The sequence below is a fragment of the Henckelia pumila genome, chromosome 4 (assembly GCF_033568475.1).
Source record: "Henckelia pumila isolate YLH828 chromosome 4, ASM3356847v2, whole genome shotgun sequence".
NCBI lineage: Eukaryota > Viridiplantae > Streptophyta > Magnoliopsida > Lamiales > Gesneriaceae > Henckelia > Henckelia pumila.
This window is the reverse complement of record NC_133123.1, coordinates 197,475,298-197,547,386: the sequence shown is the minus strand read 5'-3', so window position 1 is coordinate 197,547,386 and position 72,089 is coordinate 197,475,298. Positions and strand designations below refer to the sequence as shown.

The 72,089-nt window shown below is 35.7% G+C and overlaps 3 protein-coding genes and 1 pseudogene across 5 annotated transcripts; 3 read left to right on the top strand and 1 right to left on the bottom strand.

Moving 5' to 3' along the window:
* The first annotated feature begins 30,691 nt into the window (after positions 1–30,691).
* LOC140862564 (mogroside I-E synthase-like) lies at positions 30,692–32,971 on the top strand (annotated as a pseudogene).
* Positions 32,972–44,070: 11,099 nt separating this feature from the next.
* Positions 44,071–44,568, top strand: LOC140862562 (mogroside I-E synthase-like). Its single transcript, XM_073265589.1, has one exon. The coding sequence runs from the start codon at positions 44,071–44,073 to the stop codon at positions 44,566–44,568; it is 498 nt and encodes a 165-aa protein (XP_073121690.1).
* A 13,254-nt stretch (positions 44,569–57,822) lies between these two features.
* On the top strand, positions 57,823–59,741 carry LOC140864298 (UDP glycosyltransferase 9-like). Its single transcript, XM_073268393.1, has 2 exons — positions 57,823–58,579; positions 59,028–59,741. The coding sequence occupies exons 1-2, from the start codon at positions 57,920–57,922 to the stop codon at positions 59,733–59,735; spliced, it is 1,368 nt and encodes a 455-aa protein (XP_073124494.1). The 5' UTR covers positions 57,823–57,919; the 3' UTR covers positions 59,736–59,741.
* LOC140864299 (LYR motif-containing protein At3g19508-like) lies at positions 58,353–60,794 on the bottom strand. 3 transcript variants are annotated; one of them, XM_073268396.1, is made up of 3 exons: positions 60,493–60,794; positions 60,344–60,402; positions 58,353–58,490 (listed from the first exon to the last, which is right to left on the bottom strand). In XM_073268396.1, exons 1-2 carry the CDS (start codon positions 60,700–60,702, stop codon positions 60,349–60,351), a joined length of 264 nt encoding a protein of 87 aa, XP_073124497.1. In that variant the 5' UTR covers positions 60,703–60,794; the 3' UTR covers positions 58,353–58,490; positions 60,344–60,348. The 3 variants fall into 3 exon arrangements, with proteins under 3 accessions (XP_073124497.1, XP_073124496.1, XP_073124495.1); XM_073268395.1 differs by having other exon boundaries at positions 58,433–58,567; XM_073268394.1 differs by lacking the exon at positions 58,353–58,490 and having other exon boundaries at positions 60,265–60,402; positions 60,493–60,776.
* Between the last annotated feature and the right edge of the window lie 11,295 nt (positions 60,795–72,089).

The following is a 72,089-nucleotide window of genomic DNA, read 5'->3' as shown; positions in this document are numbered from 1 at the left end:
AAAATTGATTTTGGATAAATTTGAATTTTTGGAAAATTTTAATATTTTATCCGTAAATTGAATTTTGAAATCAATTATTTTGGTACAATTGATGATAAGATATGATCTTATGATATATTAGATAAAATATGATTTTATTTGTAAAATTGGATTTTATAGATAAAATATGATTTTATTTGATATGGAGATAAAATATGATTTTATATGTGAAATGTGATTTTATATATAAAATATGATTTTATCTTGTTTAAATTTGAATTGCCACAGCATGTTATCCAATAAATTAATTTTGAATTAAATGTTATTGGATAAGGATGATCGATTGCCATGACCAATTTTGTAGGTGTATGTTAGGAATTTACATTTTGTCTTTATTGTTGTTGGTTTTATTAATGGGCCTGGTTTATGGCCCGATATGAATGTCATATGTAATAAAAGTGGGCTTGGTTTATAGCCCGTTCCCACCCCCTAAAAATGTATCCCCTACTTGTCATTGTTATTTAATTGTAAATACATTAGATTTAGTGGGAGATCAAGATTTGAAGATGGTGGGCCCAGCAGACAATGAAGACTGAAGAAATGTAAATTGGAAGCATATGTAATAGGATTGCATTTGCATACTGCATATTACCTAGGATTGGACTAAGACCCGTGATTGGCAACCACGGGTCAATTAGAAATGGAATCGATCATCCTATATAATATGTGATATTATGATTGTATGCATGTTTAGACATAAATTGCGTGAATCCGGCAATGCATGCAATAAATTAAATATGATGAGACAAATATTTTTATAAATAAAAATCCCTCATTTTAAATATGATTTAAAATTTATATCAAGATAAATAAAGGAAATTTAAATATTGTTTAAATGTTCCTACCTTCCATCAACGGTCAATGTATGTGATGCTACCCGCGGATACGGTCCGGCTCATATTATTGGGGGGGCCCGTCCGTCGGAAAGCTGTACATTGGATCGACAAATGTTGTAAGTTGGGTGGAACTCCCATGGGATCGGCTCATATTATTGGGGGATCCACATGGCGACCGTCCATCACAACTTAATATTGATGGGTCATCTTGACATGTCACTTTAAACGGCGTCATATTATTGGGCCCTTATTGGACATGAGGTAAATACATGGGGGTTGCTTTGGAAGCAATTGGGCTCTACCTTTTGAGAATTATGGTTGGCTGATATTATTCGGGACCATAAGTTTGTCAATTGGACTCCATGTTCTCACTAAGGAAAAAGTTTCCCGTTTTCACTAGAGGGTGGTGAAATCGTTAAAATAGTGGGAGTGAGATTCATAAAATAAAATTCGCCAATTTTATGTCTTAGTAAATTGCTTAAACAATCATCGATAATTGTCTGTTTTATCTCAGTAATCCACATGTTTCTGTTCTCCAACAAAACAAACTTATTGACGCAAACAATACAGAATGATTCCATAAGTTAAGATTGTCCTAAGTTCGGAAAAAGATTTTCTAAGTGTTAGAAAAGGCTTCTCCGAAAACAGCCCCGACTGATGTAACTAGAGAAATGGTTGGACCATGATCTCAAGGCAAAATGTTACATACAAAATTGGACAAGTCTAAACAAGTTTGCCATCACTGCAAGAAACCCGGTTATTGGAAACGTAACTGCAAGGAATACCTCGAGCAGTTGCGAACTGCAAAGGGTATGTTATACATTGAAATAAATATTTTTAATACTACTTCTTGGGTATTGGATACCAGATGTAGATCACATATTTGCAATGAGTTGCAAATGATGATAAGAAGTAATAGGCTAAGGATGGGTGAGACCCAGTCAAGGCTCGGGAATGGTTCCAGAGTTAAATCCATAGCTATGGGAAATATTTATTTTTGCAGAACGGTTTTAAGTTACTTTTGATAGATGTTTTATTTGTTCCAGATTTAATTAAAACATTATTTCTGTTTCTATGCTAGATAGAGATGGTTATTCTTGCAATTTTGTGAATGAGATTTGCAATATTTACAAGAATGAATGTTTAATTGGAAATGGACAACTTGAAAACGATCTATACAATTTAAAACTAAAAGACGTTCCAGTGAATTGTATTGACAAACCGGCAACAACAAACAAAAGGAAAATCGATAGTCAAAACCCGGCAAACCTTTGGCACGCTAGACTAGGTCATATTTCCTCAAGGAGGATGAACAAGCTAGTGGGAGAGGGCATGTTTGATATGTCTGATATTAACTCTCTACCTACTTGTGAATCCTGCCTAAAAGGGAAAATGACTAAATCTCCTTTTAAGGGGAAACCTGAGCGTAGTCAAAATCTGTTGGATTTGATCCATACAGATGTTTGTGGTCCATTTAGAGTAGGGACTCAACATGGCCACACCTACTTCATTACCTTTACTGATGATTATTCTAGGTATGGGTATTTATATTTAATGAAATATAAGTCTGAAGCATTTGAAAAGTTCAAAGAATTCAAGGCTGAAGTAGAAAACAAGCTAGGTAAAAGTATTAAAACACTTCGATCGGATCGAGGTGGAGAATACTTGAGTACCGAGTTTTTGGACTATCTAAAAGAGAATGAGATTCTCTCTCAGTGGACTCCTCCTATGACACCACAGCTTAATGGTGTATCGGAGCGTCGTAATCGAACTTTGTTGGACATGGTTCGATCCATGATGAGCTTCACTGAGCTTCCACCTTCGTTTTGGGGCTATGCGCTTGAAACGGCGGTATTGTTGTTGAATAACGTCCACACTAAAGCAGTGGACAAAACACCATACGAGTTATGGAATGGCAAAGCTCCTAAGTATTCGTACTTGAGGATTTGGGGATGTCCTGCTTACGTGAAGCGGACAGTGGGAGATAAGTTGGATAGTCGATCCAGCTTGTGTTATTTTGTGGGGTATCCGAAGAATTCAATCGGATATTATTTCTATTATCCTGCTGAAACAAAGGTGTTTGTTTCACGGAATGCCACCTTCTTGGAGAAGGAGTTCTTATTGGATAAGAAAGGCGAGATGATGGAACTCGAAGAAGTTCGAGAAGAACCCGAAATACAAAATAACGATCCCACACCTCAGGAACCATTGCTGAACACGCCTGCACCTAGAAGATCCGAGAGGACTTCTAGACCTCCAGTTCGATATGGTCTTCTTCTTGAAGAGGGTCAAGATGAACCCGACATTGGATGTGATCCAAGAAGCTTCAAGGAAGCAATTTCTGATGCGGATTCGAATTTATGGCTTGAAGCTATGCAGTCTGAATTGGATTCGATGCATACTAACCAAGTCTGGTCTTTAGTGGATCCTCCCGATGGAATTGTTCCAATAGGGTGTAAATGGATCTACAAAAGAAAGCTTGGGCCTGATGGTAAGGTATTGACCTACAAGGCGCGATTGGTGGCTAAAGGTTATACTCAAAGGCAAGGAGTTGACTATGATGAAACCTTTTCACCAGTCGCAATGTTCAAGTCCATAAGAATCCTAATTTCCATAGCTGCATGGTATGACTATGAGATATGGCAGATGGATGTGAAGACTGCTTTTCTTAATGGAGACATTAAGGAAGAAATCTATATGAAGCAGCCTGAGGGGTTCACATCCATGGGAAGCGAGCATAAGGTATGCAAGCTTCAGAGATCAATTTATGGTCTAAAACAAGCATCAAGAAGTTGGAACCAGAAATTTGATGAAACAATAAAAGATTTTGGTTTCATCAAGAACCCGGAGGAACCTTGCGTGTACAAGAAAGTAGTTAAGGATGCGGTAACATTCTTAGTACTTTATGTTGATGACATCCTACTCATTGGGAATGATGTAGGGATGTTGCAGTCAACAAAGATATGGTTATCAGGTAGATTTTCGATGAAGGATTTGGGTGAGGCATCCTACATTCTTGGGATACAGATCTATAGGGATAGATCTAAGAGAATGATAGGACTCACTCAATCAACCTACATCGATACCATATTGAAACGGTTTTCAATGGATGGGTCCAAGAGAGGACATCTACCCATGTGTCATGGAGTTTCTCTATCCAAGTCTATGTGTCCCAAGACTGATGCAGAGATAGAGAATATGACACATGTACCATATGCGTCAGCTATAGGTAGTATCATGTATGGGATGATATCTACCAGACCGGATGTAGCATTTGCTCTGAGTGTCACGAGCAGATATCAGTCTAATCCTGGTCAGATGCATTGGAAAGCCGTGAAGGACATTCTTAAGTACTTGCGAAGGACTAAGAATATGTTCATGGTTTATGGAGGACGAGAACTCAAACTGGAAGGCTATACCGACTCTAGCTTCCAAAGTGATGTGGATGACTCGAAGTCAACCTCTGGATTTGTGTTCATGCTCAATGGCGGTGCTGTCTCTTGGAAGAGTTCCAAGCAGGACACCACAGCGGATTCCACCACTGAGGCTGAATACATTGCAGCATCAGCTGCTGCTAAAGAGGCCGTTTGGATGAGGAATTTCGTCCAAGAGTTGGGCGTCATTCCTGAATTTGTTGGTCCAGTCCCGGTGTACTGCGACAACACGGGTGCCGTTGCTCAAGCAAAGGAACCAAGGTCTCATCAAAGATCCAAACACGTACTGAGGAAATACCACATAATCCGGGAGATTGTGGAAAGAGGAGACATCAGTGTCGAACGAGTGGCCTCTGCAGACAATATCGCTGATCCACTTACTAAGCCTTTGCCAGGACCATTGTTTGACAAACATCGCGAAGCAATGGGTCTACGTAGTATGACTAGTTGGCTATAGGGCAAGTGGGAGATTGTAAGAGTGGGTGCCCAGTGAGCCAACTGTGTGGCTATGGGCTTTGTTGACTCTTTGTATAAACAATCTTTTGTTTAATATTATTTACACTTTTATGGCAATGACTTTATATTACTTCATATTGTTATATTGTGATATACTATTGTTGTTTTGATAAAGACCTTGAATATACTATAGTGTATGTAAGATGTGGTAGAACATGGAGATGTCTATCATGAAATACATCTTATAGTCACTGTATATTCTAAAACCGTTCCTAGTCGATTGAGCCGTCCGATAATAAGGATAAGGATCGCTCGAGTTTGAGACTAGCATTTGCGATGCGGAGTACCACGTTTCATTGGTAGGGAACATGGAGATGTTCGAAGCATGCAAATGGATATTCATAGGATGAATAGTCGAACTACCCTATCCGGACTTTCCAAGTGGTTATCACTTATCGAGTGGATAAAGTCCGCGGTTTTGGTTGTACACCATTAGTCCTTACGACTTGAAACATCATGGAGACTCTATATGCTAGTGCTGTGCTTTGACTCGTTTACCGACTCTATGGGGGTCATCAGGTGTCGAGATTGGGTATAGTTACGACACATATAGGAGTCAATGCATTGTTGTCAAGGATTCACCACATACTTGCGAGTGTGGATATCCTATGCGATCTGAGGAGATATTAGTGTGACAAATCTCTGGCCAGAGTACTTGATGTGATTTAAGAAATGGTTTCTTAGTAGCACATGCGATGTCACTAATTTGATCTTCAAGATGCATTGCATAGTTATCGAATCTTGAGCGACTCTCGATATACCAATGGTTGTTGATTCGATCGGGATATATGGATGAAGGGACCGTACTGTACGCTAACCAAAATCTACTGGTTCTTGTAGGCACTATCAGTGATACCTAGGGAATCATGGGGCGATGTTGCTAGGCGCTTTACCATGATTCGTTGGGCAAGTCGGAAAGTGTTGTTCCGAGTCACAAGGAGTTGTGAGCCCACGGCTAGCTGTATCCCTGAACCATTGAGGGTCACACAGTGTAATGGAGTTTTAATCCCCGTTGAGATAGTTAAATTTAAAGAGTTAAATTTAATGAACTAAGGAGTTGGACTTCTTAAATAAGAGTAAGGGAGTAGGATTTAGGATTTCCTAAAATGACATAGGGATGGACATTTTTGGAAACCACTGAATTCGGATTCAGGAAAATTTATTTTGACTTTAAAATGTGCAGAAATGGTTTCTGTGCACATTGGTGAAATCGTTTCATCAATCGGAGTCACGATGAATTTTATATTAATTTCTGAACGAGCGGGCTTTGCTTGTCGGGCCCCAGCTTATGACTAATGGGCCCTAAGGTGTTAGTGGCCTGCATTATAAATAAGTTATTTCAGTACAGAAATTACACACAACAGGTCATTATTTTTGAGAGCAATTTTCGAAAACCCTACCCTCTCTCTCAAACATATTTCGGCCGCCCCCCTTCACTCTGCCCGAGAAATTCCGGTCTGTGATTTTGAATTGCAGTCAGGAATAACGAATCAGATTCGTGTAATCTCTTCGCAGAAAACTTCTGATAGATTTTCTAGTGCAATCTATCAGAGGGATTAAACCTCTGTTCGTGGACCTGATTGAAGGCGTTCATCGGTTCCAGGGAGAGACAACAAGAGCAGAATTGTTCTGTTGGTGTCCATTAATCTCGTTGCGAGATTTGAGGTAAAATTTATTTAATTGTTATTTAAATTTTACACACACGTAATTCAATCGATGAACGGTTGATACCCATACCATGGAAACGTTCCATGAAAATTTTTAAACTTCCGCTGCACCGGGTATCAATCGTAATTGGTCTGGGAACTCGCCAGTTTTCCAACAATTTGAACGCTATCGTCTGACTTTATCATAGATACAAATTTTAGTTTCCGTTGACAAAGTAGTCTTGGAAAGGATTCTTTGACAAGTGCACATTCTGTATAGATAGTTTTCGCATGTGGTACTGGGGGAGAACCAAGAGATTCGATCATTATTGTCTGGCATTATCAGAGTTACAGAGAGTGATCGAGGACATGATCAACATGATGATTTGGGTTTCTTATTAAGTGATTGTAAAACTTATTTGGGTGGTTTCCCTATGAGATTAGAAATATGATTTTGAGTTGTCAAGTAATGACAATTTTCATCAGGACACAGTGATGATTGATAATGAGAGACGTGGTCTATAATCAGTATTGGAAGTGGTGGTGTGTGTTTCCATTATTGCTCTGGAAGTCTTTTGTACTTAAAATAGGTTATTGGAAAGTTATCCCAGTCTGGAGACCATGATGTTACTAGTAATTATTTGGATTCAATGAGGTCTTGTAAAATGATATGAGAGAATAAAGAACTTGTTGTTCTTATTCAGGTCCATATCGGTACTTAAGATGTATTTTGAGTACGAAATTATCTTAAGTGGGGGAGAATGTAGTAGCCCGATTCCATTTTACAATATTAAGTGATTTTAAACATGTTAGAAACTGACATATAATTTTAAAAGTGTCAAAAAATATTTAAGTATTCATTATTTGGTAAAAATAAGTAGAAAATCAGATCCGGAATGTTCGAAAATGGTAGGAAAGATCCCGGGGGTCTCAGAAAGTCCAAAATCAACCAAACGAGAACGTTGCGTCCGATGCAGAACGGACGCAACGAACTACCAATGAACGCAACGTTCCAGGTAAGGGACAGATGTGCGATTTGCATGTTTTTGAATCGACGTGTGGCAGGACAGGTGGAGAACGGATGCAACGTTCCGAGAACGGAGGCAATGTTCTTCGCCTATAAATAGGGGTTCCGAAGGACACATATTTCACACCAATTTTCAACTTCTCTCTTGGTCCTTAGTGTATTCTAGGGGTTTTGGGGTGTTTCCAGCCTTACTAGGCTTGGTCCGGAGGTTGGCGAGGTGCTCCAGGGTTGCTGCGGAGCGGTGCCCAAGTTTTGGGGCAATCGTCATCAGTGGGCTGACGACGGACGCAATGTGGACTGTAGGCTTGGACATAGAGTTGGTCTAGCTTACCTATTGTTTGAGGTACGGAAGTATTATTCGAGATATCCAGATTGAACATGCATGTATTATGTGTTTGCATGGATTATGTGATTCAATGTTTTATATGCATTTATATACAGCATGTCATGACTGTATATTGCATACATGAGCATATTGAGTTTTTATCCTAATTGAGATATCTGGTATTATGATATCCTGTCAGTAGATGGTTGGAAACAGAGACACGTGTTAGGTCGCCAAAATCAGTTGGACACAGATCTCGTGTTAGGTCACTGATATTTTGTTGGACACATGTACTTGTGTTAGGTCACCATCAGGGTTTCTGAGTATGTTAGTCACCTCCTGTAGTGACGGCTCAGCGTGGAACATACCAGGACCCAAGTTTGTTCTTGATCAGATATTCTTGACCTCGTGTCTTGGTACTTAGTTCACTTGCATATATGCACATATAATACCGTAAACTCATACTCTCGTACTGAGCTTTTCATGCTCACATTTCGTACTTTGTTGTATCTGGATACCCTATTCCATGGGGCAGGTCTGCGGCTGGATGAGGCAGGTGGTTCCAGGAGAGCTTAGGCGATTGATGACCAACAGGGTTTTGTCTAGGCTTTTGTTTCTGTTGTAGGGTTAATATACTGGATTTATTCGATATGGTTGTAAATAATATTTTATTGTTGTTTAAGTTTTCCGCTGTGATTTCTCTGATTATGTTTAATTAAGTTAAATGCATGCTTAAGCTTCTGATTAGTAGGTGATCACGGTGTCGGTCACTACATTTATGGTATCAAAGCATGCATAGAATTCTTGGGATATAGATTTGTACGTCTTGGGATTAACCTTTGTGTCACCTGTAGATGGCAAATCAGGATGAATAGAATAATCGTGATATCAAGAATAGCTCTGTTGGTGACGGAGGATCACAACAAGATCAAGTAATAGTCAAGCTAGATTAGCATGCATGTTATGTTTTTTCTTGTACTCAAGCTAGAGTAGTTTCTTGAGTAGTCCAAGACCACATATTACTTTCTTATGTGCTTATGAGTTTGTTAAATATTGAGCTAGATGTGTCTGTTGATTACTTGCTAGATTAGCATGTATGTTATGTTGGCTACGGTTTAATGCTACTAGATGTTGTTGCATTCATATTGAGCCAATAATCTTTTGATATTTTGAATGGCAGATCCGCCTAAATAATACGGACGTTTGGACGTATATATAGGAACATCTAAGATAGATCGACTCCTATTGCCAGAATCTTGATATAGCGGGCCAAAGTCCGGAAAAAATAACTCAATGCCACCTCGAATGGGAGATTAGGTGGGAGAATTGTTGTGTTCTTCTTCCCCGAGATCCCAAGAAACGATATAGAGTTTATTAACCGATTTTTAAAATCATGCATTTCAATAGCTTTTGTTGTAGAAGAAGTTCTATTGCTTTTACTTGCTTTTGATTATATGAATGTATATGTTGTTTATACTGAGAATTATATTCTCACCGGAGTTATCCGGCTATTGTTATGTTGTATGTGTGCATGGCAATAGGTGAGACAGGAACGAGTCAGAGACGACCGTGAAAGAACAAGATGGAGATAGATGTGATGACTTTGGATTTGAGATGTAGAGACTGCTATCAAGAACTTGTATTACTCGTTTAGTTGTAAGTGTAAATTGAGGTTTGATATAAACTTTGGTAGTTGTCAATGAAACTTGAGATGTATGAATTTGAGAATCATGTTTTATTCATATGTTTTTATTTGAGTTTCATGTCAACAAGCATGTTAGATCCTTATAAGTTATCCTAGCATTGATTTGAGTTGTTAGGATGTTCTATACAGGTTTATATCAAGAACAATCAATTTGACAGGAAAAGAGTACAATTTCAGAAGTTCGGGCAGAGTCAGACTCGCTCGAGCGCATCTTTGCGCGCTCGAGCGAGCTTGGGTATGGCTGAACCCAAGGAGGGCACGCTCGGGTCCAACATTAATTTTTTTTATTGATTGCTTACCCTTTTGTCTGAACATCATTAAGATTAATTTCCCAATAAGAATCAAAATTAGCCCCCGAGGTCCCCACAACAGGTGGTATTAAAGCGATAAGTTCCTTAGATTGAAATAGAAGTGAGTGAGCAGGGTAGATCGAGTCCTCTTACTTGTGTTATACTAGCATGAGATTGATTTGAATGTTGAATTACATGACTTAAATGCTGGTATGATACATTCTCTACTTGTTTCAGATTATTTGATCACATGATTTTGTGGTTTAAATTATTAAGCATGCTTTACTGCTTTAAGAATTACATGATTACCTGAATACCTGAGTTGATTGGAAGCATGTATTACCTGAAAATGAATCTGAACCGGTTCTTGATCAGAACTCGTCGTACCGATTGTGCGTGAATTCTACGCAAACACAGCGGAGAGGGCGGATAGTAAAGCCTTTGTTAGAGGAAAATTGATTTCATTTGAGTCCAATGATTTGAATTTGTTGCTTGAGACACCGGATGTCAATGATTCACTGTATCAGAGCCTCAAACTCGACCCGGATTTGGATGAGGTAATTGGCCAACTAGCTTACCCTGGAGCTTCGTGGCTTGATCCTGTTTCTTCATTGAATTTTAAGGAACGCTATTTGCACTTGGTTCCGGCCACCTGGTATATCTTCCTGACTCGGCATCTGATGCCGATATTGCACACAAGTGAAGTTAATCTTGAGCGGGCCTTACTTCTTTACGCTCTTGATATGGGTTGGCCGATAAATGTGGGACGCGTGATTCACAGCGAGACTCGACAGTCGATTACTTCCACCGCCTTGGGTCTCTACTTCCCGATGATTATCACAGCTTTGTGTATCCGTGCCGGTGTTCCCACTTGTTCCGATGAAGAATGGTTGCATCCCAAGCGGTCCGTGGATGCCGCTGCAATTGAGGCCAAGAGAGTCTACCGATTCAAGAATTTTGTGCAGGACGACCTATTTGCTCTTCCTCTGGATCCCACAAGACCACCTCCGCCCAATCGTTTCTCTCGGGCCGATTCCATCCGCGAGCTTACCGCCTTTTCCCATCACCAAAACGAGTTCAATATTGTGACGGATCATAAATCTCAAGCTGTGGATGCTCTCCTTCGGAATATCTCCTTGCATCTCAGCCTTGATTCAGCCGCTGTCCCTGCTGCTCTACCATACCCACCGCCTTTTTTCCATTTCAGTACGCCAGTCCTGTTCCCCCTCCTGAGGCTGAAGAGGAGGATGAATCCAACCAATGAACAAGAGGAGTTTCGTTTTGCATTTTGCATTGCATTGTAATTTTGTTGTTTGTTGTGTTTTGTGTTTTGACGCATTGGGGGCAATGCTTCATTTAAGTGTGGGGGGTGCATTCATAACATTGCATTTGTTTTTGTTACGTAGTTGCATTTAGTTTGTGAATTGTTGTGTCGTTGTTCATGTTTGTTCGAATGCATGAGTTGAGGATGAATTTGTTAGCCTATGACGATGAAGTGGAAAAATTGGATTTTTGGTGAACATTTTTACTCTTGATTGGATATGAGAAATCGTAGGTTGATTGTGAATATTTCAAGCACGCATGTTTAACCAGTGAAGTGTAGTGATGTATTAGATTTTTTGGATGTATGTTGGACCATTGCACGGCAATAGATGTTTGCGGAACTTGATAGTTTCTTGAATCTCGATGTTCTCTTTGATATGACATATACACTCTTGGGCACATCTTTTTGATTTTTTTATAAAGAATTGGTGAAATATTAGCTCCATCCGGGTTGCGAACAAGATGATTGAAATCCTATTCGTCTTGTTTGTGGCTAAGTATGCGAATAACATGGGGTTAAGATTTGAAAATTTTTAAATTAACAATTTCATCCGGGCTTGGAATGTGAATGAAATTTTATTCACTATTTCATATCTATGTTTGCGGATTCCATGGGATTTTAGTTCCATCTGGGCTATAGACGAGGGGATTGAAATTCAAATCCTATCTAGTTATAGCTAAGTATGCGGGTAATTATTGGGACTTTTAAAAATGTCGGATGCAAAATCCGACGGTGCGTATTTTTATCTCAAGAGAGTTGTGTTGTGTTGATGGATTGTTGGGATGAGGGTTCTTGATTGTGAAGCATTACACTGAATTGTCCTAGGTCGGCGAACAGTCTTGAAACTTGTCTTTTGAATTTTCATGTAACTGGGGTAACATGACACACACACACACACACATTTGAATTCGACTGAAGGTGTATCATTGATAATCAAGAGTAGTAGTGAGTTTGTTTTTGTGGAAAAACTTCTCTGAGACTATGTTATACATGATTCGTCCTTGCTTATGTGTTTGTTCTGTTTCATTTTGTTTTTTCATGACTTTCTCGAGGGTGAGAATAGATTAAGTGTGGGGGAATTTGATAGTTGTGTTTGTGTTGCATATTTTAACATCATTCTGTTATTGTTTTGCATGCATTTGTGTGTTTTATTTTAGTATTTTGTTCGTATTTCATATTTTGTGTCTACATTATTTGTTTCCCGGTTTGTTTTGTAGGGTGTGTATTTTGGAGGACTTATGGACAGAACCTTGGAGCGAGGGAAATGATGCAAGGCATTTTGAAGAACAGTACTTTGACAGCTCGATCCGCCAAAGTCTACCGATCGAGCGGTCATACGAAGAAAAAAAAGATTCGGGACAAAACTTTTCCCGCTCGATCCGCAAAGTTCTACCGATCGAGCGGCCGCATGAAGAATAAAAATATTAGGGGTCAAAAAATTGTCTCGCTCGATCTGCAATGTTCTACCGATCGAGCGAGCGGGTCTATTCGGGAAGAATTTTTATTTTTGGGAACTCTTTTATTTTGGACTCTAGCCTTTTATTAGGTCTTTTATTCCGTTTTTCTGAGATTGTTATCAAACTTTTGAAGCTTAGAGACCAAGTTTTCCTTGGTGGATAGGTTTTGTTCTATCTTTTCTTAAGATTTCTTCTCTTATTTTGATTTTTCTTTCGTTTTTCATGAATCATTGTGGCTAGACTTTAGAACTTGGTTGAGGAAGACAAGCCCTTGATTTTGTTTATTCATGATATTTTAATTTTCAATATTTAATTCTTATTTAGTATCAAAAGTTGTTCTGATTTATTTCATGTTTGTATGTGAGATTTTTGGATTGATCACCCTAGGATTTTGCTATACAATCTACTGCTAAATTAAAATTCAAATTCGTAATTATTTGAATAAACTAATTTGCGAAGCAATTACAATTGATAATCGTCCGCTTGTGAGTTTATTAAATTTTAGGAACAACAATTGACTAGGCTAAATACATCCGCTTGTGTATGTGTTGTCTAGATTCTTCAGTTTCACTAGTTTGCATGCTATCGTGGATTTAAATCTAATCACTTGTATTGGGTTAATTCATTGGTATGGGTTAACTTAGAAAGCTTGTGTCTAGTTAACTAAGATTAAGGTGAAGCAGGAATTTAATTTTCAATGATGAATATTTGATAGAATTAATTATTTCTAGGTAATCGATGATCGAATGAATAATTTCAAGGGTGTAGTCGACCGATACCAAGGCTTGTTTTTCATTGATTTCTTCGCTATAAGTTTTAAACTTGCATGATAGTGATAATATTTATTTTTAATTGCTGTTACTTTTTAGTAGTTAATTCCAACCTCAAAACCCCCTATATTTTATTTTAGAACACACTAAATTTTTCTTTCCTCGTGGGAACGATCCCTACTCACACTACTACATATTTTGTTTATGTGATTGAGTTGGGTAATTTGGGCGTGACACGACTTAGCGCTACCAGGAACTGAATTTTTCAATCAAAAATTGTCTTTATTATTAGATCACCATGTAATCAGACAAGTTCTCAGTAGCTAGAACACCACAACAAAATGGTGTTGCAGAAAGGAGAAACCAAATTCTTAAGGAAGCTGCTAGAACGATGTTGGCTGATTCTATGGTGTCTTAGAGGTTTTGGGTAGAGGCGGTGAATATGGCTTGCTATAATACTCAGAACAGATCAATGATATGTAAGAAACACATGAAAACTCAATATGAGATCTGGAATGGCAAGCAACGTGTAATTTCTTATTTTAAGGTGTTCGAATGCAAGTGTTATATCCACAATAATGGTAAAAATCATCTTACCGCATTTGATGCAAAGTCAGATGAGGGTATATTTCTTGATTATTCTTCAATTAGCAAATATTATAGAGTTTTCAATAAAAGAACGCTAAATATTGAAGAAAACATGCATGTTGTTTTTATGTAACTGTTTCCTCTGAGAAGCCAACTGATGTCACTCAACTGAACAATCTCTTTCAAGAGATAAGTCTGGAGGATGATAGTGAAGATGACACTCCATTGATCAAGCGAACACTCTAATCTCTAGAACCAGATTTGGTAGATCTACCATTTAAGGATGATGATTCAGTTGACCATGCAGTCGAGGTCCCTCCAGTTGACCAAGAAGTGAGGAAAATAGAACTGACGCTACCCCAACTGATACCCATCCAGTTGAGCCCATTCAAATTAATTTTACTTTACCTGATTTAGTTCTACAAGAAAATATTTATGCTCAATAATATAGATGGAACATAAATCATCCACAACACCTGGTGATAAGTAGCACCTCTGATCCAGTTTGGTCTAGAGGACAAATGTTTAATTTATTTTTTAATGTAGCCTTTGTTTCTAATATCGAACCTAAGAAAATTGATGAAGCACTAACCTATAGTAGATGGGTTGAAGCTATGCAAGATAAGCTTAACCAGTTTACTAGAAATTCAGTCTAGAACCTAGTTTCAAGACCATCTCATCAATCAGTTATAGGTAGTCGATGGGTGTACAAAAATAAACTCAATGAAGATGGAACTGTTGTGCGAAACAAAGAGAGATTGGTCGCTCAAGGATATAGGCAATAGTAAAGTATTTATTACGACAAGACTTTTGCTTCAGTAGCCAGACTGACAGAAAGCATAATGTTTCTCGCCTATGCATCCTTCAAGGAATTTAAAGTATATCAAATGGATGTCAAGAGTGTCTTTCTCAACGGTAATCTTCAAGAAGTAATCTATGTAGAGCAAAGTCCTGGATGTGTAAATCATCATTTTCTTGACCTTGTTTTTCATTTTAAAAAAGCTCTTTACGGACTGAAATAGGCTCCGAGATCTTGGTGTGACACTCTAACAGATAGTCGTGTTTTGTTTGCATATTTTAGTGTCATTTTGTTAGTATCTTTCATGCATTCATGTGTCTTTGTTCATGTTTTATCTTAGTTTTGTTTTATGTCATGCATTTAGCTACATAACATACTCCCGGATTTAATGTGTAGGAAATACAATGTTTAAATGAAGAAATCGGAATCTGTACCAGACGCGCTCGATCGGACAAACTCATAGGATCGAGTGCGTCCAAAGAAGAAGCAAGGCAGAAGGCCCGCCAATTTCCATGCGCTCGATCCGTCCAATTCACCTGATCGGGCGGGACACTTGAGAAAAGCGGGACAGTAAGTTGGCAGAATTTGCGCGCTCGATCCGTCCAATTCACCCGATCGAGCGCGCGAGTCGTGCAGAGGAAAAAAATTAGACTTTTGAGATTTTAAAACTATTATTTTGCGGGCTTTATTTCGTGGGCATTCAAAGCCATATAAAAAGATGTCTTTGGACGAGAAAGAGGGATGGGAACGCAGAGATTGGAGACGACTACAGACAGAGAGAAGAAACATCTGGTGGCTAGGTTTTATCTTTCTTGTTCTTATTTTTAATTCATTTAGTTTTTGTACTTGATTAAGGAAGATGAAACCCTTGATTTTATTTACTTTGTTAGTGTTTAATTCAATTTGAGTATCAATATTTGTTCTGATTTATTTCATGCTTGTGTGTTTGATTATTAGATTGATCACCTGATAATTCTTTCGTACAATCTATCGCCAAATTAGAATTCAAATTCGTAATTGTTTGATTCATCTAATTTGTTAAGCAACTACGTTTAATATTTTCTGCTATTGAATTTGTTAAACCATAAGAAACAACAATTGACTAGGCTAAATACATCTGCTGTTGCATGTGTTGTCTAGATTCATCAGTTTCACTCATATGAATGCTACCTTAGATATAAATCTAGATCGCTGGTATTTGGATTGATTTATTGGTAAGGGTTAATCTAGAACGCTGGTGTCTAATTAACAAAGATTAAGGTGGAATAGGAATTATATTTTCAATGGTGAATATTCAATGAGAAGTAATTATTTTTAGAGAATCGATGATCGAGTAAATGATTTCAAGGGTGTAGTCGACCGATACCAAGGCTTGTTTTTAATTGATTGCTCTAGTTTAATTTAATCTTGCATGTTAATTGATTTAAATTCCAAATCCCCTTTTATTTATCTCCAATATTTTTAAGAACGCAAATAAATTTCACTTTCCTCGTGGGAACGATCCCTACTCTCTCTAATACATGTTTATTTAGTTAATCTGATTTGGGTAAATTTAGGCGCGACACGACTAAATGCTACCAAATTTTGGCGCCGTTGACGGAAAAGGCGTTTAATTTATTTGTGTTTTTGTTTTTATTTATTTTTTTCACCGTTTTTTTTCTGTTTTTGCAAGATTTGCTGTGGTGTAATACTTCGAGATGTCAAATCAACAAGTATTCACAAGTTTTATCCAGCAACATGGAGAGCCTTTCTACGTAGCAAGGGATAGATTCAAGGATTTAGCAACAATCTTCCGGTTTCATGATTTTTCTAACTTTTCTGCCCTTACATTTTTTCTTGATGGTTTGGATGCAGTGACAAGAAGATGGGTAATTGAAGGAGCTTTCACAGCCGGTAGTTCATTATTTTGCCGAGATGATGATAGTCTGATGCATCTGTTGGATGATATGGCAGAATTTGACTATTATCGGTATTGGGATATTACACACCCGAATTTTACAGATCAACCATTAGGGCATCAAAAGGAGGAGGAAATTTGTTCTATATTGGTCTTACATCCGCTAGAGGATATTAAGAGCAAACTTGTGGCATCGACTGAGCCAGCTATAGAAGATCTAAAAAATTCTAGATGTCACCTTGTGAATCGCATGGAGAATATCAAGACATCAATCGTCCATGAACACCGAGAACAGGAAGTGGATCAAGATATTGAGGCAGTGACCAACCCGATTTGGTTCAATGATGATGACTCAGAGAACACGGATTGGGAGTGCAAATCAAATCATGCTGAAGATTTAGGGGCGTTTGAGTCTTCTTTACTTATTGAACCGCAATCGAAAGATGTTATGGAAGAAATAGGGTATGATGGAAATATGTTACCACTCATGTTTGTGGATGACGGAGTTCAAGAGTCTATCGATATGAGCTCATCGATAGTATTATCATACACACATCCCCAAGATCTTTTCCTTCCATCAGTACCAGTTTCAAAAGATGTTGGCGTCCAAGAGCCCACAAAGATGTTCTCTTCCCATTTTTATCGGCTACTTTGGAGTGTTGTTGAGGTGACGAGCTTTAACTGTTTACATCTAACCAAGCTTGAGGGCACATGGAACAAAGACCCATTTGTGGTGTCATATGACACTTACTTTAGGCGTCAGCCACTCTTTGAGGAGTGCTTCTGAGGGTCAAGCTGAAGACTGAAAATCAAGCGCTGACTGGGAGGCAACCTAGTGTTCTTTTCTTTTAGTTAGTTTTTATCTTTCATTTTGTTTTTGCGTTTTATTTTTGTTGTTTTCAGAAACCAAATGCCGCCACCTCCGCAGTCAAAGTTTCAATGTGATTCTTCCGTGATGCTGTCAGACGTTGAAGAGGACAGTGCCAACACTTAAACCAGGGGATTTTCATTTTACATTTTTGCATTGCATTGTGTTTAGTTGTTTGTTTGTGTTTTGTGTTTTGATGCATTTAGGGCAATTCTTCATTTATGTGTGAGGGGGTGCATTCATTACATTCATTGCATTCATTTTGTTTTTGTTTGTTTCGTATGCATAAATAGGATGATGATTGTTAGCCTATGATGATGGAAGTGGAAAAAATGAAATTTTTGAAAATTTTATTCTTGATTGGATATGAGAAACCGTAGGTTGATTGTTGAATATTTTTAAGCACGCATGTTTAACCGGTGAATTGTAGCGATGTATTAGATACTGTGGATGTCTGTTGGACCATTGCACGACAATAGGTGTCTGTGGAACTTGATAGTACTTGAATTTAGATGATCTCTTTGATATGATATATACTAGCTTGGGCGCTCCTTAAAATTTTTTGTTTTATGAAAAAGAAAAACAATTTTTTGGAAACCAATTAACTTCATCCGGATTGTAAGCAAGGAATTGAAATCCTAATGCCCTTGCTTATGGTTAAGTTTGCGGGTAAAATGAGATTAAATAATTTTTGAAAACATTTTGAAGTAGCAATTCCATCCGGGCTTGGAATGTGAATGAAATTCTATTCATTATTTCATAGCTAAGTTTGCGGACCTAATGAGGTTGTAGTTCCATCCGGGCTATAGACAAGGGGATTGAAATTCAAATCCTATCTAGTTATAGCTAAGTCTTCGGGTAATTATTGGGACTTTAAAATATCGGATGCAAAATCCGACGGTTTGTAATTATATATCAAGAGAGTTGTGTTGTGTTGATAGATTGTTGAGAGGAGAGTTCTTGATTTTGAGACTTGCACTGAATTGTCTTAGGTCGGCGAACAGTCTTGAAGCTTTGTCTTTTGAAGTTTCATGTAGCTGGGGTAACATGTCACACACGCACGTTCGCATTCGACTGAAGGTGTATCATTGATAATCGAGAGTAGTTGTGAGTTTGTTTTTTGTGGGAAAACTTCTCTGAGGCTATGTTGTGTATGATTAATCCTTGCTTATGTTTTTGTTGTGTTTTCATTTTGCTTTTGCATATTGTTCGAGGGCGAGCAAGGTTCAAGTGTGGGGGAATTTGATAGTCGTGTTTTGTTTGCATATTTTAGTGCCATTTTGTTAGTATCTTTCATGCATTCATGTGTCTTTGTTCATGTTTTATCTTAGTTTTGTTTTATGTCATGCATTTAGCTACATAACATACTTCTGGGTTTAATGTGTAGGAAATACAATGTTTAAATGAATAAATCGGAATCTGTTCCAGACACGCTCGATCGGACAAACTCATAGGATTGAGCGCGTCCATAGAAGAAGCAAGGCAGAAGGCCTGCCAATTTCCATGCGCTCGATCCGTCCAATTCACCCGATCGAGCGGGACACTTGAGAAAAGTGGGACAGTAAGTTGGAAGAATTTGCACGCTCAATCCGTCCAATTCACCAGATCGAGCGTGCAAGTCGTGCAGAAAAAAAAATAGAATTTTGAGATTTTAAAACTATTATTTTGCGGGTTTTATTTCGTGGGCTTTCAAAGCCATATAAAAAGATGTCTTTGGGCGAGAAAGAGGGATGGGAACGCAGAGATTGGAGACGGCTACAGACAGAGAGAAAAAACATTTGGCGGCTAGGTTTTATCTTTCTTGTTATTAGTTTTAATTTATTTAGTTTTTGTACTTGGTTAAGGAAGACGAAACCCTTGATTTTATTTACTTTGTGAGATTTTGATTTTTAGTGTTTAATTCAATTTGAGTATCAAGAGTTGTTCTGATTTATTTCATGCTTGTGTGTTTGATTATTAGATTGATCACCTGATAATTATTTCGTACAATCTATCGCTAAATTATAATTCAAATCCGTAATTGTTTGATTCATCTAATTTGTGAAGCAACTGCGTTTAATATTTTCTGCTGTTGAATTTGTTAAATCGTAGGAACAACAATTGACTAGGCTAAATACATCCGCTGGTGCATGTGTTGTCTAGATTCATCAGTTTCACTCATATGAATGCTACCTTAGATTTAATTCTAGATCGCTGGTATTTGGGTTGATTTATTGGTAAGGGTTAATCTATAACGCTGGTGTCTAATTAACTAAAATTAAGGTGGAATATGAATTAGATTTTCAATGGTGAATATTCAATGAGAATTAATTATTTTTAGAGAATCGATAATCAAGTGAATGATTTCAAGGATGTAATCGACCGATACCAAGACTTTTTTTTAATTGATTTCTCTAGTTTAATTTAATCTTGCATGTTAATTGATTTAAATTCCAAATCCCCTTTTATTTATCTCCAGTAATTTTAAGAACACAAATAAATTTCACTTTTCTCGTGGGAACGATCCCTACTCTCGCTACTACATGTTTATTTAGTTAATCTGAGTTGGGTTAATTTGGGCGCGACACGACTAAGTGCTACCAAAGTTTGGTGCCGTTGCCGTGGAAGGCGTTTAATTTATTTGTGTTTTTGTTTTTTTTTTGTTTTTTTCACCATTTTTTTTTTGTTTTTGCAAGAATTTTTGTGGTGTAATACTTTGAGATGTCAAATCGAAAAGTATTCACAAGTTTTATCCAGCAACACGGAGAGCCTTTCTACGCAACATGGGAAAGATTCAAGGATTTAGCGACCGATTTCATGATTTTTCTAACTGTTCTCCCCTTACATTTTTTCTTGATGGTTTGGATGCAGTGACAAGAAGATGAGTAATTGAAGGAGCTTTCGCAGCCGGTAGTTCATTATTTTCCCGAGATGATGATAGTTTGATGCATCTGATGGATGATATGGCAGAATTTGACTATTACCAGTATTGGGATCTTACACACCCAGATTTTACAGACCAACCATTCGAGCTTCAAAAGGAGGAGGGAAGTTGTTTGCAGTTGATCTTACATTTGCTAGAGGATATCATGAGAAAGCTTGTGGCATCGACTGTGGAAACTATAGAAGATCTAAAAAATTCTAGATGTCACCTTGTGGAGAAAATGGAGAATATCAAGAGATCAATCTGTCATGAACACAAAGAACAGAAAGTGAAGCAAGATACTCAAGCAGTGACCAACCCAATTTGGGTTAATGATGATGACTCAGAGAACCAGGATTGGGAGTGCGAATCAAATCATGCTGAAGATTTAGAGGCGTTTGAGTCTTCTCTTCTTATTGAACCTCATTCGGAAGATGTTCTGGAAGAAATAGCGTATGATGAAAATATGTTACCACTCAAGTTTGAGGATGACGGAGTTCAAGAGTCTATCGATATGAGCTCATCGATAGTATTATCATACACACATCCCCAAGATCCTTCCTTTTCATTAGTACTAGTTTCAAAAGATGTTAGCTTCCGAGAGCCCGCAGAGATGTTCTCTTCCCATGTTTATCAGCTACTTTGGAGTGTTGTTGAGGTGACGAGCTTTAACTGTTTACATCTAGCCAAACTTGAGGGTACATGGAACAAAGACCCATTTGTGGTGTCATATGACACTTACTTTGGGCGTCAGCCGCTCTTTGAGGAGTGCTTCTGAGGGTCAAGCTGAAGACTAAAAATCAAGCGCTGAATGGGAGGCAACCCAGTGTTCTTTTCTTTTAGTTAGTTTTTATCTTTCATTTTGTTTTTGCGTTTTCTTTTTGTTGTTTTTAGAAACCGAATGCCGCCACCTCCGCTGTCAAAGTTTCAATATAATTATTCCGTGATGCTGTCAGACGTTGAAGAGGATAGTGCCAACACTTAAACCAGGGGATTTTCATTTTACATTTTTGCATTGCTTTATGTTTAGTTGTTTTTTGTGTTTTGTGTTTTGATGCATTGATGGCAATGCTTCATTTAAGTGTGGGGGGTACATTCATTACATTCATTGCATTCATTTTGTTTTTGTTTGTTTCGTATGCATAAGTAGGATGATGATTGTTAGCCTATGATGATGGAAGTGAAAAAATGAAATTTTTGAAAATTTTACTCTTGATTGGATATGAGAAACCGTAGGTTGATTGTTGAATATTTTTAAGCACGCATGTTTAACCGGTTAATTGTATCGATGTATTAGATACTGTGGATTTCTGTTGGACCATTGCACGTCAATAAGTGTTTGGGGAACTTGATAGTGCTTTAATCTTGATGATCTATTTGATATGGCATATACACTCTTGGGTGCACCTTTTAAAAAATTTTATTCTATTTTTATAAAAATGCAATTGACTCGATCTGGGTTGCGATCGAGATGTTTGAAATCCGAATCGTCTTGTTTGTGGCTAAGTATGCGGATAAAATGGGGTTAAACTTTTGAAAAAATTTAATTAACAATTCCATCCGGGCAAGGAATGTGAATGAAATTTTATTCACTATTTCCTAGATAAGTTTGTGGATTCCATGGGATTTTAGTTACATCCGGGCTATAGACGAGGGGATTGAAATTCGAATCCTATCTAGTTATAGCTAAGTCTGCGGGTAATTAATGGGACTTTTAAAATGTCGGGTGCAAAATTCGATGGTGCGTAATTATTTCTCAAGGGAGTTGTGTTGTGTTGAAGGATTGTTGAGGGGAGGGTTCTTGATTGTGAGACTTGCACTGAATTGTCTTAGGTCGGCGAACAGTCTTGAAGCTTTGTCTTTTGAAGTTGCATGTAGCTGGGGTAACATGTCACACACGCACGTGCGCATTCGACTGAAGGTGTATCATTGATAATCGAGAGTAGTTGTGAGTTTGTTTTTTGTGGGAAAATTTCTCTGAGTCTATGTTGTGTATGATTAATCCTTGCTTATATTTTTGTTGTGTTTTCATTTTTCTTTTGCATACTTGCTCGAGGGCGAGCAAGGTTCAAGTGTGGGAAAATTTGAAAGTCGTGTTTTGTTTGCATATTTTAGTGTCATTTTGTTAGTATCTTTCATGCATTCATGTGTCTTTGTTCATGTTTTATCTTAATTTTGTTTTATGTCATGCATTTAGCTACATAACATACTCCCGGGTTTAATGTGTAGGAAATATAATGTTTAAATGAAGAAATCGGAATCTGTTCCAGACGCGCTCGATCGGACAAACTCATAGGATCGAGCGCGTCCATAGAAGAAGCAAGGCAGAAGGCCCGCCAATTTCCATGTGCTCGATCCGTCCAATTCACCCGATCGAGCGCGCGAGTCATGCAGAGAAAAAAATAGAATTTTGAGATTTTAAAACTATTATTTTGCGGGTTTTATTTCGTGGGATTTCAAATCCATATAAAAAGAGGTCTTTGGATGAGAAAGAGGATTGGAACGGAGAGATTGGAGACGGCTACAGACAGAGAGAAGAAACATCTTGCAGCTAGGTTTTATCTTTCTTGTTCTTAGTTTTAATTCATTTAGTTTTTGTATTTGGTTAAGGAAGACGAAACCCTTGATTTTATTTACTTTGTGAGATTTTGATTTTTAGTGTTTAATTCAATTTGAGTATCAAGAGTTGTTTTGATTTATTTCATGCTTGTGTGTTTGATTATTAGATTGATCACTTGATAATTATTTCGTACAATCTATCGCTAAATTAGAATTCAAATCCGTAATTGTTTGATTCATCTAATTTGTGAAGCAACTGCGTTTAATATTTTCTGCTGTTGAATTTGTTAAATCGTAGGAACAACAATTGACTAGGCTAAATACATCCGCTGGTGCATGTGTTGTCTAGATTCATCAGTTTCACTCATATAAATGCTACCTTAGATTTAAATCTAAATCGCTGGTATTTGGGTTGATTTATTGGTAAGGGTTAATCTATAATGTTGGTGTCTAATTAACTAAGATTAAGGTGGAATATGAATTAGATTTTCAATGGTGAATATTCAATGAGAATTAATTATTTTTAGAGAATCGATGATCAAGTGAATGATTTTAAGGGTGTAGTCAACCGATACCAAGGCTTATTTTAATTGATTTCTCTAGTTTAATTTAATCTTGCATGTTAATTGATTTAAATTTCAAATCCCATTTTATTTATCTCCGGTATTTTTAAGAACACAAATAAAAAGTTGCTCAAATTCACTAAGAATGATCATACTCTTCTTGTCCAAATTTATGTTGATGATATTATATTTGAGTCAACTAACCCAAAATTGTACAAAAATTTCTCTAAGTTAATGCTGGACAAATTTGAGATGAGCATAATGGGTGAATTGATGTTATTTCTCGAATTTCAAGTTAAGCAGTTGGAGAATGGGATATTTATTAGTCAAACCAAATATACCAAAGAACTTCTCAAGAAGTTTGGCATGAAAATCTGCTCAGCTGTTACTGCCACTATGAGCTCATCAATTAATCTTGACAAAGATAAAAGGGAAATTCCAGTTGAGGTAACCATGTATTGAGGTCTAATAGGATCATTGCTTTATTTAACTGCTAGCAGACACGACATATATTGTATTTTCGGTTTGCCTTTGGGCTAGATTTCAGTCTGACCCTAAATAGTCGCATTACTTAGCAGCGAAGTGATTATTAAAATATCCCAAAGGAATCCAAAATGTTGGTTTATGGTATGCTAAGGATAAATATTTCAATTTAGTTGGTTATTCAGATGTAGATTATGCAGGGTGAAAATTAAAAAAAAAAGTACAAGTGGATCATGTCAGTTTCTTGAAGACAAACTGATCTCATGGTTTAGCAAGAAACAAACGTCCATTGACACTTCCACAACTGAAGCAGAGTATTTAGCTGCAGGAATTTTTTGTGCCCAACTGCTCTGGATACAACAACAATTGAGAGATTATGGAATAGAGGCTAAGGAGTCACCGATCTTCTGCGACAACACTAGAACAATTGCAATCACATATAATCTTATTCTTCACTCTATAACAAAGCTTATTGATTTCAAACATCATTTCATTTGTGATCATGCATTAAAGAAGGACATTAGACTAGAATATGTCTCTACTGAACAACAAGCAGCTGATATCTTCACCAAGAGGCTCCCGGAGACTAAGTTTTCTTACTTTAGAAATGTTTTAAAACTTATTAATTTATATTAAAGAATTCATTTAGGGGGAATTTTTAGTCTTCAAGAGATCAACTGATAAGACAGTAGTCAGTTGCCTTCAAGATAAGGTGACTCGGTTTGGTTTCGAAATTGGACTAGTCAACTGACTCAGTCTGGGTGGAAAATTGAATGTAGTCAACTGAGCTTTTGGACCAACTGATCTTATCATTTACATTGGTTATTACATGACTCAGTATTTGATTCCATATCAAATAAGATGAACCAATCAAAATATTTCCTTTTCAAAATATTTTTAAATGTTAAATTTCACATCAGAATAATTATGTTTTATTAAAATATTTTCTTTTCTATGACAGACCGCCACGTGTCATGTTAGGGAATTTCAAAAGTTTCATCGTACATATCTACCATTGGTTATGTTATTTTAGTTTGACCGCCTCAATTTGAAATTCTCTACTCATTCTTTCTTTCTAAGAAAATCGCAAAAACCTTGATCTTTTCTTCTTCACAAAATCAATTCTTTCAAATGGCCAGCTCACCTCCGACGTACATTTTGAATGCTATGACAGTTGATTTTGAATCATTAATTGTATGATTTGAATGATGAAGGAATCACCTCATTTTTTCAGAAGATAGAAACATTAGGACTTCAATTCTTTCTTGCTGCTAAATCTCTTGATATCTATGAGAAGGATCTTATTTCTCTGTATCGCAAGTGCAGAAATAATGAAGATGGAGCAGTAAGATTATATATTGTTGGACATCAAATGATTGTCGATGAAGCTTACTTCGCTAAATTTTTCAAGATCCCGACTGAGGATATCTTTGATTTCAACACCATTTCAGTCCACGATCTCACTGAGATATAGACATTATTTTCTAACTCAAGCCAATCAGTTAGCATGTCTGATTTCAAAAGGGAGGTCAAAATGGAAATTCAATTATTAGCAGATGTGGTGGCCCAAAGCCTTCTTTCCAATGCAGGTTCTTTTGCAAAACTGACAATTGAAAAATTCCGAGTGATGACGGCTATTATGAAGGAAATCAAAATCAATTGGAAAGCTGTTATTTTCAAGATTTTCCACAATATGGTGCTTGAGACCAAGCAATCTTATGGATATGCTATTCAAATTAGTCATTTGTTGGATCAGTTCGGCATCAGTCTACAGCAGACCACCACACTTCATAAGTACAAAATCTGCAATATATGAATGATCTTCGGTCAAAGAATATTTCTGAGAAGCAGTCTGCAGCTGAGATTTTCAAACCCACAGCAGAGGTCACTGCCACTTTGAAGCAGTCCAGACTGACCAAAAACGATGTCAAAAGAATTTCTAAATCCAAGAGAAAGTTGATAGTTCATAATAATGATGATGATGACAGTGAACAAGAAGATGTGATGGTAAAGCCGTTGCTCAAGAAAGTCAGGACATATAGGTCCAAACCCATATCTTCACCATCAAAACTGATCATTCATCCAGTCTCAAAAGCTACAATCACCATGACTCAAGTCCTAGCTCATCTGATGAAGCTTTTCATGAAAGACGTGTCAAACTCAATTCTGATCCAAGAGGCAAAGCGATAACAGCTGCAGTTCCAATTCAGGAGATTGCAGATGTTCATGAGGAGGCTCCTGTAGAAGTTGAAAATTTTGTCAAAAGCTCTACAACTCCATTACAAAATGTTTTTACCTCCCACCGTTCTGTCACCAGCAAGACCCATTGGAGTTTTTTATTCTCGTCAAATAGTTGAAACCACTCACACTGGTTTGGATTTAAAAGATGGAGAAGATAGATCAACTATGGCTTCATCTTCAGACGTTGACAGGCCGACCAATGCCATTCAGACACAAATTGATTTAACAATGGATGAAGTTTTGGAGTTTGCCGAGAACTCTACAAATGAAGTGTTTGATGAATGGTACAAGCACAGGACAACCACTTTTTCTAGAAACTTGAAATAGAATGGTGAATTGTGAACTTACATTATTTTGGAGGAGACTGTTCTTAAAACAGTCAAAACTGTTGTTAATCGGCCAACAAATATATTTGCGGAAGGAGGCCAAATAATAGATAGAACAATAATAAATATTGCTTGACATAAAAGTAAATAACAAGAGATGTTTATGGATGTTTAGAAACAAAACTCCTACGTCACCCCTTCTTCCACAAGGGAAGGATCCACTAGAAGATTTTGGCTTATACAACGTCTTTTATGCAACCCACTCCAACCGTAGAAAATATCTTTTGTCTAGATCGAAACTCCTAGAACACAACCAAGTTAAGACTCCTTGTCCTTACACAAAAATACAGTTATGAGTGAATCCATAGACTCAAACGATAGATCAACTCCTTATAAATAACAGGCAGTTGAGAGTTGATTCTTGGTCCTTGATGATCCTTGGAGATCAAATGTATGGCTTGTATATGTGGGCATGTTGAGCAGATTAGATAAATCTTTTATGAGTGCTCAAACAGCTTTTATCTCTTGTTGTATATGTTTGAATATTTCTTTCTCTTGCTCGCTCTTTGTTTTTTTTTTCTGAAGCTTTCTCTCTAATTTATATATGCATCTTTGCAACGTTCATCATCGTCGTAAATGCATGTCTCCTTTGCCTCTAGATCTTAAATAATCTTTATGAGGACTTTAATGATATTGCATGTTCTTCAATAAAAATGTATGGATCTTGAAACGGTCTTTATATTTGAAATAAAACTTGAATCATTAAGATAATATATACTCCAATTTATCTGATTAATTCGTATCCTTAGAAGTCTTGACTAGAATGGATATGTGAACAGTTTTCTTCAACTGGTCTTGAAATGTTTCACTGTAATGTTTTACTGGACTGCATACATTTGGACTGCTTGCATCTCGACTGCTTGCATCTTGACTGGACTGCATGCATCTCGACTGGTTGTATTTAGACTGCTTGCATCTTGACTGGACTGCATTGAAATATTTCTTCATGTTTTGTCAAATACCAAAACTTTATCTCAAAACTGTTGATATTTCAGTTTCCTTGGACATGAGGCAATACTTCTTTGACTTGATGCGGATCAAGAGACTCACAGCTATTCATGCTCAACTCACGAAACACTATAATCCGACCGCAAGAGCATCATATGAAGGTATAGCCGTGTTTACTCAATTGGATTCAGATCTATCTTCCCTGCAGCATCAAGTCAACCTTTGGGAACAAGATCAAGTGCTTGTTATTCCTGAGCCATACAAGAATCCCAATCTCAAATCCAAGCCAAAACCAGCTCCTAATCCCGACCTTTGGGAACAAGATCAAGTGTTTGTTATTCTTGAGCCATACAAGAATCCCAATCTCAAATCCAAGCCAAAACCAGCTCCTAAACCCGCTCAAAAAGATGCTCAGGAATCCAAGCCAAAACCAGCTCCTAATCCCGCTCAAAAAGATTCTAAGTCTTCTGAGCACACTATTGATCAAGTGTTTTGGGAAGTAGAGAAGGACAATGATCAGGTTGTAGAACAAACTAAGTTCTGCCCAACTGAACATCTTCTCAGTCCAGTTCAAGATTAACATATGGGTAATTTTTCTTTTCTTGAAGTTACTAGAATGAATATTGATGAGGTGTTGCATCAAGTCACAAGCAACATTCAATTTGAACACAACTCATCAATTTTTGAAGGAGATTGTCAGTCGAAGAAGAAAATGGATGAAGATCTTGAGCCTCACCAAGAACAAATTTTGGATATGGAGAGTCCACTACTGGATACTGCAAATGACTGAATCTTTTACTCCAAACAGTTTAGCATCGGTTATCTACAAAAGACCTTCTCCCCAAACTGAATTCATTTTTATTCCAAAATTCTTCTTTGAAGCAGCTGAATCTATTTTGGATTTTTTAACTCCAGCTATAAAGTACGCCAGATCCTCAGAAGACAATCAGTCAGAAGAATCCATTGTTGATCAAGAATTTTTTTTAGCTTGAACTAGTCGAGCCAGAAGTCCAAACTGCAAGAAAAATTGAAGTTGGTCAACAATCAGAATCCGATGTCAAGGGAAAAAGAAGATTGATGAAGAAGAGAGTACTGAGAAAACAAAAACTGACATTCAAATCTTTTTCAGTCGAGGTTGAGGAAGATGAAGATTTTTTTACTAAGGCTAAACAGTCACTCAAACTTAGTCTTGGTCAAGGTCCTTCTAATCTTTGTGAAGATGAGCTAAAATCGGTTGAGCCTACTGATCAAGAAGAAATTGATTATCTGACTATTACTTTGAACGGCATTGAGACCACACTGGCTACAGAATGTTCAAGCCATCAAAAATGATCAAGGTCAAGTTGGTACTCACATTTCGGCCATTAATGATTCATTGACCAAAGAAGTTGTTTTCCTTCAAAGACAGTTCACTTTATTGTTCAAATCATTGAACCGATTCAACCAGGCTAAATCTTCTCTGCCTCAACTGATTCAATCTCAATACAAACTCAAACATAAAGTGGATAATCTTTCTACTCAAGTTCAAATTCGATCTGCAGGAGACGATGACTGAATATTTTCATGTCATGACTAATCAGATCAAGTCTTCTTCTTCTCTTATGCAGCAAATCTTGATTAATCAATCCAGTTCTTCTCAAGCTACTCAACCACGAGGAGGCCATCAGGGACAATCTAGCATACAAACTCCTACCAGTCGAGGACCCGGAAATTATCGAAATTCATCAAGTCACCGAAAGTAGTTCAGCATCGTTTATTTTATTAACACTTGTCTGTTGGATCTTTCGGATTATCTTATTTTTGAAGATATTAATGAAATTTTGTCAAGACAAATGATCTACAATTTACATCTTGTGTTTGTCAAAAAGGAGGAAACAAATAAGTTAAGAGTTAAGATTCTTTGACTAAAAGAAAATAACAATTCAAATGATAAGTTTTGTCAAACACCGAAAAGGAGAAAATTGTTGAGGAAATTAAATTTCGGCATTTTTAAGTCAATCTCATAGCCAAACTGCACCACTGAATTGAACTGAGAAAAACTGGTTAAGTAAACTGTTCCCGACCCAAATCACTACATGGACAAAATAGTTTACCTACCCAGACTGCTCACCCAAGCAGTTTGCCTACCCAAACTGCTCACATCACCAAACTATTTGCGTCACCAAACTAAAACATGTCACCAGACTGAAGCACGCCACTCTAAAGTATTTTATGAAGTTAGTCTACCAACATTCTTGGAATAATCGGTTGATGTCAGTTTACCTAAGTGAATAAAGTTTTTGGTACACTGACACTCAACAACCGCATTCGCACACTTAGTTGTAGTATTGCATCAGAGAATGTTGATGTGACAATACAAATAGTGCAATGGGTAGAACTTGAAGGCAACGAATATTATTTAAATATTATAATTGTTGTCACCAAAGCCTATAAATAGGCATCAAGATCAGTTTTGGTAGAACTCTCGCACGAACTAGCCTTATCGCATATATCATCCTACCAAAAGCTTTCATAGTTTACCAAGAAAAACTGATTGAGAACTTGAAGCACACATTCTAAGATATTATCTGATCATTGAAGGATCACTATGTGCTATTGTAATTGAGTTGTAAACACTTTGAATTAAATTCAGTCTAGGACTATTTTATTGTTCAGTTACTAGTAGTTTTGAGATAGGCAGTGGGGTAAGACCTAGTCTTTGATTGGGATTTTGCAAAGATTTGAAAAGTTCAAAGTATTCTAGTGTAAACCTTCCTACCAAAGAAAAAGAGGTGACGTAGGAGTATTTAATTCTCCGAACATCCAAAAACATTTGCTCGTGTTCTTCATTTCAGTTTACCATCTATTTTCATTCTTGCATTTCATTTTTCTACTTAGTGTTCATAATATGTTAGTTGACGTTTTGCCACAACATTCATTTTTTTGTCAATTAACATCGACAGTCAAGAAGAAGATAATTCAATTACCAACCCGATTGATTTATAGTTTTCTTTGAAGAGATTTTTTGAGGTGTATTCACTCTCCCCTTCCTCTACACCCTAACTGATCCTATCAATCATTTTCTTTTAGTCCGAACACTGATGTGAATATGGTTGAGAATATCAAGTCTATGATGGCAATCCCATTGGTTCAAAGCCACGAAGTGTATCTAGGATTACCAGTTTTCTCCATGAGAAGCAAAAGACTGTAATTTGGTTATTTGGTTGAGAGAATTTTAAAAAGGTGCAAGGTTGGAGTAACAGAACTTTTTCGATGGGTGGTAAAGAGTCTCTGATTAAATCTGCACTTCAGTCGATTCCCACTTATGCAATGTCTTGTTTCCGTATCCCAAAATCAATTTGCGAGGAGATAGAGCGGAAGTGCTCTAACTTTTGGTGGGGAGTGGATGAGGGGAAAAAGTGGTTGTACTGGAAAACATGTAAAGCCCTTAGTAAACCCAAGTGCATGGGAGTTATGGGTTTTCGGCAATTGGAGGCCTTTAATAAAGCGATGTTGGGCAAAGAAATATGGCGTATTATAGAAATCCGAGATCATTATTATCAAGAAACCTCAAAGCCCGATACTTTCAACATTATGACATAATGTCGGTTGGTCTAGGGTGCAACCCATCCTTTATATGGAGATCGACCCTATGGAGCAGGGCCCTATTAGAAAAAGGTAATTTATGGCAAGTGGGTAATGAAAGGAAAAGCTCCACGTTTGGTGACCAATGATTTATTGGAGCATGAAACATACTATACAGTAAGCACTCTTGTAGAGAATGGACGGTGCATGGAATGAGCAGTGGCGGAGCCACGTATAGTGACCCCTGGGTTGTAGTAAACTTTATTGCTAATCAGTTCTCGAATCTTGAGCAAGTGGATTGGATTTTCTTCAACACATTTGACAAGCTTGAAAATGAGGTAATTAAGTTGTTTGACATTAATTTTAGCCAAAAGTCATTGATTTGTTCTCATTCTTTGATCATATTTTATACAAGTGCATTAAACTAGTTCATTAATTCGGTGAACATCCAACTATCTTTGAGTTTACATACAGAGCACTTATCCTAGAAGTAGAGGTTTTTGAGTTACTTTGTTATGTAAAAATGGGATCCAATTACAGATTACTTGGTTTTATACATGTAGGAATTAGTTATAATTAAAAAAATCCGACTTTTTTCACTGTAAGATGTTATTCCAACTTCGTAATATGATTTCAAAGTACTAGAAAATATATATGCGAAAACTTAAATTTTTGTCTTCCTTTTACAATTTTGGTCCGTTGTGTTATCAAATTTCAATTTTAACCCAATTGTATTTTTTATTTTTGGTGGTTTTAGTCGTCTTTCCGACGATGTGTCGATGCGTTACTGATGTAGCACCAATATTGTGATGACGTTTGTTATATCACGTCAGCACTCTTGATGAAAAACAATACTCAATAAATTGCCAAAAATTTGAAGATAAATGACTTAGAGTGATGTTTGTAAATATAGATGACCATATATTTACTATTACTTTAAAAATTATCAAAAACTTCAAACTGTCTTTCGCATAAAATTAAAATTTACATACGTTACTTAATTTTTCAAATTTGACATGAGATGGGATTTTGAGAGAGTTTGGTTCCAAATCTTAGAATGTTCATTTGATTCTTTGATGTATAGGTTATTGAATGGATGTGTAGCAGATGGCCGATAAAGACCATCAGTCCTACGATCTCGTTGTTACAAACAAACGAGGAAAACTCTGACCAGAAAAATGATCATATGATCAGTATCTTTGAGCCAACTGATGAAGAAACCTGCACAGAATGGCTAGACTTGAAAGAAACAAACTCGATCCTTTACTTGTCATTTGGAAGTTTTGTATTGCTTCAAAAAGAACAAATGCAGGAAATTGCATTTGGCCTAATGATGAGCAATTGAAATTTCTTGTGGGTAGTAAGATCATAAGAAGAGAATAAGCTCCCTCTAGATTTCATTTCTAATGTCCAGGATCGAGGTTTTGTCGTTAAATGGTGATCACAACCCCGGATCTTGGCTCATCCTGTTGTCTCGTGTTTCATGACACACTGTGGGTGGAATTCTTTTCTTGAGGCATTGAGTTGTGCTGTGTCGATTATAAGAGTGGGGCTGTGGGGTGATCAACATATAAATGCCAAGTTCATCAAGGATGTTTGGAAATTAGGCATTCGGGTACGAGTTGGCGACATCAAAAGAGAGGAGATTTCCAAACTTGTGGAAGAAGTCGTGCATGGAGATAAAAGGAAAGAGCTTAAAATAAATGCTTGTGAGTGGAAGGAATTGGTTGAAGAAGCTATGGGGAAAGGTGGGAGTTCTGCTAAGAATGTTGATGACTTTGTGTCGCACATCTTGGGTAGCTAATATAATTACTTTGTTGTCTTGTCAGATTACTTGATATTTTTTTTATGACGTGGAAATCCGCAGCCGAATTATGTAGGATTTTTATTTGTGTAACGATCCATTGTTTCCAAAAAATTGAGTATGGGTAAATCTCTAAGCTGGTAGAGATATTGTTGGCAATGATGAATCCATTCATTCATTTAATAATACTGACACAATCAAGTATAAGTGAGGCGTTTTGGTTGGGCGATACTATTACTCGAGATCTCCTTTTTTATCCAAAGAAACTTCTCTTATCGGGACAACCTATTGAACATGAAAAGCGACGGGTAATATGGTGGATTAACAAAAGATAATAAAAAGAAAAATAACAATAAAAAAATAATGAAAAGAGAACACTGGGTTGCCTCCCAGTCAGCGCTAAAGTTATAGTCTATAGCCCGACTATGCAGAAGCAACCATCAAAGAGCGGCTGCCGCCCATAGTAAGAATCATACGACTTTACTTATGAGTCTTGATTTCCTACGCCCTCAAGCTTGGCGTGATATGACTTTGTAAGCTCGTCGGTCCATCAATACTCGGCATGAACTGATTATTTTGGAAGGAAACTCTGAATCTAGGCTGAAGCTCATAGAGTATGGAATACTGTGGAGTTGGTGTCAATGGCAAGAAAGGATCTTTTAATGGTGTACATGTAAAGACCATTGACGAGGTAAAATTTTTTGCCGTGGATATTTCTTCCTCCTCTACTGTCACTTTGACTCCTTGTCACATGAAGATTCTTCAAAAAATATTTCCTCATGATCTAGCACAATTACTTCATTCTCTTGGCAGATCTCAGAAAATCTTTTTATGAAACGCTCAATCTTTTCATCCAAAAAACTCAAAGAGTTGATGCGGCTTTCCAAGAACTGATTTGTCTCTGCTTGCTTTTTCACAATGTTCTCCAACTGATCCACATGATCCTCAAAATTCCCTATACACTCTTCTTGATTTTCAGGTGGTTGGTTTGCAAAATTTTTGGAGTTGATATATGGAGGATATGTGTGACTCCAAACCTGCAGTGAAGGATCACAATGTTAATGGTAGTCGAAATCTGTCATATCATTTAACAAGTGCATAGCACTGTTATAATCTCTTTTGAACAAGTGACTGTCAGTTGCCAAAGTTCCATAATCTATCCAACTTCTTGTTGTCTCATCCAAACCATCATAAAAAATTTGAACTAGAGTGTAGTTCGAAAAATCATGATATCGACAATTGTTTGCCAAATAATTGAATCTCCTCCAAGCAGTGTAGAATGACTCTAAGTATTGTTGGCCAAACCTTGTAAACATCTGTCGATGATCCATCTTCAAGTACTTTACAAGTAAGAAACAATAAAATTAAAATTAAAAATTAAACAAATGCAATAAAAAAAATTATAGTCTCAAGAAAATAATATTTCCTAATATTAACTAAACAGTCCCCGACAATGACGCCAAAAACTTGACCGCTTAATTCGGTATTTACTAGCAAGCCCACTAGGTCAAGTTATAGTAAATGGAAAGAGAGTTCAAGTATCGATCCCACAGGGACTATTGTTAATTCTCAAGATTTGATTATTTTACTTAATCTAGACAAAATAATAGAAATGAGTATGAATTGAATAAATTAAAATTTTAAAATAATAAATAATTATGAAATTAACTAAAAACTAGAACTCATTAATAATTCTAATTAAAATTAGCCAACCAAGACACACGCAGGTACCGAACAAATCATGTAACATGTAGTCAATTCAGGACTCAGATTTAAATATTAAATTACGATGAATTCTCCTAACTTGTTTAAAGGTCTATTTCTAGAACAATTAAACATATTCAAATATTAACGGATCAATCTTTCATAATTATAATCAACTACGAATGCATTTAGAATTGTGAGAACTCAGTTTGCACCTAAAACCGCACAATGAAATCGAATATTATTTTTAGTCAATTTAACCTCGTGTTGATTAATGGAGTGATCTAAATCAATTCCTCCTCTATCGATTTAGAATCGATTAACATGCAATCAAATAATTGTCCAGATCATTCACAATACAAATTTAAATCCAAAAATCAATAATATAAAACTAAATCTGAAAAATCCAAAACAAACATTCAAGTTTTCTACATAATTTTTTTCGGCCCAATCACATGATCTTGGTTGAAAGAAAACTAATCAATAGTTGAAAATAATATTCAAACAAAAGTTGAAGAATTTAAAGAAGAAAGGAGGAAAACTCTGAAGAAGATTGAGCAGATCTCCAATCTGCAAGCCTCCGCCTAGCCACCCTTTTGTCTGCGTGAATCCCCTGTTTCTCACGTCTGAAAAGATCCTTTTATATGGCTTCAAAAGCCCATGAAATAAAGCCCGCAAAATAAGAGTTTTTATTTTCGAAAATTCCGATTTTTTTCTGCTCCGCGATCTCTCTTGCGCCCTCAATTATTTTTTTCACGCTTCACAAGTCTCGCTCGAGCGCATGTTCTTGCGCTCGAGCGAGATGATTTTTGCCCGAGATTTTCTTTATAGCACATCATCAAGCGCGGTAGTTCCCTTTAAAATTATATATATATAATAGTTGTAGACAACCAATTAATGTTTTTAAATTTGGATTGAAGGAAAATATTTTAATTTATGTTTTTGTTACACACACACACACACATATATATATATATATATATATATATAATAGTCGCTACCCGTCGATGCACATTAAGTAAACCTTCGAGTTAACGCAATAGCCAACGAACCACGTTAGATAGGTAAACTGCACTGAGAAAATAATCATGTGCATTGTAGAGGTACGGACTCCTAATAATTAACAATAAAAGAAACACTTACCTACTAATTAATTAACCAACTAAGACGAATATCTTACATTTACTTTGATCTTTTAAAACTATTTTTTGGTCCAGATTTGCCATGGCGAATAGTATCCAATGTCTTCTTAAACTTTTAAGTGATATAAAACTTTATAAGAAAAAGTAAGAAATTATTTAACCTTTTCGTTTTTCATGAAGTAGCTAATACTCTGCGTGAAAAATTATCGTATTTATTCAACATTTTTCACATAAATGGACAAATTCCCTTTTTCTATTATTTATTTTCCGCTCATAATTTATCTTAACTACGCATTTTCAAAACTAATCGTAATAAACTTCATATATAGTTCTCACCATCTCACAAAAAAATAAAAATTTGTTGTAAATAATATTATGTAGGAAAATATATTTTCTTGTCAGCTCATTAGCGCAATATCAATCATTATATTTTAGTCCAAACACTTATGTGAATATGGTTGAGAATATCAAGTCTATGATGGCAATCCCAGTGGTTCAAAGCCACGAAGTGTATCTAGGATTACCAGTTTTCTCCATGAGAAGCAAAAGACTGCAATTCAAGTATTTGGTTGAGAGAATTTTAAGAGGACACAAGGTTGGAGTAACAAAACTTTTTCGATGGGTAGTAAGGAGAATCTGTCTGTACTTCAGTCGATTTCCACTTACTCCATGTCTTGTTTCCGGATCACAAAATCAATCTGTGAAAAGATAGAGCGGGAGTGCTCTAACTTTTGGTGGGGAGTGGATGAGGGGAAAAAGAGGTTGTACTGGAAAACATTGAAAGCCCTTAGTAAACCCAAGTGCATGGGCGGTATGAGTTTTCGGTAACTGGAGGCCTTCAATAAGGCGCTGCTGGGCAAAGAAATATGGTCTATCATCAAAACTCCAGGTTCATTATTAGTAAGAATCCTCAAAGCCCGATACCTTTCAAAATCTGTACATAATGTAAGTTGGTCTAGGTTGCAACCCATCCTTTATATGGAGATCGACCCTATGGCGCAGGCCCCTATTAGAAAAAAAAAGTACTCTATGGCGAGTGGGAATGGAAGGAAAAGCTACACATTCGGTGACCGATGAGTTTCTGGGGTGACGGGTTGTATGGATTCCCACGAGGAGCATGGAACATCTGTTACAGTAAGCACTCTTGTGGAAAATGAACGGTGGAATGAGCAGTGGCAAAGCCACGTATAGTGACACCCGGGCTTTAGCCCGAGTGACCCGAAATTTTTTTAAAATTTTTTATATATTAATTTTGAAAAATATTGGATTAATTTGATGTTAGTCTGGGTGATTCGATTCAAAAGGTTGAACAATTCTAAAATTTAAAATTTTAGCCTGGATAAAAATTTTTATATATTAATTTTGGAAAATTTTGGATTAATTTGATATTAGCTCGGGTGATTCGATTCTAAGTGTTGAACAATTCTAAAATTTAAAATTTTAGGCTGAATAATTTAAGAATTATGATTTCGTAATTGGAAATGAACCACTAGTCCGACATCTTTTCTCCTCTCATATTGCCCTGCCCCAAATGTCCTTGCTATTCCTCTGCCGCACCAGATGAAAACTTCTATTTTCCCATATAAAAAATAAATAAAATGTTAGATTTTAAGCCATGAAAAGAAAAAAAAAATAAAAAAAATAAAAAGTACATTTCTGTGATAATACACGTTCTACACATGGTCTTCCTCACGGAGATAACAAATCAAAGGACAGAAAGAAAACAAAAACATTAACAATGGCAGCTGAAGATCATATTGGAACAAGAAATCGCAATGATCTTCTTGTACTCCCTCACCCTTCACAAGGTCACATAAGTCCTGCCCTCGCCTTCTCCAAATTCTTAGCCTCGAAGGGTCTGAAAAACACCATTTTAACTTCAACACTTTTGACCAAATCAGCCAAGGTTTCCTTGAGCAGCAGCTCAATCAGCATACAAACTATATCCGATGGTTCCGAGGTTGTTCAGGATCAAAACGAGACCTTGGATGAGTACTTCCTACGTCTAAAGCGATGTCTTTCGCAGAATTTGGATAGATTTCTTGAGCAACAGAAGGAATCTGATTCTGTTGCTAGAGCCATCATGTATGATTCTTGTTTTCCATGGGTCTTGGACATCGCTCGAGGGCGAGGCTTGCTTGCGGCGTCGTTTTTCACTCAATCTTGCTCCGTTTGTGCTGTATACTACCATTTCAGACAAGGGTTGTCCAAGTTTGTGATTCTTGTATACTATCAATGCCCGCATTGCCACGTCTCGAGATCGGAGAGCTGCCCTTCTTCCCTAAGGTTATAGATCCTAATTACGATGTAGTAAACTTTCTTGCTGATAAGTTCTCGAATCTTGAGCAAGTGGATTGTGTTAGGAATCAATCCGAAATTTGGTTATCGAGAATTCACCAAACAAACTAAACACACAGATAAGAACAATAATCCCAAAAAGCAGATAAAACCAACGCACACAGATCAATCAACCAACTCACGCGAAAGCGATTAAACGACGCAAGTATTTACGTGGTTCGGCAATGAATTTGCCTACGTACACGGGAGAACAACACAACACTTTTATTAATCACCGACAGAACAACCCAAGCTCAAGAACAGAGCTTATTACAAAGATGAACTCAGACAAACTATCAAGCTAGATACAGACACGATTCAAGCTATTGATACTTGAATCTTCCCGTCACAATCTACGCTTAGTTTTCTCCTCCGAAATCTCTTCTTCTTCTCTCTCAATATATTCTGAAGAATTTTGATTTTATGTTATTATCATTGCGGCCAGCTTCCATCTGCTTATATAAAGAATTAGACCGACTTTCATCTTGGGCTTTAGGTCAACAGTAACTTACGACCCAAATATAAAGTCAACCTGGTCCAGCCCCATTAGCCTTCATTCATCAGTCTGATCTTCCCTCGTATTTCGATCTGCATCGATCTGCCTGCAAGCTTCCAGCTTTATGGAAACTTCATCTGACTTCTAACCAAGTCACAATACTCGAGCAATCTATCTGCATGAACTCATCCGAACACCGAGCTCATCTGATCTGTACCATTCGATCCGATCTCTTCTCTATTCTCATTCAATCTGATAGAAGCATACTTCAACAATCTCCACCTTGATTCTTTCAGGTTGAATGCTGCTCTCCATCCTAGCCTCCTTGGCTAATTTCTAATCACCGCATTAACTAAGTCCAAACATTTCTTGAACTTAGCATACGGCAGTGACTTCGTCATAGCATCTACAGGGTTTTCTTCTGATGATATCTTCACAAGGATCACATCTCCTTTTTCAATCACATCTCTCACGAAATGCATCTTCACATCTATGTGTTTCGATAGTTCATGATAGACTTAGTGTTTCGTCAAGTGTATTGCACTTTGATTGTCACAGTGTACTACAACTTGATCTTGTTTTACACCCAACTCCGCTATCATTCCTTTTAACCACAATCCTTCTTTTATGGCCTCAGTAACAGCTATGAATTCTGCCTCAGTGGTAGAAAGGGCAACCACTGACTGTAAATTTGACTTCCAGGTGATCGCTGTGCCATAAAAGGTGAACACATAACCAGTCAATGACTTTCTCGTGTCTAAGTTCCCAGCAAAATCTGAATTCACATATCCAACTACCGGATCAATCTTATCTTGCTGTTTTTCAAACTTCAACTCCAACCCAGTTGTGTTTATGAAATATCGAAGAATCCACTTAAGAGCTTCCCAATGATATGTTCCCGGATTAGCCATAAATCTCGACACAACACTCATTGTGTATGCCATATCAGGCCTACTGCACACCATTCCATATATGAGACTCTCCACTCCACTAGCATATGGAATACCAGCTATCTTCATCTTGTCTTTCTCACATTCAGGTGACTGATTCGCAGATAGCTTCAAATGCTGTCCCAGAGGGGTCAAGACAGATTTTGCTTGATTCATGTTATACCGCAGAACAACCTTCTTCAAATAGTTCTTCTGACTCAGATGAATCTCCTGCCTTTTCCTATTTCTCACTATGTCCATGCCCAGAATTCTATTCGCTTCACCCAGAGCTTTCATCTCAAACTCTGTGTTGAGCTGTTGTTTCAAGGATGATATCTCTGTCCTACTTGTACTTGCAATCAATATATCATCAACGTAAATCAGTAGGTACAAGCTAACCTGCCTTTCATCCTTCTTCAGATAGACACATCTATCCTAGTGGCTTCTCACAAAACCAATACCAATCATGAACTCATCAAACCTCTTGTTCCACTGCCTCGGACTCTGCTTCAGCCCATACAATGATTTTCTCAATAAGCAGACCTTGTTCTGGGTTTTCTGATGTATGAAGCCCTTTGGTTGTTCCATATAAATGGTTTCTTCCAGGTCACCATGTAGAAACGCAGTTTTCACATCCATCTGCTCAAGCTCCAAATCGAGCTGGTTCACCAGTGCTAACATAATCCGGATGGAACAATGTTTGACCACTGGAGAATAGACCTCATTAAAATCTATCTCTTCTACTTGACCAAAACCCTTTGCAACCAATCTTGCTTTATACTTGATCTGATCTGTACCAGGAGTTCCTTTCTTCTGTTTATAGATCCACTTGCATCCCAATGTCTTTTGATGCTTCGGTCTGTCTACTAGCTTCCAGGTTTGATTCTTCTCAAGTGAGTTCATCTCTTCATTCATAGCTTCAATCCACTTGTTTTTCTTCTTACTCGTCATAGCTTCATCATAATTATTTTGCTCTGAATGATCCACCTCCTCAGCTACTGTAAATGCATACCAAGCCAGATCAGCTTCACCAAACCTCTTAGGAGCTCTGATCTCCCTTCTGGTTCTGTCCCTTGCAAGATTGTAAGTGCTCAAATCCTCTGTTTGATCTCCTGCTGTCATAATCTCATCTTGCATCTCTTCTGACCCTTCATCTGGCACAGAAGACTCCACCACAATCGGTAGTTTATAATTCACACTGATCTGACTGTCCTTTCCATCTGTATTCATTTTATATCCCATTTTGGATTCATCAAACTTTACATCCCTGGTGTTGAAGTACTTTGGACCTCTTGATTTTAGGTTCCAAACCTTATAACCCTTCACACCATCCGGATACCCAATGAATATACATCTTATTGCCCTTGCTTCCAACTTGTCCTGTTTCAGATGAGCATATGCAAGACATCCGAATACCCTCAAGTTTGAGTAGTCTGCAGGTGTTCCACTCCACTTTTCATTGGTTTCTTGAAACCAATCGCACTGGATGGACACCTATTGACCAAATAGCACGCAGTAGATAATGCTTTTCCCCAGAAGGACTTAGGAAGAGAAGCATTGATCAACATACATCTGACCCTTTCCAGAAGAGTTCTGTTCATTCTCTCTGCCAGGCCATTTTGCTGTGGCGTTCCTGCCACTGTTCTGTGTCTGGTAATGTCTTTCTCCTTGCATAGATTGACAAACTTATCTGATAAGTATTCCAGCCCATTATCTGTTCTCAGGTGTTTAACTCTTCGATCACTCTTGTTCTCAACTGCCAACAGCCATTCTCTAAACTTGTCATATGCTTCATCCTTAGTCTTTAAGATGAATATTCATACTCTCCTTGAGTAATCATCTATCAAAGACATGAAGTATCTGCCTCCACCATGAGTTTCTGTCCGAGAAGGACCCCATAGATATGAATGAATGTAGGCCAATGGTTGCTCAGTTATGTGACTTTCTTGACCAAACGATACTCTTTTTGATTTCCCAATAGCACAACTATCACACAGCTCAAGTGATTCGATCTTATCTCCACCTAACAGACCCTGTTTAGACAGCTCATGTAATCCCTTCTCTCTTACATGTCCAAGCCTCAGATGCCATAGCTTGGTTCTGTCTTGCTGTTCCTGAATACTTGTTGTACTTCCAATAATCGTTTCACCTTGTAGTACATACAGGAGGTTCCTCTTGACAGCCTTCATAACTACCAGAGATCCTTTAGAAACTGAGATACTGTCTGCTCCTGATTTGAATGAATATCCCTGAGCATCAAGTGTTCCTAATGATATCAAGTTTCTCTTCAACTCGGGCACATACCTCACCTTGGAAAGTACTCTGTCGATCCCATCATGCATCCTTATTATGATATTTCCAGAGTCATTTATTCTGCATGATTGATTATTCCCCAACAGTACCATGCCCTGATCCGATTCCTCCAATTTTTCAAACCAAGATCTTATAGGACACATGTGAAAGGAGCATCCTGAATCCAGTATCCACTCGTGGTTCTGATCACCTTTAGAAACCACCAATACTTCTGCTGAGTCATATCCATTTGTAGCTACGGCCAGAGTACCATCTTCTTTGGGTTTTTCCTGCTGCTTCCCTTTCCTTTCCGGACAATCTCTTCGCAGATGTCCAACCTTCTGACAAGCATAACACTTCATATTACCCCAATTTTTGTTCTGGTATCTTCCTTGACTCTTCGTTCTTGCCCGTAAAGTTCTCAATATCAAACTTCATTGATCCCACCATCTTTGCTTAGTTTCCCACAGACGGCGCCACTTGTTAGGAATCAATCCAAAATTTGGTTATCGAGAATTCACCAAACAAACAAAACACACAGATAAGAACAATAATCCCAGAAAGCAGATAAAACCAACGCACACAGATCAATCAACCAACTCACGCGAAAGCGATTAAACGACGCAAGTATTTACGTGGTTCGGCAATGAATTTGCCTACGTCCACGGGAGAGCAACACAACTCTTTTATTAATCACCGACAGAACAACCCAAGCTCAAGAACAGAGCTTATTACAGAGATGGACTCAGACAAACTATCAAGCTAGATACAGACACGATTCAAGCTATTGATACTTGAATCTTCCCGTCACAATCTACGCTTAGTTTTCTCCTCCGAAATCTCTTCTTCTTCTCTCTCAATATATTCTGAAGAATTTTGATTTTTTGTTATTCTCGTTGCGGCCAGCTTCCATCTGCTTATATAGAGAATTAGACCGACTTTCATCTTGGGCTTTAGGTCAACAGTAACTTATGACCCAAATATAAAGTCAACCTGGTTCAGCCCGATAAGCCTTCATTCATCAGTCTGATCTACCCTCGTATTTCGATCTGCATCGATCTGCCTGCAAGCTTCCAGCTTTACGGAAACTTCATCTGACTTCTAACCAAGTCACAATACTCAAGCAATCTATCTGCATGAACTCATCCGAACACCGAGCTCATCTGATATGTACCATTCGATCCGATCTCTTCTCTATTCCCATTCAATCTGATAGAAGCATACTTCAACAGATTGGATTTTCTTCAACACATTTGACAAGCTTGAAAATGAGGTAATTATATAAGTTGTTTGACATTAATTCAAACGCATTTTCTTCAACGCATTTGACAAGCTTGAAAATTTGGTAATTATATAAGTTGTTTGACATTAATTTGTAGCCAAAAGTCATTGATTTGCTCTCATTGTGTCTTTGATCATATGCTATATAAGTGCATTAAACTAGTTCATTAATTCGGTGAACATCCAACTATCTTTGAGTTTAGAGACAGAGCATTTATCCTAGCTACAAGTTTTTTTTTTAATGCAAAGGTTTTTGAGTTACTTTATTCTGTAAAAATGGAATCCAATTACAGATTACTAGGTTTTATACATGTATGAAGTAGTTATAATTAAAAAAAATCCGAATTTTTGAGGTTTTCAGTCGTCGGAATCTTTCCGACGATGTGTCGATGCGTTACTGATGTAGCACCAATATGGTGATGACGTTTGTTATATCACGTCAACACTCTCAATGAAAAAAATAAAAATAAATAAAAGGCCAAAAATTTGAAGATAAATGACTAAGAGTGATGATTGTCAATATAGATGACCATATATTTACTAGTACGTTAAAAATGATCGACAACTTCGAACTGTCTTTCGCATAAAATTAAAATTTACATACGTTACTTAATTTTTCTAATTTGACATATGATGGGATTTTGAGAGAATTTGGTTCCATATCTTAGAATGTTCATTTGATTCTTTGATGTATAGGTTATTGAATGGATGTGAAGCAGATGGCCGATAAAGACCATCGGTCCTACGATCTCGTTGTTACAAACAAACGAGGACAACTCCGACCAGAAGAATGATCATATGATCAGTATCGTCGAGCCAACTGATGAAGAAGCCTGCACAGAATGGCTAGACTCGAAAGAAACAAACTCGATCCTTTAAGTGTCATTTGGAAGTGTTGTATTGCTTGAGAAAGAACAAATGGAGGAAATTGCATTTGGCCTAATGATGAGCAATTGCAATTTCTTGTGGGTAGTAAGATCGTCAGAAGAGAATAAGCTCCCTCCCCATTTCATTTCAAATGTCCAGGATCGACGTTTAGTCGTGAAATGGTGCTCGCAACCCCGGATCCTGGCTCATCCTGCTGTCTCGTGTTTCATGGCACACTGTGGGTGGAATTCTATTCTTGAGGCGTTGAGTTGTGCTGTGCCGATTATAGGAGTGGGGCTGTGGGGTGATCAACATATAAATGCCAAGTTCATCGAGGATGTTTGGAAAGTAGGCGTTCGGGTACGAGTGGGCGACATCAAAAGAGAGGAGATTGCCAAGCTTGTGGCAGAAGTCTTGCATGGAGATAAAGGGAAAGAGCTTAAAATAAATGCTTGTGAGTGGAAGGAATTGGTTGAAGAAGCTGTGGGGAAAGGTTGGAGTTCTACTAAGAATGTTGATGCCTTTGTGTCGCGCATCTTGGGTAGCTAATATAATTACTTTGTTGTCTTGTTAAATTACGTGGGATTCGCAGCCAAATTATGTAGGATTTTTTATTTATTTAAATGATCTTTTAATCTATCATCTTATATAAGGACATTGAAATTTTAAATTTTGTAAACACGATGCATTATGTTGACGATCGACGATATTCAGTTGATATAGGAGGTGGGCATCGAGGTGAGAAAGCAGATATGTGTAACGATCCATTGTTTCCAAAAAGTCGAGATGGGTAAATCTCTAAGCTGGTAGAGATATTGTTGGCAACGATGAATCCATTCATTCATTTAATAACACACTGACACAATCAAGTATAAGCGAGGCGTTTAAGTTGGGGTGGTACCATTACTCGAGATCTCCTTTTTTTTTTTTTAAATCTCATGAAATGTAAATATGAAGTGTTCAAATTCCGGGAATGGAAATGAAAACCAAATTTAATCAACATTTGGATGTAAACGGATAATATCACCACCTCATATTGCTTTCCCAAGCAATTATACCACTAAGCTGATCAGCTTAGTGGTACCAGGATTGAGTTGAATTTTATAAAGTGTGGAGTTTGATATATTTTGAGTTTTGGAGTTTTTACTTTTTATCATAAATTTTTATTTTTTCACAACACGTTATCAGCACGATCGCTCGAATGTTCTCTATAATTTTCAAAGCTCCAAAACACAAGAAAAAGGCAAAAATATTTAACAAGTAAGAATATTTATTTTAATGTTTATATATTTTTACTTTGTATATATTTTTCATATATTATAATATATTAAGGAAAAATTGCCTTTGAATCCCCATTTCCAAACTTAAATCTTTGCTCAGTCCTCATTTCATATAAAGTTTGTTACAACTCCCTGACACACATAAAATATATGTTTTAGCTCCCTATTATATTATTTTATTTATTTTTATTGTTTTTTGTGTCTCATGAGGTTATTATATTCATTTTCCTAGTTTCTAGTGCCTTCAATTATTTTTTAAATTATTTTAGTTTATTCATTTACTCATGTTTGCAAATATAGCTATTATAATCTTTTTGTTCTTTTTTAATCTTCACATATTTTTATATTCTAAATAGAAAATCACCGAAGAATTAATTTCAATGCAGGTTGTAGCTTTTTTTTTGCTCTGTTTTTTTTTATTATTCACTTTTTCTTTTTATAGTTGATTAAATTTTTTTAAAAAAAAACTATAGATACCAAATCTACCATGGAAATGGTGGAATTGCATGGATCGAATTTTTTTATTAATAAATCCATTGTCAACCATTTTTCTTATTTTTTATCATTAATAAATCCACCATTTTGTCCTATATAATGAGTCCATGGTTGTGTAATGCTATATGATAAAGAACTTACTTTACTTATTTATTTAGTCATTTGTCGCAGTTGAGTATTTACTTGAAATATTTTAATAGTATTTTAAGGTTCATAAATTATTTTTTAGCTCTTTGTTTTCATATGTTTATCCCCAATTTTTTTGTTGTTTTTGTTACATGGTTTCTGTTTCTATTGTTGGCCGCTTCGATTGAATAATTATTCATTTAAAATGATTGAATGAATATGATAAATATGTTTTTACCCAAAATTTATTTTCTTTCTTGAAATGTTTCTGAAACGACTTGTTATTGTATTTCGTGGTTGCGTTCGAATGTTTAGTCTGTGATACAAATGAAATGTGGAGATATGAAAAAACAGTGAAGATGGAGACTTGTCGAGCTCGTGTTGCTGCGAGCATACTATCTGATGAACATGGATTGCTAAAAAAACAAATTTGAATGATTTTTATTATGTAGTTATGATTTTGGGGTTAATATAAGTGCGACAATAATTAATTAGCATGAAGACATTTTGTAAACTAAAGGTGGTTTAATATTTTTTTAAGCTTCAGTGAAACCAATTTGTATATGTGTTCTATATTTTTGGTACAAAAATTTAAGATAATAGTACATACTTTGTATAATTTAGAATAATTGCTCGTATTTACGGGTTGATAAATTGGTCTTACTAAGATGAACATGCCAACTAAAATAATTTATGATCGGATATATATATATATATATATATTCATATTCGATTTGTTTTATGTGTGGTCCTTGAAAAACGAAGGATATGTGAAAGGTGTCAAGTCTTATATATATCGGGTTTGATTTGATAATGCATGACAGTTAGGATCGCAAGATATATATTAACATAAATTAATTGCAAATTAAGATCAAATGGTTAATACTTTGAAATAATTTTGACTTACTAAGTCCAACACATGAACAATAACAGTACACATGCGGCTTAATTGATTATAAATTTTTATACTTCATGGGATAAAATTTTGGACCACTAAGATCGATCTTGTCAAGTGAAAACAAATTAGGTTCAAATTCTCTCGGATTTAGAATAATTCCAAATTAATTTGGAACAATCTCGAACATTTTTGGAACAAACAAATAGGTAATTGGGCATGAGAAACTCATTGTTTGCACATACACGAAGAGGTTATGATTTTGAGCATAACACATATTATGATGCTTATGATGAGTTTCATTGTAGTATGATTTGTGGTCAATTAAATTAGTACTGATATAATGTCATGTGTACTACTTTGGCAAATATAGAAGATGAATACATTGTTCATTATTCAATAAGATCACATGTGATGATATCATTCATTGCTCAATATCTACAATCGTGTAATTAGATGTATTTCTAAGTTTTAACAATTTTTGAATGTGATATTTAGACATCGATTAGCCAAATTTGTAAAAACGAAGCTTGTATTTGAACTTAACTATTAAAAGAGCATGCGTGATCATATGATCTAGCACAACACATGAGAAAAAAGATTACAAATGCGGGTTAATTGCACATATAATGTTTTATTTCTCGGTATAAAATTTGGGTCACTAAGATCGACCTTGCCAAGTGAGAGTAAATTAGGTTCGAATTATCCCCGATTTAGAATAATTCCAAATATATTTGGAACAATCTCGGATATTTGTGGCATAAACGGATAGGAAATTAGGATTGAGAGACTCGTTCTTTGCACACGCATGAAGATGATATGATTAGGTGCATAACACACATTATGATGTTTATCATTCATTTTCATTGTCGTGTGAATAGTCGTCCAATTCCATTAGTGTTGGTTATCTAATGTCATATATGTACATTAATTTGACAAATGTAGAAGAGGAATATATTACTCATTATTCAATGAGATCATATGTGGTGATATCATTCTTGTTCAATTTCTGCAATTGCGTAATTAGATATACTTTAAAATTCAATATTTGAATATGATATTCAGAATTGATTAACCAAATTTGTAAAATGATGCTTGTATTTGAACTCCACTATTAAAAAAACATGTATGATCATGGGGTCTGACACAACACATGAGAAATAAGAGTACTAATAAGACTTAATTGTGTATATAGTATTCTATTTTTCGAGATAAAATTTTGGGACACTAAGATCGCTTGTCAAGTGAAAGTAAATTAAGTTCAAATTGTCATCGATTTGAATAAAATTTCAAATATATTTGGAACAATCTCAGTTATATGTGGCACAAAAAAAATAAAATTAGGAATGAGAGATTCATTCTTTGTACACACACACACATAAATATTTTTATGATTTCGTGCATAACACACATTATGATGCTTATGATGAGTTTTCATTGTCGTATTAATAGTCGTTCAATTCTATTAGTGTTGATTATCTAATATCATGTACACTGCTTTGATAAATGTAGAAGAGGAATGCATTACTCATTATTCAATGTTATCACATGTAGTGATATCAATTATTGTCCAATTTATTCAATTGCGTAATTAGGTGTACTTTTAAAATTAAACATTTGAATACGATATTTACAATCGATTCACCAAATATGTAAGACAATGCTTGTATTTGAACTCCACTATTAAAAGAACATGTATGATCATGGGGTCTGACACAACACATGAGTAAGAAGAGTACAAATATGGCTTAATTGCATATATAATGTTTTATTTTTTGAGATAAAACTTTAGGTCACTAAGATCACTTGCCAAGGGAAAGTAAATTAGGTTCGAAATGTACGTTTTTTGCTCATGTGCTGTGCCAGATCCCATGATCATACATGCTCTTTTAATAGTGGAGTTCAGATACAAGCATCATTTTACCATTTTGGTTATCGATTCTAAATATCATATTCAAATATTGAATTTTAAAAGTACATTTAACTACACAATTGTAGAAATTGGATAATGAATGATATCACCACATGTGATACATATCATTGAATAATGAGTAATGTATTCCTCTTATACATTTGTCAAAATAGTGTACATGACATTAAATGACCAACACCACGACAATGAAAATGAATCATAAACATCATAATGTGTGTTATGCGCCAAATCATAACATCTTCGTGCATGTGCAAAGAACGAGTCTCTCATTCCTAATTTCCTATCCGTTTATACCACAAATATCCGAGATTGTTCCAAATATATTTAGAATTATTCTAAATCGGAGACAATTCGAACTTAATTTACTCTCACTTGGCAAGGTCGATCTTAGTGACCCAAATTTTATACCGAGAAATAGAACATTATATGTGCAATTAACCCGCTTTTGTACTCTTTTTGCTCATGTGTTGTGCTAGATCTCATGATCACACATGCTCTTTTAATAGTTAAGTTCAAATACAAGCTTCATTTTTACAAATTTGGCTAATCGATGTCTAAATATTACATTCAAAACCTGTTAAAACTTAAAAATACATCTAATTACACGATTGTATATATTGAGCAATGAATGATATCATTACATTTGATCTTATTGAATAATGAACAATGTATTCATCTTCTACATTTGCCGAAGTAGTACACATGACATTATATCAGTACTAATTTAATTGACCACAAATCATACTACCATGAAACTCATCATAAGCATCATAATATGTGTTATGCTCGAAATCATAACCTCTCCGTGCATGTGCAAACAAGGAGTTTCTAATACCCAATTACCTATTTGTTTGTTCCAAAAATGTTCGAGATTGTTTCAAATTAATTTGGAATTATTCTGAATCCGAGAGAATTCGAACCTAATTTGTTTTCACTTGACAAAATCGATCTTAGTGGTCCAAAACTTTATCCCATGAAGTATAAAAATTTACAATCAATTAAGCCGCATGTGTACTGTTATTGTTCATGTGTTGGACTTAGTAAGTCAACATTATTCCAAAGTATTAACCATTCGATCTTAATTTGCAATCAATTTATGTTAATATATATCTTGCGATCTTTAACTGTCATGCATTATCAAACCAAACCCGATATATATACAAGACTTGACACCTTTCACATATCCTTCGTTTTTCAAGGACCATACATAAAACAAATCGAATATGAATATATATATATATATATATATATATATATATATATATATCCGATCATAAATTATTTTTAGTTGGCATGTTCATCTTACTAAGACCAATTTATCAACCCGTAAATACGAGCAATTATTCTAAATTATACAAAGTATGTACTATTATCTTAACCTTTTGTACCAAAAATATAGAACACACATACAAATTGGTTTTACTGAAGCTTAACAAAATATTAAACCACCTTTAGTTTACAAAATTTTTTCATGCAAATTAATTATTGTCGCACTTATATTAACCCCAAAAGCATAACTATATAATAAAAATCATTCAAATTTGTTTTTTAGCAATTCATGTTCATCAGATAGTATGCTCGCAGCAACACGAGCTCGACAAGTCTCCATCTTCACTGTCTTTTTATATCTCCACATTTCATCTGTATCACGAGCTAAACATTCGAATGCAACCACGAAATACAATAACAAGTCGTTTCAGAAACATTTCAAGAAAGAAAATAAATTTTGGGTAAAAACAGATTTACCATATTCATTCAAGCATTTTAAATGAATAATTATTCAATCGAAGCGGTCAACAATAGAAACAGAAACCATATAACAAATTCAAGAACAACAAAAAATTGGGGATAAACATATGAAAACAAAGAGCTAAAAAATAATTTATGAACCTTAAAATACTATTAAAATATTTCAAGTAAATACTCAACTGCGGCAAACGATTAAATAAATAAGTAAAGTAAGTTCTTATCATATAGCATTACACAACCATGGATCTCATTATATAGGACAAAATGGTGGGTTTATTAATGATAAAAAATAAGAAAAATGGTTGACAATGGATTTATTAATAAAAAAATTCGATCCATGCAATTCCACCATTTCCATGGTAGATTTGGTATCTATAGTTTTTTTTTAAAAAAATATTAATCAACTATAAAAAGAAAAAGTGAATAATAAAAAAAAACAGAGCAAAAAAAAAAAAAAAAAACTACAACCTGCATTGAAATTAATGCTTCGGTGATTTCCTATTTAGAATATAAAAATATGTGAAGATGAAAAAAGAACAAAAAGATTATAATAGCTATATTTGCAAATATAAGTAAATGAATAAACTAAAATAATTTAAAAAATAATTGAATGCATTAGAAACTAGGAAAATGAATATAATAACCACATTAAGACACAAAAAACAATAAAAATGAATAAAATAATATAATAGGGAGCTAAAACATATATTTTGTGTGTGTCAGGGAGTTGTAACAAACTTTATTTGAAATGGGGACTGAGCAAAGATTTAAGTTTGACAACGGGGATTTAAAGGCAATTTTCCCATATATTAATTATATATGTATAATTTCATAATATTATATAAAAGAAGTCTATGACACCTCATTATAATATTGTGATGTGATATACAATACCTGACTTTATACTAAATATATTTGTATGATTTCATGTTATTATATAAAAGGTTGTCTATGAAACCACATTATAATAACGTGATATGATTATACTATATATTACTGCTTATATATTTTAATTATATATACTAACTATATTGTATAATTTCATGTTATTATATAAAAAGATGTCTATGACACCACATTATAATAACGTGATATGATTATATTATATATTAGTGCTTATATATTTTTATTATCTATACAAACTATATTGTATAATTTTATGTTATTATATAAAAATATGTCTATGACACCACATTATAATAACGTAATATGATTATACTATATATTACTTCTTATATATTTTTATTGTGTATGTATAGTAACGGTCATAAACGGTAACAAAACTTCTATTTTTTTGCACTATAAATATGATTACTTAAACACATTTCAATCACACCAAACTCAATTTTTCTCTCAAAATTATTTCTCCCCGATTTTTCGAAGAAGAAGAAGAAGATGGAATTTTCAAGGCTATTTTTTATAACTATTATGATCATCATACTCACGAATCTTGTATTTATCGGTGAATATCCAACTCGCGTTTTTTATTTATTTTTAAACTTGCTTGTATTCATAGTTTATCCATTATTTTGTATTGTCATATTAATGGAAATTAAGTAATAAAATGCATTGTTATTTTTCTTGTACCACTATGTCAAATTTCGCCAAGCTTGAATTCGTTGCTCTTGATATCACGGGAAAGAATTATATGACATGGACTTTCGATGTAGAAATGCATCTTGAGTCATTAGGTCTAAATGATACTAACAAAGAAAATAATATATCATCTTCACAAGAAAAGCAAAGGTTATGATATTCTTGCGTAGACATCTTGATGAAGGATTGAAATATGAGTATCTCACAGGAAAAGACCCAATGATTTTATGGAAAAGATTGAATGAAATATTTGAGTATATAAGGAAAGTTATACTTCCGACCGCCCGTGATGAATGGAATACATTAAGATTCCAAAACTTTAAAAAAATCAGTTATTATAACTCTGTGATGTAACAAATAGTCTCACAATTAAAATTTTGTGGACATGTGGTTACTGAAAATAGAAATGTTTGAGAAAATATTTTCCACTTTTCACGCATCAAATATAACTCTACAACAATAGTATAGAGTGCGTGAATTTTAGAGATATTCTGAACTCATCTCATGTCTTCTTATGACGGAAAAGAACAACGAATTATTAATGAGAAATCATTAATCCCGACCCACTGGATCAACGGCATTTCCAGAAGCAAATGTCGTAATAAAAAATGAAAACCAAAATCAAAGCCATAGACAAGATTTTGGTCGTGGACGAGGTCGAGAACGAGGACGTGGGCATGGGCGTGGGCGTGGGCGTAGAAATGATCGCGGCCATGGATTAAAAACAATCGAGATAGTTACTTCAATAACTCATCTCAAAAGGGCGTCACGAACCACCCACCAAAAAGGCAGCATGAAAACATGAGTGAAAATGAAAATCACTCAAAAAGATCTGAGAGTATTTGTTATAGATGTGGCACTCCAAGACATTGGTCACGTACTTGCCGAGCCCCTGAGTACCTTTGTAAGCTCTATAAAGAATCGATAAAGGGAAAAGAAAAAGAGACCAATTTTGTTGGAAATAGTGACCATTTAAGTGGTTCAATTCATTTTGATGCTGCTGATTTTTTGAATGATTTCGAGGACATTGATTAATATATTGATGGGAAAAGAATGTAACATATTATATTTTTCATGTATTCTCGTGATAATATGAAACATGTTATATTTTGCATATGTATTGTCCTTAATTTTTTTTTATTGCACTTTTTTTTTTGAATTTATATATGAAAAATTCTATGAGCAAAGATAAAAAAAATAATCTCATGAAAGTTTGCTTACCTGATAGTAGTACAACGCACACTATTCTCCGAGATAAAAGATATTTCTTGGAACTAAAACCAACAAAAACAATGGTGAATATAATATCAGGTCCTGTAGACTTGATTGAAGGTTGTGGTAAAACACATTTTTTGTTACCTAATGGTACAAAATTTCTGATATATGATGCTTTATATTCACCACAATCAAAAAGAAATGTGTTGAGTTTTAATGACATATATTCTCATGGGTATGATACTGAGACAATAAATGAAGGAAATCAGAAATATATGTGTCTTATCACAAATAAATCAGAAAAAAAATATTTAGTTGAAAAACTACCAATGCTTCCTACCGGATTGCATTTTATACATATAAGTCCAATTGAATCAAACATGGTGGTTAATAATTCTTCAATATTAACCAATTGACATGATCAATTAGGACATCCTGGTTCATTAGTGATGCGAAGAATTATATAAAATACACATGGTCATCCACTGAAAGACCAGAAGATCTTTCAGAATAATAAGTTTCAGTATAAAGCATGTTCTCTTGGAAAACTTATTATAATACCATCACCATCTAAAATTCAAACTAAATCACCCATGTTTTTTGAAAGTATTCAGGATGATATTTGTGGGTCAATTTATCCACCATGTCGACTATTTCGATACTTTATGGTGTTGATCAATGCCTCTAGCAGATGGTCACATGTATGCTTATTGTCAACTCGGAATGTGGAATTTGCAAAATTGATGACTCAAATAATAAAATTGCGGAATCAATTTACTGGTTATACAATCAAAAAAATAAGACTTGATAATGCTGGAGAATTTACTTTCCAAACTTTCAATGATTATTGTATGTCAATGGAAATTATTGTTGAACATCCTGTTGTTCATGTACATACACAAAATGGATTAGCTGAATCATTGATTAAACGTCTACAGCTGATTTCTAGTCCAATGATAATGAAAACAAAACTCTCTATTTCTATATGGGGACATGCAATTTTACATGTTGCTGCATTAATTCACATTAGACCAAGTGCTTATCATAAATGCTCCCCATTGTAGCTTGCATTTTGTACATAACCAGACATTTCTCATTTGAGAATTTTTGGATGTATGGTATATGTGCCTATTGCACCACCTCAAAGAAAAAAAATGGGACCTCAAAGAAAAATCGGTATTAATATCGGTTATGATTGTCAATCAATCATTCGATATCTTGAGATTCAGACAGACGATGTGTTTACGACACGTTTTGCTGATTGACATTTTAATGAAGAAATGTTCTCAATGTTAGGTGGAGAAAATAAACACATCGAAAAAAAATTACATGGTATGTACCATCATTGTTACATTTGGATCCAAGAACTAAACAATGTGAGAAATATGTACAACAAATTGTGCACTTGCAAAGAATAGCAAATCAAATGCCAGATGCATTTGCAGACACAAAAGGGGTAACAAAATCATATATACATGCTGTAAATGTCCATGCTCGAATTGAAGTTCCAAAGAAACAAATTGAATACACTCATGATGTTATTAAACGCTTGAAGCATGGAAGGCCAGTCGGTTTCAAGGATAAAAATCCTCGAAAAAGAAAATTCTTAGACAAACACGGTGATCACAAAATAAATAATGATGTTCCAGAAAAAACACCTGATAATGAAAATACTCTGTCAGAACCACAAACTAACAAGAATCGTGAAATCATGAAAATACTCTGTCAGAACCACAAACTAACGAGAATCGTGAAATCTCTATCAATTATATTAATAGTGGAAAAATATGGAACCGAAAAGATGTAGAAGAAATTGATGAGATATTTTCTTACAATATGTGGCATGTGAATCATAAATGAGAATGAAGATCATGAACCAAAATCTTTTGGTGAATGTAAAAATTGGCAAGATTGGGTAAAATGGAAAGATGTCATCCAGGTTGAATTGGATTCAATAAATAAACGTAACGTTTTTGGACTTATAGTCCTTACACCTGAAGATGTAAAACCTGTTGGATACAAATGGGTTTTTGTTCGAAAGCAAAATGAGAAAAATGAAGTAGTAAGATATAAAGTTCGACTTGTTGCACAAGGTTTTTTTCAAAGGCCTGAAATTGATTATGAAGAAACGTATTCTCCCGTTATGGATGCAATTACGTTTCAGTACTTGATTAGTTTGGCAGTGTTTGAAAATTTGGAAATGCGTCTTATGGATGTTGTTACAGCTTACTTATATGGATCACTTGATAATAATATATACATGAAAATCCTTGAAGAATTTAAGATGTCTGAATCACAAAGTTTAAAACCCAAAGAATTTTATTATGTGAAATTGCAAAGATCATAATATGAGTTAAAGAAATCCGACCGAATGCGGTATAATCGGTTAAGTGAGCAATTGATGAAAAAGAGATATGTAAATGATCCGATATGCCCTTATGTTTTCATCAAGAAAACAACATCCGGATGTGTAATTATTGTTGTATATGTTGATGATTTAAACATCATTGGAACGAATAAAGAAATTCAAAAGTTATGTGTTACTTGAAGGAAGAATTCGAAATGAAGGATCTTGAAAAAACCAAGTATTGTCTGGGTTTACAAATCGAACAAAAAAAATGTGGAATATTTTTTTCACTAGTCAAATTATACAGAAAAGGTCTTTAAACATTTTAATATGGATAAATCAAATCCTTTAAGTACTCCAATGATCGTTAGATCATTAAGCATAGAAAAGGATCCATTTCGTCCATGTAAAGATGGTGAAGTTATTCTTGGTCCAGAAGTACCATATCTAAGTTTCATTGGTGCTCTTATGTATCTTGCAAATTGTACTAGACCTGATATATCTTTTGCTGTAAATTTATTGACAAGATTCAACTCATAATAATACATGTATATTTATAAATATTGATAATAATAATAAATTAAAGTGTTTAATTAAATATAAAACGGGTCCACGAGTCCAACCCGGGTTGGACTCGCCGGGTTTTGATGCGGGGCGAGGCGGATCTAAAATTAAGACAGGACAGATCCGGGTCCGAATTTTCCTTGGCGGGGCAGGTCTCGAGTTCGGCCAAACTCGTCCCGTTGCCATCCCTATAAAAGAGTAATTGTGCACCAACAACTTTAATGAAAGATTCAAAACTACAATACACTCAAAAGCTATAAAATAAAACTTGTTTTCCTTCCAACTAAAATAAAAATAACTGTGCACAATTAGTCTGTTCTATAACATAGCGCTCATGCATCCTCCGTCTGCCCTAGCTTTTGATGCAGTTTAAACGTGAGATGGGAGAAAAAGGGAAGGAGGCGGCGTCCAAAGTGATGAAAAGAAACTGATAGATTTCTTTGAACGCTTACTCAGTTTGTGACTAATGGGCTTAGTTTGGCCCATTAGTTACAAACAAAACTTTAAAAATTCTTTCACCCAACTAATAAAATACACTACATCAATTTTTAAACTTTAATTAAATATAAAACATTTTCCTTAACTTGTTTGTAGGCTAGTCTCGTTCCTTCGGTCCAGAATTAAATTTCAAACCTGAAAACATTAAAATAACTTGCAACACATTAAATTAATATCAGGCATAACATATCATCAAATAAATTTAAACATAGCAATTAAATTTCATGAATAAAAGACATAAATCATATAAATAATTTAAAATTATCGTGATCGAGCTAGTGAAATTTTGGACCTTACACTAAAAATGTCACATCTCAATACATACAATACTAAAATTGACATGTTGTCTTTTAAATTCAACCAAGACATGGAATTGAAACAAAAAAATTTGTATGTTCAAAACTTCTTTATAAATAAGAAAAAAGAAAAAAGAGAGAGAGATGGAATAACCAAGGACTGTTCTGTACTAGATCAAGATATGATAGCCCAAATAGGGTTTTTTTTAACTGTTTACCATACAACCCAAAAATATTTCCGTGAGCACGACAAAACACAAGAGTTTCTTTTTTTCTAATATATATCACGCCTCACTAGGGCGTGATTTATCGAAATATCAATATAAATAAGTCAAAGATAATTATTAAAAAGTAAATATCATAACATAATCCACATTTATCGAAATAAATTTAAGATTCAAGCATAAGTCTCAACAGCTATATATCTCAGAAAAATAAAACAAATAGATTATTGTAATTTTATTATTATTAGTTTTATTTTATTATAATTGTGAGTAAATTTAAATTTATTTATTTTATTTTATATCAAATATGTTATTAACGTGCGAGACACGTACTTCTTGCTAGTATATATATATATAACTTATTGTACCATGACTTTATTTTTACCAAGTATATGTCAAGGTTCCAAGTTAGTTGTGATGAAATCCAAAATAAGCCAAATGTACAAGACGAATTTTTCAATTTTGCCCGTATAAAAATTAGAGAGATTTGAAGCCATGATAAAAGCTAACTTTAATAAAGTCATTTGTTTCATATATATTGTTGCCACTGAAAAGAATGAAAAGGAAAAAAAAAAAAAAGGTACATTATATTTCTCTTTGAAGTTTGAATAAACGTTGTACACAAGTTCTTCCTCACGGAGATAACAAATCAAAGGGCAGAAAGAAAACAAAAACATTAACAATGGCAGCTGCAGAACTTGGAACAAGATCAAACCCTAATGATCTTTATGTTCTCCCATTCCCTGCACAAGGTCACATAAGTCCTGCCCTCGCCTTCTCCAAATTCTTAGCCTCAAAGGGTCTGAAAATCATCATTTTAACCACCACACACTTGACCAAATCAGCCAAGATTTCCTTGAGCAGCAGCTCAATCAGCATACAAACTATATCCGATGGTTCCGAGGATCAGAATGGTAAGGAGACCTTGGATGAGTACTTCCAACGTTTAAAGCGATGTCTTTCGCAGAATTTGGTTAGATTTCTTGAGCAACAGAAGGAATCTGGTTCTGTTGCTAGAGCCATCATGTATGATTCTTGTTTTCCATGGGTCTTGGACATCGCTCGAGGGCGAGGCTTGCTAGCGGCGGCGTCGTTCACTCAATCTTGCTCCGTTTGTGCTGTGTACTACCATTTGAGAGAAGGGCTGTTCAAGTTTTCTGAGGTAGATGATGGCGTCGTGTCCATGCCTGCATTGCCACGTCTCGAGATCGGAGAGCTGCCCCTCTTCCCTAAGGTTATAGATCCTAACAACGCTGTGATGACCACTCTTGCTGATCAGTTCTCGAATCTTGAGCAAGTGGATTGGATTTTCTTTAACACATTTGACAAGCTTGAAAATGAGGTAAGTTGTTTGACATTAATTTGTAAGCACGAGTTTCTTATATTCTCAAAGAACTAGTAAATATATATGGGAAAATTGTAATTTTTGTCCTATATTTTTATCTTTCACAATTTTTATCAGCTACATTGTAAAAAGGACTGGAGTTTGACTACAGAGAAGACCAAAATCGCAAAAACATAAACATATAAGACTAAACATGAAATTTTCCCTAACTAAACCATTTAAATCAAATTACATCTTTATATGTATGTTATGTAATCAAATAAACGTGTTCTATGTAGATTTACAACCTTGAACCAGTCTTTCTCATAAAATTGAAATTTACATAAATTACTTAAAATTTCATTTATCAAGTTTGATATGAGATTGGATTTTGACAGCTAGGGGAGAAAACAAGTTTGGTTCCATATCTTAGTTAGAACTGTTCTTTTAATTCTTTGATCCACAGGTAATTGAGTGGATGTCTAGCAGATGGCCGATAAAGACCATTGGCCCTACGATCTCGTTATTACAAACAAACGAGGAAATGAATAATCATATGATAAGTATCTTCGAGCCAACGGACGAAGAAGCCTGCACAAAATGGCTAGACTCGAAAGAAACAAACTCGATCCTTTATGTGTCGTTTGGAAGTATTCTTGGACTTCAGAAAGAACAAATGGAGGAGCTTGCATTTGGCCTAATGATGAGCAATTGCAATTTCGTGTGGGTAGTAAAATCGTCAGAAGAGAATAAGCTCCCTCCCGGTTTCATTTCTAATGCCCGGGATCGAGGTTTAATATTAAAATGGTGCTCGCAACCAAAGATCCTGGCTCATCCTTCTGTCTCGTGTTTTATGACACACTGTGGTTGGAATTCTTTTCTGGAGGCATTGAGTTGTGGTGTGCCGATTATAGGAATGGCTCAGTGGGGTGATCAACAGACGAATGCGAAGTTTATCGAGGATGTTTGGAAAGTAGGTGTTCGGGTACGAGTGGGCGACATCAAAAGAGAGGAGATTGCCAAGCTTGTGGCAGAAGTTGTGCATGGAGATAAAGGGAAGGAGCTTAAAAGAAATGCGTGTAAGTGGAAGGAATTGGTTGAAGAAGCTGTGGGGAAAGGTGGGACTTCTGCCAAGAATGTTGATGACTTTGTGTCACACATCTTGGGTAGCTAATATTTTAGGGGTCAGATTTCTATTTGGAGTCCATATTGTTTATTTAAACTCCTAGATAGCTATAAATTATTATGAGCATACCATGGTTTATATGAGTTTCAAGATATGTTTCAATAAGAGTCGTCCATATTTGTTTTATTTTGTTGCATTTATTTATGGACATGTACGTCTTATAATAGTTTTAACGATTCATTGGCTCCCAAAAGTCGAGTAGGGGCAATTCCATAAGCTGGTAGAGATATAAAAAAAATCAGATTTGTGTGTTTATTAAACTCAAGTTCAGAGTCAGATGGTCATATGATAGTTTCATAGTTTTGATTCTGCAAAGTGATTTTGGTAAAATGTTAGCACTAGAATAACGAACAATACCTAATTGGCCAATACTAATTTTCAGTTTTTATTTTCGAACGCTGTTGAGTTCTTATTTTTCAATTTTTCTCCATTTTCAAATTTAATAACTTCTACAAATCATAATTTGTTTCAAACACTGCAAACAATACCGAGACAATAAAAATCATATCATATGATTATTATGTAACTCAAACAACAAACAAAATCCACATGAATTAAAACAAACACTTGGTGAGCACTGGGCAGAACGAATTTACTCAGGCTAAGCAGAGCAGATCTCCTTCAGCTTATCCGCAGCAGATTCATTCACGGAGTACTGCAGGACGTGAAAACCCAAACAACAGCTTAGGATCAAATCAAGATTGAGAAACACGATCCCAATCTAACATTTACAATTACAACTGACCTTGTTGAGAACCCAGAGAGCATGTTTGTAAGTCCTGTTGAGGAGTTCGTGAAGGAAAGCTTCGTCTTTTGGGTCGATTTCTCTGTAGTTGACGAAGTTCTCGCGAGCGTATTTAGCGTAGTAACCCCTCGTATCTTGTGGGAGGCGTCGAACGAGTCTCAGCACTTCACTGTAGGCTCTCAAAGCTTTCGACATTTCGGTGATCACCATTCCTCGATGACCATCGATTGTTTGTGGTTTGGTTTAACAAATTCTGAGAAAAAAAAAAAAAGTAGGAAAATTAACGAAATGGGCTTATTGTGTGGATCCACATGGGCTCATGTCGATCCACATGATTGTTAAATTGATAGCGAGCTTTTCTAGCCAGTTTTGTTGAACGACAGAATATTAGATTCACATCTCATAGCATCGTATTCGAATATCTTCGAACTTTTTTCAATATGAGCTTTGGATATATCATTTTGTTTGATAATTTACATGCAACCCGCGAGTGAGTTTTAATAATTTATTGATATTATCATCATATATTAAATAAATATTGTATATCGAATATTTATTTGCGAGCATTATTTTGAATAGTAGTTTGCAAACGTGCTTAAATATTTTCAAACCGAGCTCGAATTGATCAAGTTCTAATTCGAATTAATCCATTCGAGGGAAAAATTTCAAATTATTTGAGTTATGAACTTTACTATATGATGGGTTATGACTCAATTTGCTTTTCTCTCGGTCCAAGCTCAATGATTCAATTCATTTGAGTCTCATTTTATTTATTTGGACAATTTATCAAGGCCCATAAATATCTAAAAGCTCATAAGAGGCTCAAGCCCATGAAAATCTCCGACTATCTATAAATAGCTCAAGTCCTCTCATTATTAAGATACGCACTCTATAGTCATATGCTCTAGTCCTCTAGAACTTTTATTGGGCAAATACTGACTTGAGCATCGGAGTGTCTTCGTTGAGCAACCCCCGACGCCACTCACTTTGCTTTGTGATGCAGATAACAATCCACGAAATTCGTTCTCCGGAATTGTTCGAGTATTAGTCCGGCCACCCGGATCTCCACAGATTATCCAGATTCTTCTCAATCGGGTGATATCGATTTTTTGCTACATCACTATGGATCTTTGTAATGTGATAGGATTTGGACCGGGAACGCGTTTTATTGGACCTGATCTGAGTACTTTAGGGTTTCTAATATTTTTTTATTAAAAATTGTAACATAATAATAATAATATCTACTATAGTTTGACGTCACCTGCGTAACGGAATGGAGGAAAATTTATGCTAGCATATGGGTAGTGCAAATGTGCTGCATTCAACGACCTATTTTTTTTTTCATTTGAGATGTTCATGTGAACATCTGAAATGCAAAAAAAAAAAAAAAAAAAAAATGCGTTGGAGTACCCGAATGAGGTAGCATATACAAAACCGCATGGGATATGTCGTGTTTCTACCAATTCAATTTTCAATATAGCAACAACAAATATTGTGAATGGAGTTATTAATTTCAGTTTTATTCTGATATATATTGGGCGCGATATTTTTACTCATCTACCTTTCGTTGAATTAATTATATTCGTATAACTATATTTTAACTTTTTTTAAGAAACGATCAATTTTAGTCATGTAATAAATTATCAATATCGTTATTAAATTTTTATAATCACGTTGTTATAGACGTGTGAATGTCACGAAGGATTTATTGATGAACCACTTTCATTAAAAAAAAAAAAACATTAAACATAATATTGACCATTTAATTGCATAATTTGATATGAAGGACTAAGTGATCGTTGAGACATAGTTACTCGCAATTAATAGGGAAAACTACAATTTTAGTCTTGTATATTTGACATTTTACGATTTCGGTCTTTTATGTTTTTATATTTCAGTTTTAGTCCTGCATGTTCCGATTTTTGGCAATTTCAGTCTTTTTTCTTCGAAAATGCTTACGTGAGACTATACACGTCAGCTTCACATCAACACTGCAATGGTGTCACATCAGCGCCACATCGGAAAAAGGACTAAAATTGCCAAAAAAAATAAAGATATCGGACTAAAACTGAAACATAAAAACATAGAGGACTAAAATCGCAAAGTGACAAACCTACCGGACCAAAAAAACAATTTTTTCCAATTAATAATTATTTTTTTTACGCAAGGACTGTGATTTAACAAAACTTACAATACTAAAAATGTCACATCTCAATACATACAATATTAAAATTGACATATTATCTTTTAAATTCAACCAAAAGATGGAATTGAAACAAAAAATTTGTATGTTCAAAACTTCTTCATAAATAGAGAAAAAGAAAAAAGAAAAAGAAAAAAGAAGAGATGGAATAACCAAGGACTATACTAGGTCAGGATTGTTTGCCATATATTACATATCGAATATTTTTATGCATATATATAACCTTTTAATTAAATTAAGATGATATAATCTATAATTATCAACTTTATTGGATGAATTTGAGACCCGAGAAGTCAAAGTTTGCCCTACCAAGAAAGCATCTGTCTCCAATTGGAAAACTTGTGATCTTTTTTATATCCTACCTGTTAGAATTTTCTTAATAATCATGTTTATACAATATATGAACATGATAAACAATATGCGGAAGCAAGATCGAGCGTTACCTCCAGCCATCGAATAATTTGTAAGTGTTCTTCTTTCCTCTCCAGTTGAAGCCTTCTAAACACTCCAACTCTCTCGCAGATGGTGTATTTGTTGTTATGAGTTGTGTGTTTAGGGACCTCAAAAGCCTCGGTATTTATAGACAAATTCTCATACCATCAATGAGTGTTCGGGAGCACGAGATTCAAAATAAGTGTGTGTTGCGTGTCTCACTTTTTTGAATGTGAGACACCATATGCACAGTGTTCAAATATGGCGGCATCGATCGTCACCGCTTCCGTCATCAAAGATATATCGTTTAATTATGTGTCATATTTTCTTACAGTCTCCCACTTGGCACATATACAAGCCAATATATATAAGAAAACAAAATACATGAATCATGGCGATAAGTCCTCTAATAAGCGAGTATTATCTTCCATGTATCACAATGTATTATGTCTCTCAAGATTTATGAATAAACTTTTACTGTATGTTTATTCTAGGTCCAACGTTATTGATATTTTTCTCGAATCAATGAATGTGTACACAACAAATATGAGAAAATATCACAACAGAGTTTCATTAATTTGTTTTTACAACAAATTTACATATAGGAACCAAGTCCCATGCTTTCAGTATGATCCTTAAATTTCAATGGTGGCATGTCTTTAGTCAAAGGATCGGCAATCATCAATTCAGTGCTAATGTGTTCGATAACCACTGTTTTATTTTTAACACGTTCTCTTATGGCTAAATACTTAATGTGATTGTGTTTACTTCGACTACCACTTTTGTTATTTTTAGACATAAAGACAACAACTGAATTGTCCCAATATATCCGTAATGGCCTAGATATAGAGTCAAAAATTCTAAGCCCCGATATGAAACTCTTCAACCAAACACCTTGTGAGGTGGCCTCAAAACAAGATACGAACTGAGCCTCCATAGTGGAAGTAGTAGTCAATGTCTGCTTTGCACTTCTCCAAGATACAGCTCCACTGACTAGCATGAAAATATATCCTGAAGTGGATTTTCGAGAGTCAATGCAGCTAGTGTAGTCTGAATCAGAGTAGCCAATTACTTTCAAATTCTCAGTTTGTCTGACCATAAGCATATAGTCTTTGGTCCCTTTGTAAGGCCCGGGATTAATTACTATTAATCCGAATTTATTCAATTTTAATCCGAGTATATTTAATTTGGGAATATTTAGAGTTTCGATTTAAATTCTAATATTCTTAAATTATTTAGGAATGACATTGAATTAAAAAGAGGGTTGAGGACTGAATTGCAATTTCTGAAGCACGAGGCACTAAATTGCAATTATTCTATAACTTATCCGATTTTTATTATTTTAGTCGGATTGATACGTGTTCATGCCTTAAGAATTCAGAATAGCATGAACAGAGCCGAGGGAATTTTCATTTTCCTTTGAAATTGTGATCTTCAAATCCTTATAACTTTTGCTCCGGTTATCCGATTTTGGTTTCGTAAATTGTTCTGGAATCCTTACAACGAGGGATTCAATCTCGTGTAAGTTTTGTGTTGTTTTATATGGATTTCGAAATCAGTAGTTGACAGATATCAGATTTTGAGTTCTTGATCATGTTTATCGACGTATATACAATTTTATATTCGAAACCGGATCGAAGAGTTTATCATATTTGTTCTTAATCTTGAACTCAATTATGATTCAAAGTTTATAGATGATGTTAGGATGATTTGGATGATGATTTATTGAGCTAGATGCACGTATGAATGGTTTTGAAGATAGAAATGATTTCGGTATTTCGTCGGTTACCGATTTTCAATCGCTACGCCATTGAATTGAGTTTTTAGACTGTTTTGATGGTCTATATCTGAGCTGAAGCCTTTATCTAGATGTTATGAATGTTATAGAATTTTTATTCTTCAGTTTCAGTTGATTTTGGAAGGCCAACGAATCAAGACGTCGACTTTGTATCGAAGAAGTTTGATTGAGGTTTGAAATGAGCTTGATTGATGATCTTATGATATTTTCGACTCGATTTTGATACGATAGATTGGAATGAAGTTTGATATATGTATTTTGATTGTATCTTTCAGATTTGAAGAGTTCAGAATTGAGATAAATGAAGGTATAATGACGACATCGAGAGTTAGGGATTTTGAAACTCAAGAACAACTATTCTTGAGTTGTTCCGCCAAAAACCGCATACTTGTTTATGTTTTTGATTTGATTGTGATGTTGTTGATCCATGTCAAGTAGTGGATCTTTGAATTTGAGTCAATATGAGATTATATTGAATTGATTCTAAGCCAAGGTTGTTGTTAACCTTATTTGCGAGTCGTTTACGAACTCGTTAGATGGATATTCATGTCAAGATCATTTACGAATCTTGATGTCAATGAAGTGATATGAATCAGTTCTTATTGAAGCGTTATTTACTGTATTTGATTGAGTTGAGTTTTAAATAGAGTCAATGTGATTTATTTAACGCTTTCTATATGTTGGTTATACTGAGAATTGTTTCTCACCGGAGTTTATTCGGCTGTTGTCTTATTTTGTATGTGTGCATGACAACAGAGAGGGCAGAAGTTGGTCAACGACGTCATTGACAGTTGGGAGAGAGTCTAGCATGTGAGGACTCGGGTTGTAAATGAAGTCTTGAGATCTAGAAGCATTAAACCTTAGATCTTGCTGGTTTTGGAATGCATGTATGAAACTTAAGATAGTTTATGTCGTTTATCGTTATTTAGAGACTTGTTCGATGTAACAAATGCATGTATAGATGCTTGAGACCTTGTTTATGTTTATATGCATGATTGGGAACTTATATATCATGTTTTGAGTTGATCTTGCATGAATTATGGGATTGGAATTCAGCTTTGATAGCAAATCAGTCATGCAGATTTTCTGGGCAGAGAGGCCACTCGATCGGCAAGATTTGACCGATAGAGCGAGGCCTGCATTTCTTGAGCAGAAACTTTATTTTTCTTGCTCGCTCGATCGGTAAGATTTGACCGATCGAGCGAGGCCAAATTATGCTCAGACTCGAGAGTTGAGTTTTTCAGCTCGCTCGATCGGTAGACTTTAACCGATCGAGCGAGGTGCAAGTTTTTTTTTAAAAAAAATTTATTTGGTTTGAGTATTCTTTTAAATACATGATTAATTGTTTATTAATCGTGAATTGCTCTAAGATGAGATTAGCAACCCGAGGTCCCCACAACAGGTGATATCAGAGCGTCAAGTTTCTCGGACTGAGAATATATGAGCGGGGTAGATCGAGTCTTCTATTCTGACTTATTTATTGCTTTCATATTTGTATGGTATATGAACTCTTGTTCCCCGATGTTTATTTTTCACATGGTGTTGTGATAGAATGAGAAGATAATGCCTTACAGTTTTCTGAATTACATGCTATTTGATTATCTGATTGAAGAAATAGCATGTATTGAATAACTATGAATCAGATTCGATCTCATGAGAAGACATAATTGTGCTAATCAGAGGAGGAACTGAAACAGAAATGTGTTGTGATATGATGAATTGTGCACTAATCTGGTTGTTTATCAGATATGCCTCCCCGATCAGCACCGAGAGTTAGACAGGCATTGGCAGTGAATGAACCAGAACAGACAAATGCTACACAGGTCCCAGTGACAGCAACTGAACATGGACAGAGTAGTACTTCGGTTGATCTGTTTGGTGATGCCAATCCGATGGAGAAGCTTTTGAAGCGATTTCAGTCCTTTAAACCACCGACACTGCAAGGGACTGAGAACTCTGTTGACTGTGAGAACTGGCTGGAGGATATAGAGAAGTTATTTGAGTCACTTGATTATGCGGATGAACGACGAGTGAGATTGGTAATCCATCAAATACATGGCCTTGCGAAGAATTGGTGGGTAGCGACAAAGAAAGCATTTGAAAACCAAGGTACTGTTATTACTTGGGTTGTATTTAAAACTGCTTTCTATCAGCGTTTTTTTCCTGCGTCTTATCGAAAGGACAAGGGAGCGGAATTCGCAAGTTTGCAACAAAAGCCAAATGAATATCGAAGATTATGTTGCAAAATTTACGAGTTTGATGAAGTTTGCTCCACATGTTGCTGCCAGTGACGAAGCTCAAGCCGATCAATTTATAAATGGTTTGAATCCTGATGTGTTTACTCTTGTAAATTCGGGAAGACCAAGTACCTTTGCTGATGCTCTGAATCGTGCCAAGGGTGCAGAAGCAGGAATACTGAAACAAAGAGGAGCTCAGTTTGTTTCCCAACCTATGAAGCAACCACAAGAACAACCACAGATTCCACAGCCACCTCGATTTGAAGCTGGAAGTAGCAGTAGTGGAAAGAAGAGTTTCTTCAAGGGTAAGAGCAAACAGTTCAAGAGATCAAGTGGTAGTAGCTCTTCTAGTTCAAGTAGTTCCCAACAGCCTAGAGCTGGACAGAGGTCAGATGTTTATTGCACCAAATGTGGAGGTTGACATACCAGTGAACAATGCCGAGGAGTTTTTGGTACTTGTCACATTTGCAATCAGACAGGTAATTTTGCACGAGTCTGCCCACAGCGTGGTTCTGGAGGTGCACAGGGTGCTGGATCATTGAGACCAGTGGCTCAATCAGGATCTTCTGTGCATTCATTTCAACCACAACCAGCAGTACAGGGTAGAACAGGAGGAGGAGGAGGTCAGTCAGTGAATCAACCTCCAAGGCAGCAGGCTAGGGTGTTTGCATTGACTGAGGAGCAAGCACAAGCGGCGCCTGATGATGTGATTGCAGGTAACTGTTCTCTTTATGGTTATCCTGCCTATGTCTTATTTGATACTGGTGCGTCACATACCTTCATTTCTGAACAATTTTTTGCATTGTATTCATTGGCTGTTGAGTCATTAACTACTATAGTGTCTATATCTTCACCGTTGGGAAAATGTATAGTATAAGTGAAGTCTGTTAGAAACTGTGTACTACAGTGCGAAGGTAATGAAATTGAGCTTGACTGTATCGTTCTTGGTTTGTCTGATTTTGACTGTATAATCGGTATTGATATGTTAACCAAGTACAGAGCAACAGTTGACTGTTTTCAGAAGATAGTGAGGTTCAGACCAGTGATGGCTGACGAATGGAAATTTTATAGTAAGGGTGCTAGATCTAAAATTCCCTTGATATCTGTTATTGCTATGACTGATTTGTTACAGAAGGGAGCAGAGGGATTTCTAATCTATGCAGTTGATGTACTGAAGACTATCTACCAGTGGTAAATGAGTTTGCAGATGTATTCCCTGACGAGATTCCGGGATTGCCACCATTCAGAGAGGTAGACTTCGGTATTGAATTGATGCCAGGTACACAGCCGATATCGAAAGCACCGTACCGAATGACACCGATTGAACTGAAAGAACTGAAAGACCAACTCGAAGATTTGTTGGCCAAGAGATATATTAGACCGAGTGTATCCCCATGGGGTGCTCCAGTATTATTTGTAAGAAAGAAGGACGGATCGATGAGATTATGTATTGACTACCGGCAATTGAACAAAGCAACGGTAAAGAATCGTTATCCTTTACCTCGTAAAGATGATTTATTTGATCAATTGCATGGTTCGTCAGTATATTCGAAGATTGATCTACGATCCGGTTATCATCAATTGATGGTTAGAGACGAGGACATTCCTAAGACTGCGTTTAGAACCAGGTATGACCATTATGAATTCATAGTCATGCCTTTTGGTCTAACGAATGCACCGGCAGTTTTTATGGAATAAAGTATTTCAAAGATATTTAGACGACTTTGTGATTATCTTTATCGATGATATTTTGATATACTCTAAGAATCTGTGTGAACATGCTGATCATCTCCGAATTGTACTGAGAACATTAAGAGAAGAGAAATTGTATGCCAAGTTATCCAAATGTGAATTTAGGTTGCAGAGAGTTGTTTTTCTTGGTCATATAATTTCAGGAGACGGAATTTCAGTTGATCCAAGTAAGTTTGAAGCTGTGATTAGTTGGCAGAGACCGACGTATGTGCCAAAAATTCGAAGTTTTATGGGTTTAGCTAGTTATTACCGTCGATTCATTCGAGATTTTTCATCGATAGCGAAGCCTATTACACAGAAGAATGCACCATTTATTTGGTCTGAGGCATGTGAAAGAAGTTTTATCGAACTAAAGAAGTACAGCGCCAGTTTTGAAATTCCTATAGGTACTGGTAATTTTGTTATTTATTGTGATGCTTCTCACCAGGGTTTGGGATGTATTTTAATGCAAGAAGGACATGTTGTCGCTTATGCTTCTCAACAACTGAAACCACATGAAGTCAGGTATCCGATTCATGATCTTGAATTGGCTGCAATCGTCTTTGCATTGAAAATCTGGAGACATTACTTATACGGCAAGAAGTTTGAAATATTTTCTGATCACAAAAGTCTGAAATATCTGTTCTCACAATCCGAATTGAATATGAGACAACGACGATGGCTTTATTTATTGAAGGATTTTGATTGTGAAATCAAATATTATTCGGGAAAATATAATGTAGCTGCGGATGCCCTGAGTAGAAAGGTATGTGCTTTATCCTTGTCTACGGTAGGTGTATCTAATTTGATTGAGGATTGTTGTATTTCTGGGTATGTATTTGAGACATATAAAAGGCCGATGAGAGTATATGCAATCAGTGCTGAGCCAGAGTTGTTAATCCGCATTAAAGAAGCACATAAATCTGATTTGAATGTACAGAAATCAATTGAAATGATTCGATCAGGACATCAGTCTGAGTACAAGGTTAGTGATGATGATGTCTTGTATGTGAATAACCGAATAGTTGTTCCCGATATTGCAGACTTGAGACAGAATATTTTGAAAGAAGCACATTGCAATCGCTTCAGTGTTCACCCTGGAGGCAGAAAGATGTACAACGACTTGAAGAGTCTGTACTGGTGGAAACAAATGAAGTCTGACGTGACTGAATTTGTATCCAAATGTTTGAATTGCCAACAGGTGAAGGCAGAAAGAAAGAAACCAGGTGGTCTATTACAAAGTTTATCGATTCCTGAATGGAAATGGGATCACATTTCCATGGACTTTGTAACGAAGTTGTCATGATCATCCCGAGGTTGCGATGCTATTTGGGTGATCATCGACAGATTGACAAAATCTGCATGCTTTATTCCTTATCGAATGACTTATCGTCATGATCAAATGGCAGATCTCTATATTCGAGAAGTGGTAAGATTACATGGTGTGCCAAAGTCAATAGTTTCTGACCGAGATCCGAGATTCACTTCGCACTTTTGGCATAGCCTACAGGAAGCTCTAGGTACGCGCTTACATTTAAGTACTTCTTACCATCCTCAAACTGACGGTCAATCTGAACGAACTATTCAGACGCTTGAGGATATGCTGAGAGCTGTAGTACTTGATTTTGGTACTACATGGCAGGATTCTATACCACTCGTTGAATTTTCTTATAACAACAGTTATCAGACGAGTATAGAGATGGCACCATTCGAAGCATTATATGGGAAGAAGTGTAGATCGCCTTTGTATTGGGATGATGTTTCTGAGGTACCTGAGTTAGGGCCAGATATGATCAGACAAATGACTGAAAAGGTGAAACTGATACAGCAAAGAATGAGAACAGCGCAACACAGACAGACCAGATATGCTAATGTACGACGACGGCCGTTATCTTTTGATCAGGGAGATATAGTGTTTCTGAAGATTTTACCATTCAGAGGCACCGTTCGATTTGGCAAACGAGGAAAATTATCTCCGAGGTATATTGGGCCGTACGAGATTCTCGAGAAAATAGGAAATCTAGCTTATCGACTCGCTCTTCCTATGTCTTTATCTGGAATACATGATGTCTTTCATGTATCGATGTTAAAGAAGTATATATCTGATACATCTCATGTGATTCGATCTGATGAAGCTGAATTGGATGATACTCTTAGCTACTTCGAGCAACCTATTCAGATTCTCGATAGGAAGACAAAGAAACTCCGAACAAAGACCATTCCATTGGTGAAGATTCAATGGAGTAGGCACGGAGTTGAAGAAGCGACGTGGAAAGTTGAAGAAGATATGAAGCAACGATTTCCTTACCTATTTCACTGATGTGAGTTCTTATTTAGTTTTCTGTTATTCTTTATTCTTATGAGTATACAGACTGCATATCTATATTGCTTATGAATTCGAGGACGAACTCATGTCTTAGTGGGGGAGAAATGTAAGGCCCGGGATTAATTACTATTAATCCGAATTTATTCAATTTTAATCCAAGTATATTTATTTTGGGAATATTTAGAGTTTCGATTTAAATTCTAATATTCTTAAATTATTAGGATTGAAATTGAATTAAAAAGAGGGTTGAGGACTGAATTGCAATTTCTGAAGCACGAGGGACTAAATTGCAATTATTCTATAACTTATCCGATTTTTATTATTTTAGTCGTATTGATACGTGTTCATGCCTTAAGAATTCAGAATAGCATGAACAGAGCCGAGGGAATTTTCATTTTCCTTTGAAATTGTGATCTTCAAATCCTTGTAACTTTTGCTCCGGTTATCCGATTTTGGTTCCGTAAATTGTTCTGGAATCCTTACGACGAGGGCTTCGATCTCGTATAAGTTTTGTGTTGTTTTATATGGATTTCGAAATCAGTAGTTGATAGATATCAGATTCTGAGTTCTTGATCATGTTTATCGACGTATATACAATTTTATATTCGAAACCGGATCGAAGAGTTTATCATATTTGTTCTTAATCTTGAATTCAGTTATGATTTGAAGTTTATAGCTGATGTTAGGACGATTTGGATGATGATTTATTGAGCTAGATGCACGTATGAATGGTTTTGAAGATAGAAATGATTTCGGTATTTCGTCGGTTATCGATTTTCAATCGCTACGCCGTTGAATTTAATTTTTAAACTGTTTTGATGGTCTATATCTGAGCTGAAGCCTTTATCTAGATGTTATGAATGTTATAGC

What these genes read in the sequence shown, in the direction of transcription:
- LOC140862562 (XM_073265589.1), top strand. Translation starts at nt 44,071, where the DNA reads ATGGAGGAAATTGCATTTGGCCTAATGATGAGCAATTGCAATTTCTTG.
- LOC140864299 (XM_073268396.1), bottom strand. Translation starts at nt 60,702, where the DNA reads ATGGTGATCACCGAAATGTCGAAAGCTTTGAGAGCCTACAGTGAAGTG. An exon ending in CTCTCTGGGTTCTCAACAAG is followed by an intron (nt 60,403 to 60,492) that starts GTCAGTTGTAAT and finishes CACGTCCTGCAG; the next exon opens with TACTCCGTGAATGAATCTGC.
- LOC140864298 (XM_073268393.1), top strand. Translation starts at nt 57,920, where the DNA reads ATGGCAGCTGCAGAACTTGGAACAAGATCAAACCCTAATGATCTTTAT. An exon ending in TTGACAAGCTTGAAAATGAG is followed by an intron (nt 58,580 to 59,027) that starts GTAAGTTGTTTG and finishes TTTGATCCACAG; the next exon opens with GTAATTGAGTGGATGTCTAG.